Consider the following 72,089-nt stretch of genomic DNA (forward strand, 5'->3'; position numbering starts at 1 on the left):
GAAAATTGGACTTCTATTTTGTTGCGACCTACGTTTTTAACTCCATCATTAATAATACAACCAATTTTGTGCTTATGTAAAAACTGACCGAATTTGATGGCTCGGATTGAGTTACCTGCAGAAGGATCAGAAACTTCCCGGGAGACATGGACAATGAAGGGACCCTTATCGTCATCAGCGTAACTTTTAGGGCCGTCAGTAAAAGCGGGATTAATATAAACAGTCTGAATGGAAGGAGTTGCGGTAGTGGGATGAACGACTGTTTTTTTTGAGGAGGAATCGGGAGTGGCGGTGGATTTATCCCCGGAACGTTTGCGAGAGGAAGATTTATTGAGGTCAATAACTTTTTCCACACCCCCGGGATCGGGAGGTTCAGGAGGAGGATCAACATCCATTATCTAACTACTTTAACTTACCAACTAATATACTATAACTATAAAAGTAAATAAACACTTACCGTAACCGAATATGGTTAGTAAAACCCAGAAACCATATAAATTAACTATTTGCACTAAAAAATTATGGAAAGAATAACAGAAAATGATTATAATAACACAGATATCTCACTAACACGTGTGTCAACCAAAGCTAACGCAAGCGAAAAAAAAACTTTTAATACAATATCACGCTTTGAGTGTTGACATATGACAATTTATCACATATTGATGACATGACGTTTCGTGTTACGGTTACGGAAAAATGAAAAAGTTAATTCTAGAAATTATTTTAAATGATTAAACAAAGTGGCAAATAGTATTTTTAGATTTTTTTATCATACAATTTAGATATAATTATATGTCATACATTAAGTATCTTGGAACACGTAACATTGGACCTTCACTAAGAAAATGTTAATATATAATAATTGTAATTACTTATTTATGGAAAAAAGCCTGAAAATATTTAATCAAATAAAAAAAACAGTACACAATTTTTTATCCAACATAATAACGTTTATGTCGAGCTTATGATGACGCCATTTGCTTGATAACTTCGTTCGCCTACTGTATATGGATTATATGCGCCACAGATTACAATACAGGCACGTGACGTCATCGACCCTATTGCAGCGCCATATTATGTAAGTAGCTTTTTCGCGCGCTATTTAAATATTGAATTTTTAATTTGATATTTTTCAGCAAATATGTAGTAGAATTAAAAAACACAACTTTTACTAGTTTCCTTATCCTCTACTAAATTGTATAAAGTGTATTTTAAAAACTAGTCAAATAGCCTATTAAAATTTCTATGCGGACAAGGACCGAATATTTAATTACTCAAAAGTAATTTAACAATCACAATAAGCGTGAGTTTTTATTAAGTAGAGTGAAACTAGATTAGCAAATAAACTCATTCACATTATTAACTCGAAACTTTGAAAAAATATACGCTCATTTATGGAAAATTAAACAACTAAAATGAAATTAATAATATAATTAATGTTTTACCAACAAGTTATAATAATTTAATTTTTCATTAGATCATATCAAGTACAGTTGCTACATAACATTTTGTACTTAGCCTTCTCAAGAGCATCTTAAATGCTACCTACATCGATTAGATAATAATTAAACACGTGTACGGACTTGTATAAATAAAAGGTACCTATAAATTTAAAACTATACAGAAATTTAAGATTAATTTAATCTAACTATAACTTTACAGTTAGGTAGTAAAAATAATAATACAATAAAACAAAAGTGTTTTATAATATAGTTTATCACAATATTTTCAGATTAATAATGTCATTATTTACATTTCACATTATGCGTACCTAGCCATAGATAAAAGAATTATTTACGTAATTATATTTAGAATTGCGTTGCAAAAGAACGGCTTTCGGTTGATATTTTAAATTTGGCGAAAATTATTATTATTCTTAATGTAAAAAGTGTTCAATAGAAATGACTAATAATAATGTACATAGGTACAGACTAATTCATTACTTATATCTAGTTTAAAAAAAATAAGAAAGTTATACATGTAACGGAATTGCTATCTTGCAATATGAATCGTATTTTTTCGACGTGAACCCTTAACAATTATTGTTACATTCGTGAGATTTTTCACATATGAATTGTTGTATTAGTTTCATTATCATTTTTTTGTTCAGGTGTGTACGGCGGTGGGGGTAAGCTGTTGTCATGTACCTGATAACAAGGAAAACATAATTATGTAATATATAATATTATATTTTTGTAAATTTTATGGCAATTACATTCTTATGAGATTACTCACTAAAGCCTATCCACACAAGAGGATTAAATACAACTAAACAACTTTGATATTGAATTGATGTAATATCTGTCTCGGCTTCTCGTGGGTCGGACACATTGTTTTAGAAACTTTGAAAGTAAAGTTCAAGTGGGTCTGTAATGGTATTACTGCATAATATACAAGGGATATTACAAATCATCGTGTAAATTGCATGGAATAATTCAGTTTAAGTTTTTTTTATTTACTTTACTCCTGCTCCGATTGGAATAAGCTTAAGATAGACTCGTCTTTAAAATTATCATACTGCTTATAGAACAGTGATGAATTCAGGATTGTCGTTTGGGATGCGATTGACCGCAGTGAAGTGGGTTTTAGTAATGTAAACACTAAAAAAGCACACAATATTTTATATAGCTTTAAGTTGCATGCTTAATACTTTTCGAGGAAGCATTTAGAGGCTTAGGGGAACACAATTGTGTCCTTTAGCCATTAGCCCGCCACTGTTATATAAAAAAAAGTACCGCACGAAAATGTTTTTAAGTATATTCTCAGGGACTTCTAAATATAATTAAGTATTTAATATAATAAATTAATAACATACAAATCCTGCATTAAGATAAACAGCTGCAGGGTATATTGCTGAACCAGAGGGCGCTGTTCTTGAATACCTGCAAATTAAACAGCTTTTGACAAACAGTTTAATAAATTAAAATATTAAATTTAATAAATCTTAATGAAATTATCATTACCTTGGTGGCGCATCTCTTAAACGTTCATTTACGTATATTTGCAAACTCCCAACTGATAGTCGACTTTCGCTCGAGTGATTCCCAAGGGGTCTAGTTATTAACAAAACATCAATCAAGTGAAATGTTTCGTGATACAAATAAAATATTTTTTTGTTATTTTATGGAACTAATGAATAATAGTTAATAGCAAAGTAAGCTATCATATATTTTTGTAATTTTCGATTATTCACTGATTAAACAGTTGTTTAAAGGTTTTAAAAAACCTAAACATATTATGTATAATTTTTTAATTATGATGCTTTTCGATTTCTGAGGATTAAAATTAAACATTTTTACTATATCAGTGTATGCTAGGTAGGTACATACAGAATTTTATTCTAGGTATTTCTCAAATGAAAAAGCTGTACAATTTTTAAATAGCTGGTGACAAAATCACTAATTTGAATTTGTTTTTAATTAGTGACGAATTCAATTCAGTAGTTTCTTACTTATTTAATAATAAAGCTAAGTTTAAAGTAAGAAATGTAGACCATACATATTTAAAGCTCAGATTTTAATACCTGTTAGATCGTGCTAGTATAAGTATTTCTGTAGAACAATGCAGTAAGCCATCTTGAAATTTATCATATTTTTGAAGTTCAAATTAGCAATACAAGCGATAATATGGGGTATAAATATATATAAATAATTAAATATAATTTATGAAAATTATATAAAATAATGCATTCGGGTTTCATATATACGTGTATATGTTAATTTTATTTATGTAACTATAGGTACTATAATATCTTAGTGTAACTTTCGTACCTCAGATTCGTCACAGCACAAAGTTTGTAGAGCAATGTAAAAGTAGCAATAATTCCAAGCACCAGAGCGATAGCCATTATTATTTGTGAACCAGATACAAGAATAATTTGGTCCAATGAATCTCTGAAAAGTTAGAATCGTGAAAAATGACTATAAACATTTATGTTCTATGCAATGTTTTATTATTCGAAAGATATATGTATATCGAGACGATATCTAGAAAGGAAACGCTGTCAAGTTTTCGTTATTGATTACAAAAAAATATGTTTGTATTTTTAGAAAGGACGACGAAGAATTTAGTAGCTTGGAAACAAACATTTTAATTTTAATGTCGAAGCATTTATTTGTAACAAACCTGCAAATCCAATTACCGTGTAGGTCATAACAAGACTGACAGATACCTCGCCAGCATTGAAGAGTTTCGTTAGAGTTCTCGCTGCAGCAAGGCCCGTAGCATTTTTCTCCTAATCCTGTACAAAATAAATTGCAACGTATAAGATGTGCGTATGATTTTAATTTAAACGTTATACATACTCGCACTTAACGATAGAAAACTATATAGCTGAGTATTTCAATTATTATTCGATAATTTTTTTTGTTTATAATGAATATATGGAAAAATGTAATACCTGGACATATTGTACAATCTGTATTGTGATAATTTGGTACGTAGCCTGTGGCGCAGTAACAATTTTCGTTAATACACTCGAACTGTTCGCCCACGCAAAACGAACACTCACCTGAAACAATAATGGGTATATTCATAATATAATATACCTACATTATATAATCACCACACTTCTGGATAACTTATTTAATTTATAAATGTTGCAGTTAAAACTCTTAACCATCCGAAAGTGATTTTAGCTAAATAAAACAGCCTGAAGTTATAAATCAAAAGGCAGATAGAGCTCACGGAACATGAATGTGAAGTAGAAAAAAAAAACAAATCAAAAGCTAATACATACTTACCGGTAGTGCGAATCTACGCGTCTTTTTGATAAGACGTCAAAATAGCTGTCAATTAAAATAAAAAATATCACGCCTTGGGCGTCAAAATAATTACAAAATGCAAAATAATTATACAATTATACAAATAAAATGTATGTCCTAATTGTTACTGATAACTTGCACTCAAAACCTCAATTAATATCATATAATATAATAATTGAAATGTTTTTCCTCGGAAGTAGTAATTTTAATCAGAACGAAAATCATTTGAAAAGAAAAGGAATATGAAGTATAAGAATTATGTCCACTTTACATAGCTAGACAAGAACATATATTATACTTATAAATAAGATAAATAGGATTTAATAATATATATTCTTTTTACAAATATATTTATCTGTAATGTTATATTTGGAAGCCGCAATTTTTATGGTGACATTTTTTACTTAATATATTTCGGATTTTTTAAATTGCATATATCCGAGAGATCTCATTTTAAGTGACTTACATTACATAACACATTAAGTACAACCATATCGTAATACGAAACCAAAGCCAGATAAGTGTAGATGTCCAAATGCAATAAGGAAAGCAATTTGATTTTCTCCGACAGCTTTTCGATTTCGGGCCTTCAGCAGATGGGGTACCCTGGCCCTGGTTGCCGATCGTCGCAGCTTCAGGTTACCGCTGATTCCAACGTACTGGAGATAAATTTCCGGCTATTTTCTGGGCGTTAGTGACACCCATTTTCTCAGGACTATCTTTCCCCTATTCCCCTTATTCACCAGGACGGATCCTGGACTAGTTATGTCTGAATCACACACTGAAACACTGGCACCAAGAGGGCGCGTGATGGATCTGCGATCGGCTCCGGTGTTGGGGGCCTGAACCATTTCTGTTGGTGCGGATGCGGAGGCTTCATCGGCGGAAACTGTCAAGCAGCTGCCACACGGACAATGCCGTTTGAAGCATTTCCTTATTCTCACTCCTCAAATTACAGCAGCACGCTCTGCAACTCCCCCCAGTCAGATTTTGATTGCCTCACCGACTGACGAGATGATTGAGGTCGTTAAGTCCTCCATCATTCGCACGTCCTGCAGAGGGTTGTCGGTCTACTCATTCGCCGCTGCCGCATAGTTGTGGGCCTCGAACTTAAATTTTAGGCTGTTTACCTCTCTGCAGTTTTACTCTCTGCAGGAGGACTTTGACGGTGCAAAGCCAGTTTATTCCCTCAAGCTGACGTTTGAGACGACAGCATTCACTATTAGTTCTATTCAAATCAAAATATTCTTTATTCAAGTAAGCTAATAAAAACACTTTTAAGTCGTCATGTCGATTGAATTAAATGTAAAGTTATCCGTTGGTAACTTCGGCTGAATCTACATTCCAAATCGTTATTCGGAAAGTAGATTCTACAGGTAAAAAATTTGGAAGTTACTCTTTTCCACTGTTTTAATCCGTGTGGAACACCCATTCTTAATAACAATCCAGAAGATTTTATTCCATTAATATATCCATATGCGGAGGAATGAGGACCATGTTGTGAGAAAGGTTTTGAGTATGGATGTGGATGAATATAGAGGTAGGGAACGACCCAAGAAACGATGGATGGATTGTGTGAAAGACAATATGGTTAGAAAGAATGTTACTTGTGAGATGACGTCTGACAGAGAAGTATGGAAGAAGAAGACATGCTGCGCCGACCCCAAGTAAAATTGGGATAAGGGATAGGATGATAATATATCCCGGATGAATTCTTTGATTTAAGTACGAAACGATGAGATCAAGAGCCATTACCATTAATACAGTAATGTTTTAGCTCGTTTAAAGCGTTTTAGATAAATAATATACTACCTCATCTGCATTCTGAGATTTCTCCCATGCATCACAATTCATGTATACGTCTAAGTATTGCCATTTCAGCATCAGTTGTTAAGCCAATGTAGTCGATTTAACTTTTCTTATTTTCAAATGTTCTATTCAACGACATAAACTGCAGGTAAAGTCCGGAAAACAAGCATTTTTTTAGGCTAGGAGTCTCTCGGGCGAGCATTGAGCAACTCTTCAAAGTTTCATAACAATTAATCACAAATCGTTTTAGAACACTTACAGATCAAAAATACAAATATGCATTTTTAAATAAGTGTATTTGCCCGCACACATACTTAGAAAATATTCTTTCTGTATGATTATATTTGTTCTATTTTTACATCGAACGCTTAAATCAAGTCTTAAAATTTGGCACGCCGCGGCCGTACAATTTCAGTCTTTGACTTTCAATATTCATTCCTAATTAAAAATATTATAAATACCAAAGTATGTCTTTTTTATTTCCCAATAATGCACAGAAGTAACGTCGCGGGAAAATGTATTAAATTATAAAACTACTTTGTAACTTAACAACATATCGAAGTAATAAATTTATTAAACAATTAAAAAAAACATATTTTATTACTAACAGTATTTAAAACGGGATATTTACCATGTTTTTTATTTTTATTTGGTGGATTTGTGAAAAATAAAAAATATGGTAAATATCCCGTTTTAAATACTGTTAGTAATAAAAATAGCCATGTTGATTTAAAATCTAACATATTTTATGTTTACAAATAGATATATTTATTTTATGGTGTCAAGAGTTCAAAAAAGGAACTGAGAAGGAAATTACTTTGTTTATATTTTATAATATTTAATTTAATTTTTGTCCTCTTTTCTATTTTTCTTATTTAGGTACACTCTAAGCCCAAGCTGTCTATGCCCGTGCATCTATTTATTGATTGCTAGATAATAATAATCAGTATCAATATGTACTATGTTAAATAATGATAGTTTTCATATCATGAAAAAAATTGCACAATTATAACCTCAACAGGTGATTAATGTTATCAAAGCTATCAGGCAAAATATATGAGTAAGTGCTTGATTGTTTTTATGCTATTACATTTCGCAGTACGGATTCATTGCTACCATAACGTTGCAAATCGGATTCAATGCAGTTTTATTTTAATAAGAAAATAAATATAAACATTTTATAATTTACCTTCACTTGTTCCATTTTGTACACGAATACTAGTAAGCAAAAAAATAAACAAAAACTTTGTCCAGAATGCCATGTTAGAAGTTGTCACCACTACATTATAATTATAACAAAATGGAACTACAACAAAACTAAAACATAATAAATAACATATGCCCTAAACACCAGTAATCGACATAGTAAAAGAGCATACTGATAATGTTATCAAAGATTTGTCGCGCTCTGATACAAAACTGTTATCGCTTTTCACGTCATTCACTCTATTACATGAGCGTTTGCCAGGTGATTTGTCGCAACCTTGGTGAAAACAACTAAATGTACTGCGACAAGGCTAAGAACATTTGCTTTTTATTAGTAATTAAAAAATGTTACCTACTTTTTACAAGTAGGTATGTACAGTGAGTACAGTGATAATAAACGGTTCAAAAACAATACATGTAATACTGTAATTTTTATTTTCTTTAAATTATAGAGACGAAAAATTTAATAGAATGTATATTGCTAGACAAAACTAACCCCTATTATAATGTTGTAAGGAAAAAAATTACATATATACAAAGTGAATTTTTCAGTAGCACGAAAAATATCAAGATATACTTTATTCATGTAGACTGTTACAAGCACTTTTGAATCGTCATTTTAGAAAACTATATTAAGTGAAGCTACCACTGCCCTGTTAGGAATGTAGATTTCGCTGAGAAGAACCGACAAGAAACTCAATAGTTTCTTTTAGCCAACACTTAGAATACAAAGTTACCTATATTAGTTAAATACAATTATATATTTCATATATCCTGCCAGAAAGTCAACAAGTATTAGCTCTACGATTTTTGTCATCTACTCGCATATTATCTGGTGTGGCATAAAATGCTTTATTTATTAATATTTTTTAAACAAATTATTTGAATTTATGGCGGAATTTGAAACTACGTTGATTTTGAAAAACAAATTCGATAGTGTCCCTAATAAGGGTCGAATACTGGACACATGGCAAATTTAAAGAAAATGTTGAATATGGCCCAGTGGTTAGAACGCGTGCATCTTAACCGATGATTTCGGGTTCAAACCCAGGCAGGCACCACTGAAATTTCATGTGCTTAATTTGTGTTTATAATTCATCTCGTGCTCGGCGGTGAAGGAAAACATCGTGAGGAAACCTGCATGTGTCTAATTTCAACGAAATTCAGCCACATGTGTATTCCGCCAACCCGCATTGGAGCAGCGTGGTGGAATATGCTCCAAACCTTCTCCTCAAAGGGAGAGGAGGCCTTTATCCCAGCAGTGGGACATTTACGGGCTGCTTATGTTATGTTTATGTTGAATATTAATGTAACATTTCAAATTTTTTCAACACTATGCCGTCGCGAAATCTTTTTTTTATAAATTATCTTCTAATATTGACTCTTAATATATTTTAGTGATTAAGGGCCACAGATCACCTTTTAGACCAAACTTTTATAGGCTAAGGAATGCGTACTTATATGTATATACCTACCTAATTATAAATAGTTATCAAATAACGTTAAACGGATTACTTGTAAATGGAATTAAATAACTTAAACAAAAAAGTAAATGAAGCAAGATGATGGAAAAAACAAATTATGGAAAAAACTTTGTAGGAAGTGAGTTTTTTAATTGTATTTTTGCATCTCCTACGCAAATCGATGCTGAAAGGCGAGCTAACATTTTTACACTTACACTGTGCCTAACAATGTCATGCATTCAAACGCGTTATCACTTATCAGATACAAAGTCAGAATATTGAATTAATATAATAATTATACTATAAGCTTCGTTAAGAGCAATTTCACTGAGTGTTGTAATTTTCTGGTTTAATGTTTGTGTAACATGTTAATAAAATATAATTTAGCTCAAGATGTATGAATTTTTATTCAGATACAACCTAAGTGGGTACTTAGTACAGCGGCCTCTATGCATTCCTCATAAATTGAAAAAAATATGCAGGAGCGCAATTTGGTTTGTTTACTATATAAATTTCGCATTAGATGCAACTAAGCTGTTTATTTAAGTCTTCTTTAGAAAAACTAATACTAGAATCTTAAATTTACCAGTAGAACTATAGTAATATCTCCTAAGTGAGATCTTGACAAACGGCACGACAATAATCACAAAAACACTGTCCCTTGCAATGATTCAATATCGCAATGGACCTACTTATATCCATATAAATATGTTTTTTTTTAATTTAATTTTGAGTTTACTTCATGAACTTATTTTTCAGTACGCTGAAAAACTGATTTATAAGACACCATAGCGAAACAATTCAATTAAAAGAACCACAAAGTTATTAGTCTAGTAAACGTTATCAAAACTGGGATGTGGGTCAAGCTCCAGTCTGATTAATTCAAAGGAATCAAAACAACATTAAAATGAAAAATGTTTTGATTATATTACAGTGTTCTTCTTCATATATTGTCAAGGTTTGTGGATTATATTATCAATTTATAAAATATTTCAAAATATCATTTATATACAAAATAATCTAGCTAATATGTAGTTCGTAATATACGTATAGAGCTTTTATTAAATTGATATGAATTAAGCTTTGACACTAGTAACTTGGCCGTAGGACTGCTTCGTTGATCTAGTGACTTATAGGATCCCTAAGTCCTTGATGTAAATCCCAGGTTGGGCCAATATTTGAGTCAGTGACAAAATTCTCAGTAGCAACTTGCAGTTCAAAATTGCTAAGCATGTAAAGCCGTTTGTCATAGTATCGTCATGATCGTCATAGTATCGTATAGTTTAGCGTTCCATGGAATTGCGAGAGCAAAAGAATTGAGGTTGAGAGCACTATAGTATCTCCTGCGCAGCTGGCTATTTTCCGTTAAGGATGGTCGCCGTGGCCGAATCTACTTAGTGATAGGGTAGGTACCTACCACCAGTTTTGTTCTGGTTAGAAGAATAAATAAACCGAAACGACAGGCCCACGGGACATCTCATCTCAGTTCCAACGTTGGTGGTGCCTTTGTGGCCTATATACACAGTTCACCTACATACCTATGCTGTAAAAAACAGTCAGAGGGACTAAATTAGTAGTAGTAGGGCATTACTAGTTAGGAGGGCTTTGTGCCACCCTGTCTGGGTAGGTACCGTTCACTCAGAATATATGTATAGGTACTGCTGCCAAACAGAAACTCTTAGTATTTTTGTATTGAGCCAGTGTAATTAGGTACAGGTAAGGGACATAACAATTAAGTTCCCAAGGTTTATAGCGCATCGGCTACGTAAGGGTTGTTAATATTTCTTACATAGCCATCGCCTTTATGATCACTTACAATCAGATGGTTTGATTGCCAGTTCCTAAATGAAATAAAAACCATTAAACACAGCAAATAGCAAACGGAAAGGAGATCACCACTAATTGTAGGTACGAGATTGTACCTGGTTACATTTTGAACATTTTATTTCTATTTTGTAACGATCTCTTAACTATTACCAAATAAACTTTTTTTTTACCTTTAAATTTTCGTAACTCTTGAATCCTACTAGTTGGCTTCTGAAATCAAATAGTTACAACTTCCGACACTAAGGTATAAAATGTTTAGAGATTTAAGACAAACAATATTCATTTTGTTAGCATACAGTGGCGGTTAATATTCTTTGAAAGAATGGTGATATATGTTATTAATTTAGAAAAGTGTTTATTACATTACTTGTGTATTAAAAATTATTATGGTATATGCTACTGGCTACGTTAATATTTTTAAGCTTGTGGTAATAATTATTCGTTCATTTTCAGTTTTTTTAGGCGGACAGGGAAATGAGTCACCTGTGAAAAGATTTAAAAATTACATGCGTTCTACAATAAGCGAGAATAGACTAATAAGAATAGACTGATAAATAGATTAACCAAAAAAAATTTTCATCAATTGTTATAACGATTTCTCTGCCATGAATGAGTCATTTTTATTATAAATACTTTAAACTTATATTTAAATTACTATGTTTGTTTGCCATTTATTTCGCTCAAATCTCATATCCAACAGATCTTGAATTTTACATGTTGGTTCAGTTTTGATCAATGTATGGATTCCTGGATCTAGACGAAGGAAATCTACAAATGTTAATAGGTAGTATTGAAACAACAAGTTGTATAAAACTTCAAGGCGGAACTTCGAGCGGATTACCATTATTATATGATGATGAAGTTTCACCATGGCATGACTGCTGTATTTAGGGTTGACTCCCGACGATCGATCTCCTTAACGGTTAACAGCACAGACACGAAATTTTGTTTACGCATTCAATTGTGATATTCCGTTCTAAGTACGACCATGACATAGCTGCTGAGTTTAGGGTTGTCTCCACCGAGCAAAGTATTTTACAGTTAATAGCACTGAAACGAAATTTGATGTAGGAACGAATTCAATTGTGACAGCATGTTCTAAGTGGAACCATAACATAGCTGCTGCACTGAGGGTTGGCTCCAACAAGCGAACACCTTACAGCACAAATATAAAAACCCATCGTTCTAAAGTCATAAATAAGATGGTGGTGTTATTGATGGTATATATAATGCTGGTCTTACAACCATTCTTCAATAAGGACATTTTCTTACGATTTAAATAGTTAATTCACAAGAAAAACTCTTTATTGAAGAAATGAATTATAGTAAATTAACAGGCAAGTAACCGAGTAGCAGTGATACGTAAACTGAAATCAGCAGACTTAGTAATATGGCTAAATGGATCAAATGTGTAAAGTGATATTTCAAAGGAATTAAAACTTATATCATTTATTGGTGACCAGGATAAATAAACCTAAGTCCAAAATAAACAAATATTTCTATCCAAGGTTTATGTGAACGAATTTCAATTATTTAGCCGAAGGCAAAATACTTCGGAAGGAAACTATCTCACTGATCTGTTTCCTTTTTATTTATATTTATTTGTTAAACATTTTTCTTGAGTTAAATAATAAAAATTAGCATCCTTTACATTTAGAGGGTACACGTGCTTACAATCAGTTGTTTACGAGTTGATGTTTTATCGCTCAACTCACGTTAGGGATGTTAGCTGGTACCGGCTAGAGATGAAAATAACATAATAGGACCCAAGCCACGCATAATATTTGACTATTCGAATAATCTCGTGTATGTTGATAAATATTTATTTGAAGTACTTAATAAAACATGATTCGAAATAATACAAATTACCTATACAAGTACCTACCTAAAAATTGATTAGATATGGTAAAGAAAATAATTTATTGAATAAATTTTTTGTAATGACAAATTAGCATTTAGAGTATAAGTATCAAGTATTAATACTAAAATAACTTTATAGTTTTTAAAATAAATGAAACGTGAAAAGATCGTTTTTCTATTTATAACTTTTATTTGAGATATTTACTAAGAATAATTTCTAACGCCATATATCATTATTGTAATGATTCTGAGCGTGTGAGTAAATAGTGACCTCAGACCCTTTATTAGTTGATATCAGAAGCGACATATATACCTACTCATTGCCAGTAGATACAGCTGTTGCTATGTGCACTTACAAAACAACTACCTATCTAATTTGTTTTCGACGAAAATAGAACAGTGATGTGGTGATACTTTCGTTCGTTGGTTCGATAACGTCCTTGACAAACATAATGTTCGCATTGTTTAAATTTGAATTTCGAAATATGAGCTTAATAATTAAAAAAATACTTATAACGTCTTAGATAGAAATTAAATTAAGATGAATTTATTTTACTTAAAAAAAAATAATCTTCTAATTAGATTTTTTTGAATTTTTATTGTAGACATAGCAGCCACAGGCATAGTAGTGGAATTAAGAAAGTTGTTTATCTATATTATAATCAAAGTTCAATACTATTTATATCGATTTCAGTAGGTCTAGTTATTAATATTTCCTTTTGTGGCTCTTTAGCTGCTCTTAAAAATATATATTGTTTTAAAAACAATCAATCATAAAGACATACGTCAATATAAAGGGTTAATAAGCTTAAATCATCTAAATTGGTATTTTTTTCCAATGAACAATGAAAAAAAAAGACATTTAGCCTCCTTTTTTGAAGTCGATATAAAACCAAAATATGAGCAAGACATTTTCTAAATAATCAAATGATATTTATTCATAACTAAATATTTTTTTAACAATTTAAATGATAATATTATATAGAAGATCAATTTATTGGGTGTATTTAAAAGAATATATATATTTTCGTCCCGACAACCTAAAAATTTAAATGTTCACCTTACTTTAACAAGCGATAATAGCTCTCCCAAATTAGAAAACTTCTTATCTTAATGACAATGTTTTGTAAACCCTATTATCGATGTAAACAAGTTTAAGTAATTCCGTACTATGGACCAAAGAGAGCTTTTGTTTTGTGCCCGAAGTACTAGTAGTTCCATTCATTAAATAGCAGTTAAACAGACCAAACATTTATTTGTGCTCTTAATTGAAATATATAACCGGGACTAGAAATGAATCTTAAATACATTGTAGGTCATGTTTAATTACATATTTTATACATGTTGAGAAATTTAATGTTGAAAATAGTGAAATAATACGCGTAAAAGTGTTTTAAAGAAAGTTTTTTTTTTAAATTACTTTCCATATTACCAAATTATTGCAAAAGTTCAAATTTAAATTCATGTTTTGTTTTAGATTTACATCATGTTCATACTACACAGAAATGTGAACGCAGTCGAAAAAACAGAAGACACAGAAATATACAAGATGACCGACAAGGTTTTTACGTGTAGCAAATGGTTATCTGCAATTATATACAACTTTTGTAATAATGTTTATAAAGTAGTGAAAAGAGACACATCGTTGTTAGGTACGTATGTAACCCTTTTAATTGTTAGAAAATTTTTCAAATTTTTTAAGGATAAAATAAATACCCAGTCTTAAATATACGTACCTATGTAAGGTTTTATTGTCTTATTTTAAATAACAAATAGCTGCAAATTAAAAAATAGCATGTTCTAAAAATTATGACCGTATGGTATGGTGGCAAGAATGCGTACACCAATCCGTTGAATACCCATTCTAGAAATAATATTCCAATTTTTTAAGATTTACTTTCACGCGAGATAATTTCATTTAATTCCATAATAAAAATATTGTAGTAATCATAAACCGCTTAAATCAATTTTACGTAATATTTAAAAATTCGGTTCGGAAATTGGGTACTTACTTAGTTTATTTTTAATTTCTTATTTTACAATATTATTATTTTGCTTTTTCCCATATTTTTTGTACATAACTATATCCTTTTATTTTAGACAAGCTGACACCAAAGGATTTACTCAAGATTAAAAACAAACGAAGGGAATTTGCAGACGTCAGATGGCGTCGCGTCCGCAGACAAGTAGCGAGTGAATGCTGCGAAAAACCTTGCACTGTAGGAAATATTATAATGTATTGTCCAGATGATGCAAAATTATTAATAGAAAACCCCAATCTATTTGATTAGATCTTGTTAATTGACGGATATTTTATTACATTGTTAACAGTCACGTTTCGATGTATAAACATTACATCGAAAGACAATAAATTCCACGGTATAGGTAGTTGCGCTTACATTTTAGCATCTAGAGGGTTCTCCCTAAAATATACAGTTCATACCGCTCTACCGTAATTATTTTGTTAATATTAAAAGATATTTATTTACGTAAGAATTACCTATCAAAATTGTGGACTTAAATAAATAGATTCAAATTCATTTTAAAACAGCTAGGCAAGAATGCTAGCTGCATTTCCATAATGAATTATGATTTAGACTCTCAAGGTTTTGTATAAAATGTAACTATCCCCTAAGAACACAATTCATTTATAGTCAAATAATATTTGTAATGACAGGTAATTTGACAGAAGACTTAATTTACGAGTCTTTTGTTATTGTAACAGTTTCAATTAAGAATTGATTTTTAATAAACGGTTTAACATGTATCACAACTAAGGTGTTTATTTCTAGTGTTTTTGTAACACATTCATTCTGTAGCAATAAATAAAGGAAGAGGAGCAACAAAATGTCTGATGAGATTTAGTAGGTTTTTATTTGGGTTTGGTTTATTTTAAAACAATCACACAGTTAAGCATGATCATAAACATCCAATTTATAAGCTTTTGTCTTATACATTTATATGTACATAAAAAATCTCAGGGGTATTGGTAATCTGTTTTTAATTTTATACTATTATGACAAACGACATAATAGTATAACAATATATAAGAACTTTGAATTTTAGCGTGAAAATATTCATACATAAAAAACCAGGTGCTCTCGAGCTTAATGGATGGCACAAAACGGGGTTGCAGCTCTTTGTTCGATTAGATAATGAAGAATTATTTAGTAAACCTAGTTGCTCATCATTAAATCTCATCAAATAAATTCAAATTTTAACAAATCAATTTCTTTAATTTAATTTAAAGTAACAATAAAATTGATGATTGATTCTTCTCGGTGGAATCTCCAGTCGCATCACTGGTAGTTTACATTTAGTATTAATTACATATTACAAAATTATTTCAATAAATATTATTCCGCTCGCTTGTGATATGTGTTATATATGTTAAACGTCCAGTTTTTCTTTATATAATGATCGAATAAATTGTAGGTACGTGAAACTTTTAAAAATATTCGTTCGTTCAAGATGAAGGTTATTTGTGTAAGTATATTTTGTCATCGGACATTTTTTTTATAATTTAAATCAAGCACTATTAATGAAAGGCTTAATAAATCAACGTGTTTCCTAAAATGTTATCAATAAATTCGAACAGGAATCTTCTATGACGATTCTGATCACTCTTATGGGCTATATTTGGATGGGCGATGCTTTTAACAGAACTGATCTATTTAACCAATGTGGACCAGACTTAAATGAAGCAGTTAGTTTCCTTTGTCACGGTGAAAGAAGATCTAGTTCAATAAATGGTATGTAAAATTTAACACTTTGTAGGTCAGTCATTAGTTACCTTTAAAAAAATTGGATACTGTTGAATTGGAGAAAAACTTACAAAGATGACATACTATTTATTTTTGTAAATATTTAATTGCATATTTTTTGATTTTAGTAAATAATTATTATTTTGAAATTAATAATTATTAATTTTCATAATATTTTGTTAATTCTTGAGATACCTTAGATTCATTTACTTTATGTTCATTATGATATGATGGTTGTATTAAACATCTCATTTATATTAATTAATTATCTTTGTTGTTGTGCTTGTTAAAATAATGCAATACAATTATGTGTGTGAATAAAAACTCACACACATAATTGTGTAGTTGTAAAACATAGCAGTTTTATTGTAGTAGATGAATGTGTCCGTAAGCCCAACTTAACTCTTATTCAGGAGCTAATCCAACCGATTTATCTTTCCGACATACGAGCGAGCTTGCGAACATAAAACATTACTAAATTTTAAACTCCAGGCTACTGAGAATTGAATCGTAGAAAAACCTAATATATTTTTTTGTGATCCATAAAATCAAAGTGTTTATTAATTAATCAGTAGATTATTTAGATGCCTTGTTCAATGATATTTTAATAGTTCAATACTTCTATTAATCATTGATACTTTATTACGTACGCTCAATTTCTTTTTTGATTTCAAATATAGCGATTACATTAATACCGGCCGATATTTTGATTGAAAGAAATACTACTAACTTAATCTAAATACAATTCGAGCGCTTTAATTTGTTGTTTTTCGATAGTTATTTATTCCTTATTTTTTAGAAAATTCGGGACTTGATTCCCGCACCAGGCGACAAATAGCCGACGAATGCTGTTTAAACAATTGCACAGTGGGCCATGTTTTAGATTTCTATTGTAAATATAATTAGTATAAATAAACTCGTTACACAGCAATAAAAGTACCTTTGCTTTCATCTCCTGAGAAATTCGGCTGTTTGGCATAATTAGATTTTAAGATACGCAAGAGATTCGAAACCATGTTATTTTTATATCATATATCAAGTTTTGTTTGTTTTTTTCTCTGTTGGAACTAGAGGATGAACATTGAATTAATAATCCGGTTAATCAAGACATTCGGCTATACATAAATTAACAAGCTGTAAATGGTAAAATTGTTCAAAATATAAATAAAATGTTGAAGTCCCTTACCATTTCTGTGTATGGAAAAAAAATACTCAAGGTCAAATGTCCATAATTAAGTTTTTCGCGATTTTCAGCAAAACGGTAAGTTTTATCAAAAGTTTTATGACAATCATGAACTCATTTTTGACTTTTTCCATGTACAGGAATGCTGTTAACATTTTATTTATATTATATATATTTTGAACAAATTTACCAATTATCAGCTTGTTGTAAATTTATGTATCTTCACTCTTGTTTCCTGGTCTAGTTTGATCGGATTATAACACTAGTAGTCTGAACAATAAGACACATTATGAAACCCTTACTTTATACACATAATAAGTTATAAGAATCAGACTTCGATTATTTTTTTCTGTGAAATGTGCAAAAGTACTATGTTCGTTGGTCACCTTTTTAATGTTGAAGTAAAACTTTATAGGTGGTGATTTGATGATTGAGATGAGAAGTTTAAAATGACATGTCACATTTTACAAGAATAAGAAGAAAAATATGAGAAAAAAAAACAAACTTATTTAAGAAGTTTCACTTGTATTACGGTACGGTTACGGTAGGTCACAAGCAATTTTTCTTTTTTTAATAATATAATTATATAAATCTAACCTACATTTATAAACAAACCAAGGTGGCTTGGACGGTTTCATGTTTGAAAAATATAGTTATGTATATGTTTGTTCAATAGTAGCTCAGCACAAATTTGAATACCTACAACGAATCATGATTCTGTTTTATCATTTCAGTATACGATCCCGAGTAAGATAATACATAAATATACGATTTATAAACTTTTAAACATTTTGTACCGATCCTCCATTCTATGTGATGTACAAAACTAACGACAACGTATCGAAATTAAAAAAGGTTTTACGTAAAGTTAATATTTAAAAATAAAACAATGCGCATAGCTGAAAAAAATTATATTTTATGAGAAATTATAATTTACAATATTACATACAGGCATCCATCTTCAGTCGAAACTTAAGCTAAAATTCTCACAATCTCACACAAAAGGTAAAGCAACGTTAGACTATAATATAGTTTTTGCAATTGTAATAGTCATTTCCCAATCGTAAAAACGAAAAAACAGGTAAGAATACCGTGAAAACGCGTAATTCAGTCCATTCGTAAGGAAGATATGAATGCAAGACATCGCGTCGAGCGCGACCGCGTCATACATCCGTCGACTACGTACAAGTTACACGTCTTACTCGTCATAAAGGCAGTTTTAGTACAGCACTCACTGTTATCATGATATATGTTATGTATACAAATTATATTTACTTACTGTCTCAATTTTGTCACGTCCGTTCATTTGCTACAAATCTTCGTCGAATACGGCTCACGAAGGCTCGATAGAGTATAAAATATTTTCATAACCAGATCCTTTAAAAACTTGATTCGGCTTAAAAATAGTCTAAGTTTCGCTATACTGGCCTTACCACATGAATAAATGAATCTCAGGTACAACTAACTATGAGCACTTAATTCAGATATTTAAAATAATTAAATGCTTTAAAATATATAAATTGAAAATTGTCAGAATTACTAAATAAAATCGAAGTTGACAATACAATTCCTAAATGCATTTATATCACGCATTCACAAAAAAACTATCGAGTATTTCGACCGACTCGTTCAATGGCTTATTTCGTATTAAATAAAATAAACGATTATAAAAATAAATAGGTATTCAAAATTAATAGTATCAAAATGACGCGAAATTTGTTCAAAAAATGTTCCATAGCGTCAGTGCGTTTCTATATATTTTTTTCTATTTCGATAAATGTAAAAATTCCATATCTACGATAATATTTGGTCAGTCTGGATGTACGCGCACGGCCGACGTCTCCGAGTCGTCCGCGATGTCCCAAACTGTACAAGCGCCAGGCTAAACAACGGAACTTCAATATTGCTATACAATTGCATCAAACGAAACGTAGTCATATGTACAATGCGAACACAGATACTGCATGAATAACATCAATAAAAAGTACACAATATTTCAAGTTTTTGTGCGATTAGTTCCAATGTTAAACTTTGAGCATTACAGACAGCTGTATCTTCGAGCGTACAGTTTTGCTATTGACAGTGTCTATCGCAGCTCGACTCGAACGGTATTAGAGGAAACAAGTTTACAACAACGAATAAGTTAATTCAATAAGTTATATCTTTAAAACAGAAACTTCGTTTCTAGCTATAAATAAAATGTAACTAAAAATATAACACAAAGCAACACACACAAGCATATAATAAAATACTATAACATCTGGACAACAATCATAAGGTGCGACTTGTGCTTCGCGCCGGTCGGACGTGCCAATAGCAAAACTTGCCATTGAACTGTCAGCTCAATTCACTCCGCACGTTTAGACCAAAATGTACAATATATTACATTTTTTGTGGTAAAAGTTCTTGCGCAAAAAAACCATCGGCACCGCTTTTTACAATTCACATTGCGCTTCAATGTATCTTGGGTTCTCTAGTAAAAAAAGTTATACAAATGCTTCAAAAATATCCTTACACAACTAACGTAGTAACCACTATCAGACGTAAGTCTAGTGAAATGGAATTTTTGTTCACGGCAACGTAAGGAAGAAACCGAATACACCGGAGCATGCGTACACGAAGCCTACAGATAACGTAAACACTTTGCATCAAGTCGATTCGTGTAGAAAAACACCATTTTAACATATACATAAAAAGTTTAAATAATAACACATAACATGTATCAATTAACAAAATTCCAATGTACAAAAGTAACGCAATGTTTATTAAAATACAATCAATCTATATAAATGATAATAATATAATCTTTCAAGCGAAACAAGGGAGATAGAATGCAGTCGTCGTCGCGCTCAGTCGCCGCCGAGTGTGACTCCATTATTTAAATAAATACCTAATAGTAACGCGGGAGTGGGGGGAGGGGGGAGGCGGGGGGCCTCCCTCGACACGAGCCGTCTCCCGACTCCGCTCACGAGGATGATAAAACTCGCCTAAGTTGTTTGGACTAGTTTGTTCAAATCCATCCGTCTGGACATAATAAATGTATACTTATGTAGAAAGATATAATGGCAACAAACTTTACAAAAAATCTAAAACAATGACTAAAAGCAGTTCGCGGCGAGGTCGAGACCCGCCGCGACTTTAAAATGCACAATTTAATATTCACCGATACAGACACATACATAAGTTGTGAATAAACTTCATCATAAAAAACTTGTCAAAAAACCTAACGCGCAATGAGGCGACCCTTTCTCACGGTGAGGATCGAGAAATGCGGATCGTCCGAACTGGTGCTAATATTTGATTAAATGACTTACGATCTAATCTTAATTTCATATAATCAGTTTAGATGATTAAGTTCGTCCTCAGTTCGTAAATTTACACAGTCGGTCGTGAAGTGATGATGTTTATTTACGGTTACACACAATCACAGATTTGTGCCAGGATCTTCGGTGTCACTTAGACGAGGTTGTACTCCTTGAGGTTGGACTGCAGGATTGTGTCTTTGACTGCGGCGAATACGAACCGAATGTTTTCAGTGTCTGAAATCAGATTACAAAAGTTTCATCAAAACGTTTCGTCTAGCAAACTAAAAAATTTAATACCTACGCTTTGTTTCTTGACTAAAATAGAGAAGTTGTAATTACTTTTCCTATTTACTATTAAGAATTAATAATTGACGCTCAAAATTACTGCATTTTCAATGTAACTAATCAATCGAATATTATAACGACTTATTTGTTTTTTTTTTTGTTCAGATTAAAGATTACTATATACTAAACCGTTTTTAATGAAGTGTTAGTAATATATATATTAAAAAGTTAATTTATTACTAAGATTAACAAAATATACACATAACAGTTAGTAGAATACAAAAACACAGAAGCGAATACATATTCAAAAATACAAATAATTCAAACATTACAAAATTATTTTTCGGTGCCATGCAAGTATATTTAAATACAACAATAATTTAAAAAAAATACACATAATCAGAACGATAAATAAATAAATGAGGTTTTTCAAATAACTATCCATCTATATTAAGGTAAATTAAAATGAAATAAAACAAGTACAAAAATTAAAATATTTATTGCAAATAAAAACAACTACAACGTTATTACGCTAAATTAAATTCCTTAAGAGCCGTCTGCATTATTGTATCCTTAACGGCACAAAACACTAATTTGATGTTTTCAGTGTCTTTAAAAATTTCCAAAGCAGCATGCAAAAAATAAAAATAAATAGAAGTAAAGAGTGGAAAGACGGATAAGGTGGAAATAAACATTAAAACAAATTAGGTCCGAGACAAATATCTATTATCTCTTAACACGATTCCAATTGCTTTTATTGTAATGTAATAAAACATCATTGTAAAAACTTAAGCCAACTGTAAAAATATTCATGGATTTTTCGTAGTTGATTAGAATAGCAATAAAAGTATTATTATATTAAGAATTATAAAGTTGTTTCATATAATTATCGGAATGTATAAAATCAGGTATCGAAACTCTTATGTACCAATTGAAACAAAAAAATTACAAAACATATTTTTAATATAAAAGCAGACGTGCCCATGGAACATCTAAAAATACATTAACATCTGTCTGCAAAGCGCACCAGTTTAAAACGAAGTGCTTATAGTTTGTTAAATTGAATACAAACTCCAGTTCTGTTTAAAATAAATCGATCAATATCTTTCCGACGGAATTTTGATATGAGGATATTTTTTTCATTATAATCTTTTCCAATGAATGTACGTTATATCTTTTTTTCATTGCATAATATTGAGTTGTAAATTTAAAATAAATTTATCAATAGTTTTATGTAAAACAGCCAAACAATCAAAAAATTAATTTGATTAAAATAAATGGATCTGGGATCTTAAAAAAATAACCTAAAATTAAATTGTACTGAAACGCAAGAAAAACTAAAACTATCTAAAAAAAACCCACTAACAACCAAGCTTACAAAAAATACCTCAGAAAAACAAAACCATAGCAAAAAGCACTCACAAATCTAAAGAATACATGACAATTTTCCGCATAAAAAGCAAGCAAAGTAAGAAAATGATACCTGCACACGAAAAAAAACCCAAACGAATAGATACTTACCTCATATCCTCTTAGGTAAATTATATTAAGACTCATCTTTGTTGTTAGTAATTATCAAACTTTATATTGTATTAGTATGCATTTAAAGAAAACAAATACGATATGAATAACAATGAATCTAGAATGTAGGAACATGGAATTAAATTATGCAGTAATTTTGAGTTGATTTCTCAACATTCCATCGTATTTATTTAGAATTCTAGAACTAAATTATATTAGTCAAACAATTGCAATTGACAGCGATTTGAGCTGTCTTTAAATTAAAGACTATTTAAATATAAGTTTGACTCCTATCAATATTTATAGATTGAAATCAATTTTGATTGATTTATTAGTATTGAAGCCTATTGCTTTCATATCAAGGAATCAAAATACGTTTATATTATGATAAGATATATTATTATTGATGCTAATTTATATGCATGCTACCTTAGACCGCTTACAAAGTTCTCTGTGACAAACGCAAAACCTTGTAACAGTTTTATTAATAGTAAAGAAAATTCTGATAGGAGTAAAATATATTGTAATTAAATGTGAAGCTCAAATTAGTTATCAAATACAGACAAACTAAATGTTGACGTTGTTAATGTATTATATTCATATACAAACTTAAAACACGATTTATATTTATATTTTAAGTTAAGTTTCCAAAATATATTGACTGTCCAAAATTATCAAACCATCAATGAGTTGGATTAAAATCGTTGACGTAGGAAATTAACTTTTTTTTTATATATGCATATATGGGGGGCAAACGAGCAGGAGGCTCACCTGATGGAAAGTGATTACCACCGCCCATGGACATCTGCAACACCAAGGGGGTTGCAGGTGCGTTGCCGGCCTTTGGCCTTTGCCGGTAACTAACGATTTATCGATAAAGTTACCGAAGTTTTTACCGAATTTCTTATCGCAACTATGGATGTTAAATTTCGTTAAAAGATATACGTATTTAAATACTAGTTGAATTAAATGATGTATAATTATACACAATATAAATTAATCAAGGACTTATATTGTATAATATAGCAGAACTATTATCAAATCTTATCTAAATCTAAGGTTGTTTATCTTTACCCCTCGTGCCATCGATCATTTCCATTATTAATAACATAATTCGACGTGTCATATTTAGGAACAGATATATTAATATCCTTCCTTTGGGATATTTGTTGATCGCTAGTATGTAAAATACTTACCAGTCGCACAAGTGAAGTGCGAGTAGATGATCTTCTCTGCATCGGGGTTTAGGTCGACGAACATTCGTAAGATGAACTCGCGGGCGGTACTGGCGTCACGTTGCGGACCTGAGTTCCATAACTAGCTATACTGCTTGCACACACTGGCGATACTTCTCATTGGTTGAATTACAGAATCATTTCAAGAATTGGCAACCAATGAAAAATATATATATTTTTATTATTATTTGTGTATTAGCATATTACTTCTATTTACTGTTTTAGCTTACAGTCTACTATCACAAAAAACCTTAGCTTACGAAACACGTGCAATTTGAGGAAGACGATTGCGTTTACTACTGTACGTAATCATTCTCCAAATTGTTTATTTTAATATCTAGCGCATGTTGTATGTCAACCTGTGGCTGTCGTAAAATGCGAATAGCACTGTCTATCCGGATCCGGATTTTCCTTAAGATACTTCTGAAGTATATATTCTCGGGCTGGAACCGGATCGCATTTCGGTCCTATTGAAAATCAATGAAAAAGAAATTGTTTTGTTATATTACTTTATACCGACGGCTTCTAACCCGTGCTTTTGCTGGTACAAAAAGGTAACATATGCAAACTTATGTGACCCTTGGGACCCAGAATCTATCTGCGGAATTACTTGATCCATTGTTGCGTGATTACGATCCAATGAACAATATATACATTCATTAATATTTATCGTTTTCTGCTATCACTACATTCCAACTATTATTAATTGAAAAGTAGTGATAGCAAAAAACGAACGTTGCTGTTATATTTTTTGTTAGTCAATAGACCCTAATAATCTTCTGTTTAAACCTTATACAGTTTTTATAATTTTGATTAAGTAAATATCGATTGTAAAACATACCGTCATACTCCGGGAAGTAGTCTACAAGATGCGAGTACATGATCTTTTCTTCGAGCAAATCCTTTTTGTTAAGAAACAGAATGACCGACGAGTGCTGGAACCATGGATACGTGATGATCGTCTTAAACAACGCCTTTGATTCTTCCATTCGATTCTGTAAGTTTAAATGTACTGTATTAATAAAAATATATATATATATATTTTAGTTATCTTAATGATAATATCTCGCGCACCTAATTCTGTAACGAAGGCCAATCTCAAAGAATAGTATAGTCCATTGCGTAGTACGATAGAGTGTATGTGTAAATACTTTCCCTCTTCCCTCACACTGTTCAGAGTGAGGGAGTTCAGGTGCAGAACCAACGGATATATGTGCTTTCCGAAACACTTTCTCAAAATACTTAAGTTTTTATTGGATCGACCCGGTGCTTACAACAAGACCCGGACCTCGTGGTCTACATTGAGTGGTAAGAGTTAGCCAAAAAAGTAAATAGGTATTTATTAGCTTATAAAGGCAGACGAATTAATAGTTAGCGACCTGATACTGGCCACTTTAGACACGCATCTTGCACCATCCGTGTGGTTCAACTATGAGTTACAGTAAGTCTCTTGTGCCTGTTATTTTTGACAAGTCTATTCAGCAATCTTAACTAAATAGCACCATAAAAACACACCCAGACCTGTCTGGACAATGTTCTACTACAGCTAAGGATGGGTATTTAAAAACAGAGAGAGCTAGCAATATCCCATACGCATATTCGCAAAGAATTGTGTACATTAACATATTACTTAAATCAGTTGATATTTTTTTCGATGGCATACGTTTTCAGAGAACGAAATCTTCAGGGGGTGTTAAACAATGATTCGCTATCTGTATTTAACTAAAAACATACTAAACGTTTTTAAATAAGGTTCGTGTTATTTAAACAAATAATTAGTAATGTGCTTACCTCGTTTTCAGATTCGAATAAAATTTGATCATATTCACTAAGAGCTACTAAGAATATGATAGATGTGACGTTCTCAAAACAATGGATCCACTTCCTTCTCTCGGATCTCTGTCCTCCGACATCCACCATTCTGTTTCGTATAACAAATTTATTAGGATTAAGAAATATAATTACAATATAATAATAAAATGTACACAGCCATATAAATATATAAGCTATATTTAATTGTGTAAATCCCAATTATCAGTACACAGTGATCTTTATATAATCGTAAACAAAATATAATTAAATATATACATTTATATGTAATTAGTTAGCACTTGTTTCATTTGAATATTTTCTAAACTTTTATATTTTAATATTTGCAAAATGACACCATGTATTCATCATGCACGTTGAACATGACACATGTTTATACAGCGTGTTTAAAAATTAAACAATTATTTACACAGATACAGATTACACCATAGATATTAAAAACAACTTAATTAAGCAATTTTCTATTCTAGCACTATTAAAACATGCAATTGTTACAAAGCCTAAAAAAAGCATTAAGAACTCTTTGAATCGCATAATATATTGTTGCAGTTTAATGTTTTTCTGATGAAAAAAGGTTCTATTTAAGCATAGTAATAATCAGTTGGCGTGTGCTCTTATATCTCTATTAATAAATATTAGTATTTCAGTTAGTGTCGATCGTTTAATATTTAAAGTAAAAGGAGCGTCAATAAATAAATATTTTATGATGTTAAGTAAAGTAAAGAACGATGATTTATAAAAGAAACTTCAAGATATATTCATAGATATCTTCCTCATTCGAATATATTTTTATATTGATATATAACTTACTATTTCTGTTCAGTTATCTATTTATTATATTTGAATAACTACCTAATAGGTAACATCGACGATTTTTCTTTGACCTTGCTACTTTGAAGACATCCCGCAGCGTAATCTTTGAAGAGCCAGTGACTAATGAAACCATGAAAGTGCACGATAAGTAGTTTAATACAATTAAAAAACTAACATAAAAGTTAAAAAAAATTATAGAAACTCAGATGTTTTCCTAAAGTCTTAGATATATTTAGTATATTTTAAATAAAAATGTAATAATTTAATATTTTTTATGTTATAATGTAGATACATTTCAGTCAGTCATTCGACAGATACTCCCATTTGATTCCCAGTTGATATTTCCTTGCAGGGCATTACGGTCACGACGTGAACGTAACAAAACAGTAAACATGCCACAGTCGTTGATATTATAAATACGCTCATTCTTTCAAGCAACGAGCACTGAGTCAGGCATCCATTGTATTAGATTATATAAGTATTTGTTTTGGTTAAATAAACCATAATCTCAATCATTATACATTTTTACTTTAAAAAAGATTACTAGCGATTGGGGATTGAAATCATTTATAGTCGACATTAACATTTGAACGAAACGTTCAAACTTATTGCACACATAAGCAGACAATTTTGTTAAAACGTCTGGAATCAAATTCTAAAGAAGTCTAAAAGACAATATTGTCAAGTTCTGATATTTAAATAAATCATTTATACATATATTAACTTTCATTCTGTATGAACCCATGATATTTCTATAAGCATTTTGCCACGATGTTTTCCTATAGCACCAAACACGATATGAATAATTATATACGCAAATTAAACAGATGAAAATTCAGTGGTATTTTTTTCATTTGAGCCTTTCGATCTATGGTATATATCCGCGTGGTTTACCCATTGTTCCATCTCGTCTATAAAATAAGTCTCTTACAATAAGGTTTTAGGTAAAATGGATTTAAAAATTATCAGAAGAGAGTTAATTTTCTAATTTTGGATTGGAATGCTCAAAAATGACAAAAGTCAATACAACCAATTTTTTAAAAGTGCCCAAAATTTTGGAAAAAATGACAATATGATGAATAAGTATTTCTTTTAATTTTATGCACTTTTTTGACTCTTGTGAGATATGTTTGCCCTTCGTAAGGGCCCCCGAACAATTTTTCATATGGGGCCCCGCCAAGGCATGTTACGCTTCTGGCGATATCATTGGTATTCATTATGGTTTTGCGAAAAAATGCCGCTTTGAACGTCGACGAAGCTGTCGGAAATTTGGAAGTAAAATTTAAGTGGATATACCATTTATAGCTGAACTTTTAGTAAATAGCCATGTTTCACCAAGTTATCAGTAACTATTTCTCTGCTAAAACAAGATTCGTGGATTGGTTGCGAAATCGGCACACCATCTCCACTATAAAACAAGTTATAATTTACAAACGTACATATTTAAGGCTTTAAAATAAAGTAACTATTATTAACGATAATCTGAATCGGTTTATTAAAGTTTACATTTATAATAATTTTAGAATTTGAATTTTATTTTAAAAATGCTTATGTTGATACATATGTTTGGTTGGTTTGGTTTTAATATATCTAAGACTTTAGGACGTAATATTTTTGTTAAAAACGTGAGTTATTTATCGTCATAAAATTATATAAAAATGAAATAAGATGTTAGTAACAGAAGCCACGCTATGTATGTGTTTAATTATTTTGTATTACTTCTTCTGTGTAAAATATGTTTTAAGAATTAGTCACATAGCTCAGCAAATATATTTTTTAAGAAATATTTTCGTCTCATTTATCATCATGATATTACAATCGAGAAATTAAAAAAAAAAGTATTACAATCGCAAAACTGGATAACAAAACTATTACTTGATACGAATATAAGTTGATCTTATTGTAAAGTTTTAATTAGTAATTGATTATTACATAGCCTTAGAGTTTCTATTGATGTGTTATTTGTGTCTTTAGACGCTATATGTTTGGAACTGTGCGATACTATGAGAGTTGATAATAAAGATTATAAAGGGTAGGTTTAAGTGAATTGTGTTTCAGTCAAAATAAAAATAGTTCAAGAAGAAACTAACTTTGATTAATAACAACGCATAATATTTTGTTTTTATTAGTACTATTACAAAAGGTAAGCCATTCGTTTTACTGCAGGAAAAGCGAGTTAAGGAGACACCTGATTCACCGTGTGAAAATAGCCACGACTCTCAATAGACATTGGAATGTAAGTTTATTACTAACGATGACAATTGTGGGATCGGGAGTTCTTATATATCTTGTGCCTGGAATTACACTCGCTCACCCACTATTCACAGCGTAGCAATACGACGCATTGTAGTTGTATTTTACTAATGAACCCAGTGAATAGTCTAAGAATCCAGATTGGGGACTATTCACTGGATTCATTAGTAAAATCATTGCAAACTCACACATGCACGCAAAGCACACACATTCATCTAATAAAGGTATTTGAATTCATATTCCTAATATAATAATTAAAACAAGTAACAACAAGGATTGTAAATATTACGAATAGTTTTATTAAAATAACTGACATTAACATTTAATACCAAACCATCACTATAATTTGCAACAATATACAATACTATAACCATAAAATACAAAGATACTCACGTCCTTATATACCATGCTGTTTTGCTAATATGAATGTTTAAAAAGCAGAACTAACTACAAACCCGAAATGATTCAATCATATATTAGCGAGTGCGTTTAATGAGTTAATTAAAATCAACACCCCAAAAGTTAAGACCTAATCCAATTCAATAAAAAAAATCCTTCAACCTGCATTCAAATTAGTGCAGAGGTTTTATTTTACGGGAATATCAATGGTGAAGTTAGGGAATGGTCCTAGCGTTGCTAAGGATTGTGACGTTATCGCGACATACCTAAATATGATTCCGTCAAGATCGAAAGGATACTCAAGAATGCCCGTGGTGGGCTGTCGAGCTCGTAGAATGTCCTGCTCTGTCGGTAGGTAGTCGGCACTCTCAATTCTTGCCAAATCACTTAAATAACTGCAAATTCATGCAACCTATTGCATCCATACGAACGTTTCGTGTAACTTCTTTGCTTATAAAATAATGATGCGAATTGTTTTCAGAGCCGTTACTATTCATTAATGCTCTATTGACTTGTGCTTCGAGTTACGAAATTATAAAAAAAATCACTTTTGAATATTCTGTAGACGATTATAGAGGTTATATTATCTTTAATGAGATCAAATAACGACAAAAGCTAGCCGACCTCCAGGTGCGACTCGAAGGTAATTCGACCACGACAGTTGCGGTGAAGAAGGTATATCAATATATACATAGCGGAATAGAACGATACGACCATACGAGAAAACAATTCGCACCACATATAAAGCCCTGCAAAAAAATGCACAAATAACACAAATGTACCCATCGAAACGTAAACATGCAGGACCCAATGACATAGAAACATGCAGTTTATAGGCGAAGCATGCACAATGTGAACATTTTTTAGACTCGTTTACCTAAATCTTATCTCTTCCAAGTCAAACGGATACTCAATGATACCCGTCGTGGGCACTCTCACGCGCAGAATGTCTTGTTCGGTCGGTAAGTAATTTGGGCCCGCGACGCGGTCAATCTCCTGCAAATAGCTACGGGAAATTCTCTCTTTCAATCCCCATCAAATGCCACTCAAATAAATTACATTCAAATTTTTGTCCTTTAAATTTCCCGGCAGTCGCGAGTTCGATTTTGTCCCAGTATACAATTATATATATTTCCGACTGTGTATAACCGTTTTTAATACGATTGTAAATATATATATAGGAGTAGCTATATTTCACATCGGAATATCCCTGTTTGTAAAATAATGTTTCAATAGGAAATAATAATTAATGTCTATAAAAAAAGTTAAGTTTTTAAGTCACACAAATAATACTCATAGCTATTTTCTATCAAATTAATTTGATATATATATAGTCATATAATTGCTGTAATAATAGTTTCAATGACTTTTTTTATGTGCAATTATATATACCTCTTTTTCGACCTTGAGCCGTTTAAATTATTATTACTTAAATTTATGTGTGAAATTAATTCGTTTCAAACATTTCAAATATACATAATATGACAAATCTATATATTTTATTAATTCGAATATAAATTATATGCAATCTGTTTAATTGAGAACATTAGTTTGAAAACAAATAATGTTTAACACAAGAGACAAATGCCCTAAATTATGATACGACTTTAAACGAGATTCGAGATCTTTAAATACGACGAATTTCAAACTCAATAAAGATATCATCGTAGGTATATAATTAATACAAATTAGATACAAATGGTATATTTTTATGTATTTCCCGGTAATGCTCTCATCCTAAACAATCATTGTTCTGCTGATAAAAAATACCCAAACAGAGACAATGAATTGCATGACATTAAATTAGGACTATATGTGTCATATATAATAATATTACTCCTTAAAAAAAACGGTAGACGAACTGTTCGAGAGCGTATTACAAAGTATCTGACAAATAGAAATTGTTTACGTGAATACTCAATTCGACTTACTATTTTGCTGAATCAGTGAGCTGGTACTCTCGCCTGCGATCGTAGCACTCTTGTATACCCGAATCGGCCCATAGGCCCTTTATAGCCTCAACGTAGGGACTTTCGAACGTTGTTACGCTTTCATAGTCGATTGATGATATCAACTCCGCTTTTTCCTGGAAAAAATTTACGCTATAATTAATAGTTTGTTTTAAAATAAAGGTCAATGTTTGGAATTAGTTTCATTCGATTATTGTAATTGAGCAGTTCTTTTTTTCTCTCCACAAATAATACTTTATTAGTGATTAAATTAAGCGTATCTAAAGTTTATAGCAATAAAGTGCTTAGATAAGTTACATTAAAAAGAAAAAGTTAATTTCGTTAAATTCATATCTGTCCGTAGTTTTATACGTAATGTAGTTTAAGGAATAATCGCTTGCTTTCTACCGGCGGTTATCCTATACGTTAAGCTAGTCAAAAAGCTAATTTGTAAATGACAAAGGCTTTCGATTAAGGACCGGAATTTGTAGCTTCGACTACACTACTTTAGGTCATATAATCAGGAAATTCTTTTGCAGAACACTTTAGATTTATGAATTTCATAAAAGTGAAGTTTTAGATATTAATTTACTTTACTTTACAAATAATATATACACTCATTTTTGTATTAACTTATAAAAGATTTTGTAATTGATGTTCTCTAAATATTTACCTCATTGGACGAATTTCCATATTGTATTTTGAGTAGATCCATAGCGCGTATCATACTCTGCATCGCCATGAAGATGTTCTGGTAGACGAGCTTGATGAAGCCGCGTTTGTCGTCGTCGCTGTAGCCCGACCCGTGAATGATTCTCATCTGCTTGATGAATGTTGATTTGCCGGACTCACCAGTGCCTTTGAATAATACACACATCAACTTATTTTTTATTTCAAATCGATAGTGATACCTTTAAATGGGCCACCTGATGGTAAGACTAAGAATTTACACCGCTTGTGCCTGTAATATTAGTGTTTAGTGGTGAGTAGGTGGCACCTAGTAGACAGGCTACCAACCTAGTCAAGGTTGGTAAGTTTAACACAGAAGTTTACGAAATGTTAATTATTGGTATTTCCTATTACATATCAATGTGTTAAAATTACTAAGAATAAACTTTTTTCAAGTCAACAAATTATTCAATGAGCTTGGTCCTCTGAACAAGACAATGGTTTAGTTCTTGTAAATAATCTTATCTTAGTGTGAACTGTCTACACCCTTACTATATTGTTTTGGAATCGCAACAAATATCAAAAGTACATGAATCATTAGATCAAAGCATCTCAGTATAGTATAGTCTTTAAATATGTATTTATATTAAAGTCTTTTAGTTATTGCAGTATCCACAAAATAGATTAATTAAATTATCTAAAATGGAATTATAAGTTGAAATGCTATATATAGAGCTGGCTGTCCAGAAGTAGGCATTATTTTCCTAACTAATATACTTTTTCTTCTTAATATAATGGCTAATAAAATGCACACAAATATAGTATTTCAAATTATCCGAGATTCATATATGTGAAAAGGGTTTAAAAAGTTAATGCATATATATGGTGACATAATTTGGTTAACGCTTTATTTATATATATGATAGATAAAAATTTTGGTTTCAGATAACAATAATCAATTCTTTATCTGTTTCATAATTATGATAATTTATAAAATAACAATTCTTATAATTTTCTTCACTAATTAAGCAACTATTATGATTTTGTAATAATATTTAAGATAGTTCTGATTAAACACAATAGAATCAAACAAAATTCACAACAAATAAAAACCTAAAATTAAGAAATCAGTTGTATTTATTTGACAATATTTCGATATACCTAACAGTGGCAAAAAGAATAAAAAATAAAATAAACGAAACAATGAATTTACATAAAATTTTACAAATAGTTAACCCAACATATGAATTATTTCTTTAATTGTAAATATCTTTTTATATATAAAATATGAGTCACAATAAACTTTTTATGGCATTAAAACACTGATATAAATATTATTAACATCACATGTTTTGATTTTTTTAAACAATATTTTAATATTGATTATTACTGCTGGTACTTGATGTTAATGTATGTGGAGACCATCTATTATTAATAGTATGTTTACATTACGACTGCATTCATTTTCTTATAAATTTATGAGATTTGTAAATACTTTCTGTGTTGATGTTGTAATATGTTAATAAATAAAATGTACATGTCATAGTAATTACATTGTCAAATTAATATTTGAGACTTGACCATGGGAACAAAAAGCGATCATAATGAAAATATGTGTCTCGTCTATTCAAGCCCATATAAACTTCTTATTAAGGCTCTATATTTAACATACATACTTCATATTAAAGCTCTATATTTTTGTATAATATTAAAAATATTCAGTTATGATTATAAATAAAGCAAGATAATGGTTTATTTAACTAAGATTTATAATTAAAAAGTTAATCCTAATTATCCTCCTTGAAAAACAATAGAAATAATTCAAAATTTATTTTATTCACAGTATACATTAAAAATGGAATATGCATATACATATATTTTATTTTTAGTCAAGTTGTAGTTTCCTTCCTCAACCAAATTTTGTCATGACTATTTTAATATCTTTTACTTGCCATATTCCTTATAATAATGTAAAACTATTTTATTTTTTTGTTTATTGCATTTATAGTTTTTTCTCTATATCTTGCTAGTCTTGCAAATGCTAGTCTTGGATTATCAATGCTAAGAATAAAACCCTATTCTTGGATTATCGCTAACAGGCTATTTATATATTTTTACTATTTTTTTTTTTTTTATTAACTTGGAACTTTATTTACAGCATACAAAAGTTACTTTTTTATACCATATCTGGTTTTTATTTATTTATTTTAATGTATGAAATATATTTTTTAAAGATTCATCAAAACCACCGACTATGTGGTTACTATAAGTTATTTTTAAAAATACTATTAATTCTAATATATAATAATTTTATAGAGTGACACAGTCTCCATGTAAACATGGAATTTAATTGACAACAATTTGATGTTGTGTATTTACCCATTACTCAAGTGTATGTTTTCCTTTAACATTTTTTATTTTAATGATCTCTTATATTTAATACACATTTTATTCAATTTTATCATTATATTTAATAGCCGATGCGTATAGAGCTTATGTGTAAAAATATGTGTGTTTTTATTTTAAATATTATTTAACTCAGTTGAATGAAAATGTTTATGTTAATTTTATATAGTTTACTTTACCAATCTTTCAATCTATTAAATTATTAATATTTTTCATGACCCAATATTTCTTTAATGACTTAAATAAATGTTTTCTCATAAGAAATATAATTAATGTTAATTGATATTAATGAATGAGATATATTTATTAAATATAGTAAGAGTCCCAAATGGGTAAATACAGAACAGAAATTATCAGATCAGAATAAACTTAGCTATAGGCTGTTATATTATCACACAAAGTAGTTCATGTGTTAGTGATAATTTGAAAATAATTGATAGAAAGTTTGAAGTAGTTACACCAATGTTTTACCACAAATTTTGTTATGGACATAAAGTTAAGAATCAATGGCAGATAAACAAAGGTATAAGTGAAAAGCAATGAAGTATGCTTATATCATTTTAACTTATGAAAATAAAAAGTACTTTTTAAATTAGATTAGGTAAGTAGGATTTTGCCAATCATGAGTAATGCTTCAACTTTGTTTTATTCTTTTCATACTTCTCAAGAGCAGAAATTGTAATATTACTTAATTTACACCCAATCACTGGCACAACATAGAATAATATGTTATTTATAAACATTTTATAAAATCATAATTAGGTCTAGGAATATTTATCAATATATTTACAAATCACTTATATATGGGCAGCATATTCCAATTTTCAAGATTATTCATACAAACACAATTATACTTAATTAGATTCTAATAGTGGTTTTATGTTTGTATTGTTTTAAAATAGCAATTTGTAATTTAAATAGAATTTTGAAATTTATTTTTAATTGATTGCTGAAATCACAATATGAAAAGTGATAAATATTGTTTTAATATGATAAATGACTTTAATTTAAAAATATATATATTTATTGAGATATTTACCAAGCAGGAGCAATTTGAGTTCTCTTCTTGCATCGCGTTTATCCTTTCGGAGTTGCCGCTCTATTTCTTGATTGATTCTTTTTTGTTCTTTTGCTTCTTCCGACATGCAGCACTCCATGTTTCTTCAGGGCGGAGGGCCGCAGACCGTCCTCGCGCGCGGATCCCTATCCTTTCGGCAGGCCTATCAACCGAGGCACACCACTCCTAAAAATTATATATCATTACACGCACAGCATCACGAATCTTGTCCGCCACAACGTTCACAAAACCACACACTCGACGGCACGTGAACAATCATCCGATCTAAAATCTAATATATCCTAAAACCGACAATCCGGTCACTGGGTGTGGTGACTTATGATCAGTCATATACATATACGCTTCTGTCAACTGCCGACATAAACACTTCGAAATCCGTTTATATACGAGCGTCGAACCTTGTGAAGCGATCGTATAATCTCATTAATGTAACTAGATTCAAGAAACCTATGGCTATTTCCCGCACGTGTGTAATAATATAATTAATAATGTGAGCAAACAGCGAATTGATGATACCTCGGCAATCTACTGATAACTAGAACGGCCTATGTCTAGGTTACGATACGATTTATCATGGCTCTCTGTTTGAGATAAAACACTTTTTAAAGGCATTTACTTTCGCTTTACGTACCCGAGTATATATCCATAGGGCACGATCAAATCTTTCACTTCAAATTATTGCACTAACCACGATTTTATTCACTCGAGTCATACAACGTCCGCCTCTCTCAATATGGCGCTGGGAGATTTTAGGCGAAGTATCTACTGCGCGTGCGTCGTGCCAGTATCAGCAAATAAAAAATAGTGAACCGTAATTCGATCAAGCTATGCAAAAGTTGATAAAAGAAAAATTAAATTCTTTCTGGTGGAATTCTTTAGTCGAATATATAAATAGGATTTTTAATTTTCATGCTCATCAAATTTTAATGACAGTCATCCATCTGTCAAGGAACTCAATTGTCATTCAATATTTCAATCTCAATCAAACCTACGTATTCTAAGCTTCGCTTTCGTTTTATTGTTTTCTAAAACACTAGATACATAACTAGGTGATTTACTAATTCGTATTGGTTTTTACATACTTATTATAGTTATATTAACTTAATATTTTTGTGTTGAATATTGACTAATATCGGTATGTAAGGTATGTGGTGCTTCAATAAAGGCTTATGTTATAAAGTTAATTTTGCAATGTTTTTTTATACATAAATTATTTTGTTTTGATCAAAACATAGGCTATAAATAAACCAGAGTATTTTTTATGAAATATCTTTAAAAAAATATTGCAAAATTTATTTTTTAGCCTATGGCAGTATTATTTTTCTGTCAACTTAATGAGCTGCCACAGCATGGCCACTCTACCAAATCAGTCACCAGTTATGAATAATAGTTTTACTACTATTAATAACATTTAGCCTACGTTTAGTTTTCATAAAAATATTTTTAAACAAAGTAAATAATTTTAGTTATTTTTAACTTATAATTTTGGTTGGATTTAACTAGTTACTTTTATTCCTTGTAAACTACGTACCACGTAATAATTTTAGTGTTCCGTAATAATTTTAAATATTTTATATTATATAAAATGTTGTCTTAATTATTTTTCCTAAATATTGATAGTAATGGATTGATGTAGATTTTGTAATATTTAATGTGAAATGTATATTGTTACTGTTTTTGTTTACAAATATTTATTTTAATTCTAGTTTTCATACACAAAATGGAAAATTGTTTTAATTGTAACATATTAAACACTACTTTTTAGAACTTTTGCATTTTGTATGTTTTGAAAGATATAGTTTATTTTATTATCAGCTACAAGACAATTATATTATAAAAATAAAATTAAATGTTGAGCTTGTCAAGCTTAGAAAAATAGAAAAATGATTTTCAATATATGACACATAATATATCATACACAGTATATACAAAGGCACATGTTCCATTTGGATTTTACTCCATCACTAAGGTTCTCTAAGGTCGAGGGAGGTATTATTCTAAGTTTAAGCACAAAACAATAATAGGACTGTTTAGGATATAATTAATAGGTGCACTTAGAGAAACTTACCTAATTATTATTATTTATTTGCCTTAACTTTATATACACTATGCTCGAATTTTTTTTTGTGATAGTAAATATTTATTTTCAATTTTGAAGATACATGTTGTTCCTTATTGTCATACTTCATGCTTGTGACTGGGAAACCTTTTGATTTAAACTTTGTTATATATGTAACATAATACGTCAGTGGATTTAAGTAATAGAGTATCTATTTCAGAAGCTATATAAGTGTGGCCAAGGTACTGAGAACTCTCGCAATGTCGCATGCTCGTCCTAGACTAAGATTAACCTTGCATTATGGTTATTGGCGAAAAACGACCATGTCAAGGCCGATTTGGTACAATATTTTTTATACAAAATGTTAAATAATAAGCTATTATTTATTTATAAACTGATTTTGTTTAAGCACTTCTAAGTTCTGAAGTTAAATTGAAAGTAGACCTACATACTACATACATTTAAGTATAACTTGTCATCTAAATTAACAATTTGAAGTATATAGGTATTATGGTTCGTGGTTCTACTCGGCTTAAGTGAAACCACGAACTATATCAACAATTTAATATCATCTTTTTTTTTCTTAACGAACTGGATTAGATATTTATTCAGAGTTCCCATTAGCTAAACAAAAGATAAACATATTTTTGTAGATCTAATCTCTTTCTTTACATTATCACCAGTAATTATTTCATTAGGATAATTAACACAATATTTATAATTTATTCTATTATACGTAGGAATCTTCTTTGTTGAATTGTTCATAACATATCAGTATGTACCTAATATAACTTAATCGTTAGTTAAGGTAATACAATTACCAGTAATCCATTTATTTGAGCTAAATCGAAATGCAGTATACTTATTTGTACTAAGCAATCTGATGGTATAGTTAGTACAAACAACTCTTAACGACTGAATTTAATTTAGGTACTCTTGTAGTTACAATGCCAATTTGACAGGCAGTAAATCTATCAATGCTTTATGTGCCCGGGGTAATCTTACTTCTTGGGCCATAGTACAAGCGCCCGGGCGAAAGCAGTGTTCGGGCGATCTCCCCTCACCGCCAAGAAATAATAAATAAAACTGGATCGACCTAATAATAAATAAATAAAAAATAAAATAAAATTCGGACTCCCTGGATTAAGACGGGCCTGGTATCTCATAAGCCATTTGTTAGTCTAGTGAATACTTAATCTATTATAGATGCGACAGTAACTCTGGCTGTCTATTTGTTGCTCTTTTACGTCCAAACTACTGAACCGAATTTTCGTATAAAGCAATCTTGAACTCCAAGGATGGACATAGATTACTTACATAGACTATTTATGGCTAGCAGTTGATGCCCTAAAACGCGAGCGGAGCCGCGGGCAACTATTTTACTATAATATAAATATCTTTAAGACCTTGTGTACTTTGAAGATTTATTTGATTTTTTTATTACGATAATATACATTAGCAGCCTCTGAAGGTATGGAGCATATTCCACCACGCTGCTCCAATGCAACCCGCATTGATCAGCATGGATCAGCGTGGTGAAATACAGATGTGGCAGAATTTCGTTGAAATGACTCATGTAGGCTTCCTCACGATGTTTTCCTTCACCGCCGAGACGAGTAGATAAACACAAATTAAGCACATGAAAATTCAGTGGTGCTTGCCTGGGTTTGAACCCGAAATCATCGGTTAAGATGCACGCGTTCTAACCACTGGGCCATCTCGACTCTCATATATGCGATAATATGTATTTTTCGAATTATATCTGATTAAGGACTCAAGATATTTAGATATAACCGATTAGTCAAATTATGAAATTAAAATACAATCCGTGTAATTTTTGTCGGTACATTCATTTTTATTATGATACGGGTGCGGCCTAAAGTTCCATTTTTTTAACTTGTTTCGACCTATGTAAGTATATAACTTTTAACGCTATAAGAAAAACTTTATATCATTTATATAAGTTATAATCATAATTATTACTTTTCAATAAAAAAAAGTTGTTTATAAATAATATTTGAAACTCGTGTGAACTATTTGGCAAACCTCATGGACAAGTAACAATGAAGTAGGATAATAAAAATCACATAAATAAAAAAAAATTATATCTTTGTAAAAAAATATATAAATTCTGATTCATACATCATATTATTCTAAAAACATTCACACGTAGTTTCTAGTCCTTTAAATTGCACATTAGCACTTTAGCGCTATTTATATAAAATAAAAAAATATATCATTCCTTTGGTTACGCAGTTTTAATGCTGTTTAATAGTTCCTTATTGGGCGGCGTCCATCCTCCGAATGCTTTTTCAAATTCTCTGGCAACAGCTATCGTTAAATGATCATTACATTTATTCGCAACAATTTGCAAACCTACAGGCAGGCCCTTATCTGTGAGTCCGATAGGACAGGCCGTAGCGGGTAGCCCTAGAGCATTGAATATTGTCAAATATCCAAAATTTAAAAATCTGTAAAATATCCTGTAGTGTAAATGTGCCGGATATGGGAACGTTGGAAACAATAACACCGCATCGTCAGATAAAGCTTCCTGAAAAAAAGTAAACAAGATCGTTGATCTATTTAAATCGGATTACGGATATAATATATCTTTGGAATTGGATTTGTGATCAAAGTAAGCGTCCATTATAAATACAAATGTTACGTAATTCTTAAATGAAAATACGAATACATTTAAAATAAAATTAAAATACTACACGCTTGCGCAAAAATACGTTTGTGCTTACTACACAAGCTCCTTGAAATAATAAAAATTGATTTAGCTTCTATAAAAATCTTCGAAATTATTAAATATATCTAAAAATTGCACATACACTAAAATCAGTCTTGATTTCTTCAAAGACTTCTAAAAGTTTCTTATAATAATTCTTTGGTAACGCATCGAAGAATTTCTTTGCGGGTCCATAAGCGACACATGTTAAGGAATGGCTGGACAGACCCATCATTTTCTTCAAAACTTCCGGCCACATTGATATCAACTGGTCTCGTTTCTCTGGATCCGTGTAGATGTTTCGTACGTGTTGTATGTTGAAGAGTACTCTTACGCTTATTTCCCACATGTGCTCTATATTCGCTATTTTTAGCTGAAATACAATGAACATGTTACGAACAAGTAAAAAATATAGTAGTATTTTTTTCGTTTTCGTGATACGTAAAATTATTTTAGAATGGTTATGTATATACAAATTTGCGTCCGTTGTTAGTCTCATATTTATTTAAATAGATTTTATTAAAGTGACATTAAGTGCTTTATATTTGGTTAACTGTTGTATTGAAATAGATTTAAAAATATATGAGTCAGTAACGTCATCAATGTATATTGTTAATACTTCCTTAAAAAATAAATGCACTAAATTAATCAAGACAATTATATATTTGGTATTTAGTAGTCAAACAATTTGCGTTAAATATTGTCAACTTAGATCTAAAATATTAAATCTCATAAGCTTGTAATAACACTGGCTTACTCATTAAATTAGCAATAAAAGTTAATCCTAGTTAGAGGTAGAATGATTTGAGGTCTTTACGAAACCCTTACTAATTTATAAAGTAAGCCATGATTGAGACCTTTCTATAATTTTAATTCAATTTGATTAATGACCTCTTTAACGTCTACGTTGTAGGTAGATTTTATGTAAGCTTTAGCTTTTTCCATAGCCATTTTGATGTCTGATCCAATTTTGTCGGTAACGTTACTACCATCACCTTCCATATAATAAAATTTTAGACGTGTAAGATCAACCTGTGAAAACAGTAAGAGAAAATTAATTAGTACAATTATAATACTAAATCAGAAATAAATATACAAAATATTAAGAAAGAAACGCTTAAAAATAAAATTTGTTGATTACGTCAATATGGTAAAATTATCACTAGAATCGAATGAGTGTTTAAATACTCGCTCTAGTATCGCTGGGTTACTAGATACAAGTATTTGGAAAGAATATGGTAAAAAGAGTATATTTATACTATTCTATAAATTCAACTAAGTATGTGGAAATATTCACATTTATGCTTTTAATTGCAAAACGTGTTATTTTACCTACCGGTTTGTCTAATGGCACATCTGGACCAGTGGGTTGTCTCAAAACTTTTAAAAGCAAAGGTAAATCTTCAGCGTATCGTGTAATAGGTCCTAGTGCAAAGAACTCCTCAAATTCTGGATCAAGGCAGTCTGGTACATGTCCTGAAAAATATAAAATTGACTTGTAAAACTGCTCAAGACCGTATGTAACTTTTGTCACACTTTTTTAATAAGCTAATTATCGCCATGAGTCTGTTTTTTATTATTACTTCAATTATTATGAAACAACTAAAAAACAATTACTTTTATAAAAATTGTTGATTTACAAGTAAATATTTATGAATAATTGCCGATCTTAACTTGTACCATCCCAAATCTTAGCAAATAAACATATTACATTTATAATTAAATATTATAAACTCAATAATACTAAATAATCACATGTACTTTTATATCCTATTGAACTTTTATTTTATTGTAGACGATATTTTTTAAAACCATAATTAATTATGTATATATATACTTTTTTTATAGCTCAGAAAATTGGTATTTAGTTGGTTGGTTTGTTTGGTTGGTTGGTTAGTTTAAGGGCTGAGGTGACCACTATGTGCCCCAATTTTCCATCTGCTAGTCAGCTGGTATTAAATAAAAAAGAAAATATAACTTCTTACTTGCCTTCAATAGACACAAGTTTCGGTGTGGGCTTATGACCAAATATACCATTAAACATAGGTGGTAGTCGTAGTGAACCCGCGATATCCGAGCCTACTCCTATTATAGAAGCCGCTGAAGCTATTAAAGCTGACTGAAAAATCAAGGATTTATAATAGATAAAACATATATTACATACAAAATGTGTTAACTATCTCCTATATTATATGATTTTGTGAGAAAATGTGATACTCATAGCATTGATACAAAGAACAAACTCAAACTTGTTACTCCCGTTATTCGACACGCTGGTGTGCGCAAGGTATTAGAGTAGGATTTATGAATTAATTGATTATTATTTTCAACTTTCGTTAATAAATAACTATTTTTAAACTCATAATATATAATGATAATAATAATTGACACTTTATTTTTTGCATTTTCAAGTATAGCCTATTGGCTCCTGGCTATTTGTTTTTTATTTTGATTATTTGTAAGTAATCACATATCGGTGTTAGTGTTTAATTTGACAATCAATAAGCAAGTGTAATGCTTCTATATCGAATAAAGGAATTTGATTTAATAAAGACATTAAATTACGTAGCGTATGTTTTTATAAACTTACTTCTCCACCAGATGACCCTCCAGTTGTACGTCTTTGATCGTAAGGGTTCATAGTCAAACCTGTAACATTGTTGTATGTCTCCCAATTCATACATAGCTGTGGTGTATTCGTTACAGCAATCGGTATTGCCCCGGCCGCTCTGGCTCTACGGACTATATCTGCATCTTTTTTAGCTGGATTCCTGTATGGAAACACCGTGCCACTATCGTTGCTCATTCCTGAAAAAAATATATTAATTTTGTTTACTTTTTCAATTGAAATAATATTACTTACGATATTATGAGACAGTAGTATTGTTAGTAATAATTCCATCATCATCCACGCCCTTATCCCGATTTTACTTGGGGTCGGTGCACCATGTCTTCTTCTTCCATACTTCTCTGTCGAACGTCATCTCACAAGTAATATTCTTTCTAACCGATGGGTTGTTAAGCATTTCACACAATCCATCTATCGTTTCTTTGTAATAATTCATTCGTTAGTAATCATTATCCTTCAAACTTCAACGACGGCTGCCGTGCTCATGACAGGCGAACTATATGGATGTTTTAGAGTAAAAGAGCATAAACAGAGTTAGAATCTAAATTCTATTCTTCATCCTCGAACTGACAATATGATACGACAATAAAGATGAGGTGCAGAGAAAAACAACTTCACGTGCAACGTCACAAGAATATATCATCACCAATTTCCTAACTATGATGCAAAAATTTCTTAACAGAACACCATTTTTTTATTAGCTTAATCAAGTATTGGAACCAAGGCAAATCTTATGAGCCGAAGACGTATTAACTAAATAGGTAAACTATCCATGGAATTGTTATTGTTGTCTATTATAGAAGGATGAATATACAGTATCATAATCTTCTAAATTGCACCGTTCTCGTACGTTTAACATAATAGCGATTGTCATGAAAATATTGAAGTTCAGACGGTAAAGACTTATTTATTTATTGCATTGATCGACGTTCCTTCTCTTCCTGAGCCCCGAAGAATTAGTCGTTATGATAGTAAGAGACCCGATGGACTGTCGTTGGTTCCGACATTGGGAACGAGGACGGGTACTAGTGTCGGACACTATATGCGTTGACACGTTGGCCCCGTCTCATATCCGAGAAATAATGTTAAGAAACGGTGCCGCTACGGAAAAAACTGATGCGAAAATATGATCCAAATATTTGAGTCTTATTCCAAATGTTTATTTTTGTCCCATTTGCTGTTGAAACACTTGATCCTTGGATTAGTAGTGTAAAAAGTTTCAATAAAAATATGACACCTCGCCTTATTGCCTCCACTGGTGAGAGCAGGGCTGTTTTGTGTTTTGGCCAGAGGATCGGAATTACGATTCAACAGGGAAATATTTTTAATTCATATTTTTTAATTCATATTTAAGGAATTCATACATAAATAAATATTACAAGACTAAAATGTTGTATTACCTTCCACTGCTATACTTTCTTTAACAGTCATGGGAATGCCAAGTAAAGGATATTCCTTAGCTAATTCCTCAGTTGAACGATCATTGGATGCTATCATTTTGTCTATACACTTCGCTTCCTTTATGGCTAAGTCGTATCGAGGCTCAACTATAGCGTTCAAATATGGATTGACTTCTTTACATCGTTCGATGTACGCTGTTACTACCTCTTCTGATGTAATCTGAAAGATAAATAGATAATATTTTTACATAAATTATTACTCGAAAATGAACAAGATAAATTGTTTTAAGAGTAACATAAATTTATATCATAGAGTCGAGATTTCCCAGTGGCGAGAATTCGTTAATTTTAATTTATTTTTGTGGAAATCCTTTCAAGCACCAATCAGACCTCAGGCCAAAGGTGGATCTGATAGCTTGGCTGCCCTAGGTCTATGGGAGATTATCACCCCTTCCTCCTCCGTATATCACAAGAATTGAATGATGTGAAGGTATCAATTAGGTATTTTTTTAAGATGTATTTTGTACATCTGTTTGAGTTTTTAAGCGGTTACGTGTTTGTACACCCTTTTAGCGGCTACTGAAAAAGTACATCAATCAAGTTTTGTCTATGGGGAAATCCGTCCCTGACCGGCACTACAAGATTTTGTATGCTTGCCTGCTATTTAGCACGTTCTGTATAGTTATTAAAAGAACAATTAAAACACATAACTGTAAAAATGTTATTAACATTAAATTATTATTTTAATGCGATACATAATGTAATTGCTTTTATTATTTGTATTATGAAATACATAATAATTCTCAATTATTATGTTATGTATCTATATTTTACTTATTTTTATAATATCGGGGTGAAAATTGTTGTACATAAATAATTGAACAGAACTAAATGCAAAGCACACACATAACGTGTTATAAAACTATATTTTTTTATATGGAATTGAATCGTACATGTAATCATATGTATTCGAAAATCGTTTGGAAAATATATATTAGATATAAGATGTATGATATATTTTTAATATAGGAGTTAGATAATCCTTCTTCGCTTGGGTAGGTACGTATGGGATATCCTTTTCAAGATGGCTAATAAAAGCGTAATAAACGTAGCCAATTTTGGTAGGGCTTCTGCCTGCCTGTCGGTATCGGTACCATCCACTGTTATTATATTCGCCGGCAATGTGTAATACTTATTATTGTTGTCGGTATGAAGGGTAGGTAAGTGAGTCAATTTAACTACAGGAACAAGGTATATAATATCTTAATTTAGGTTGGCGGCGCATTGGTGATGCAGGTTTGTTAATATTTCCTAGATAGCCAATTTTTATGGGCGATGGTGACTTATCATCAGGTGGCCCATTTGCCATTTACATATATGATCTATATGACCTGTAAAAGTACATTACAATTTTATAAATATATTTAAAACATTGAGACATGTTACCTGTTTGTTTCTGATCATCATAGCCAGTGTGGTAGCCGATTTGAATAGTAAAGGGTTTGTTGGTGGCGGGCATTTTCTATTTCTTTTGATGTTTAACAAATATGTTAAAGGGCGCACTCCTATTGCCAGCAACGATACCAAGAAACGCAGAAACCATCTCATGAATCCGTTCAACATGACTACCTGAAAATAAAATAGTATTATATTATAATTGATAAATTGTATAGATCTCTTTTCACACAAAAAAAAAACAAAAATTCTCATAACACAGTTAAATTGATATTTTAATGATCTGACAAGCAATGTATTAAGCGACATAGAATCCTAGCGGCTCTATTGCAATGACACATATTGTTGCTTTAACAAATTTCATGGTTTACGGCAATACAATACAATATTTTACTAGAATCATACGTTAAACAATATTTTTTTTTTTTTATATTTTATTAATTTTTCTACCAAACCAACCACCAATCCTCATTGGAGTTGCGTGAGGGAACAAGCCCTTAAAAGTTTTAAGGGCTTGTTCCCCATAAAAGTATAGAAGCCCTGTCCAGGTGTGGAACACTTACAGCTTTAGGTTTGTTTTTTAAGAGCTAATGTTAAACATAAAATCCACCAATTTGATATTGTAAACTTTTTTCCCTGATTTTATGGTAGGTAAGGTTTCAGATATCTATGGTATGTTCCAAGGAAATTGTGGAAGACAGAAGAGATTTTAGCGAGTATTTTTTTTATTTATGTTGATAGTTCGTATGATAATTCTTAATTAAAGCTTTATTTTAAATAATTTACTTCAATACACATAGTAAATTGTAAAATCGGTGTGTCTCTGCGTGAAAGATATTTATTTTGTTTTACTGACTTGTTTTACGATTAAAAAGTTATATTAGCTCAAAAATAATGTCTTGTAATTTGTCAACATTGTTTATTATCGGTGTCGTTGACGGTTAATAAAAAAGTATTTAAGATTTTTTTTCCTTTCCTTGACTGACAAAGAAATCAACATTTTTAACCTTAGATTATTATCATCTAAGTTTCTAACACATATTTAGCGGGGCACGTAGAAACCGCGCAATTGAAAACCTTGTAGCCAAGATATCACGCGATTTGAACCGAAACAATTTTATTATGTAGATATACAGTAGCCGTTAGAAGGCAATTGTGATTTTGTAGATGAAAGTCGAAAATAAAGTATGCTCAGTCTGCGCAGCGTAAGGGTCAAGACTAAATAATTTTGAAGGTGCTTTACCATATAAGACGCACACTGTATCTGGATTATTGTCATAATACTTAAAGGTAATGCATAAGAAAAAATTACTTACGAATAAAAAATACTTATCTGTTTTTCCGTTAATTAAAATGTCAATACTTTAGTAAATCCTAAGTATCTAAGTATTTAGTTTTGGTGCTTGATATGCTTAATTAAGTCTTAATATATAGCAATCAGTAAACAGTCCTTGTAAAAGTGTTTGCAAAAATAATTGCAGTAGGTAAGCTGGCAAGAAATTACCTCGGCTAATCAGCATGTCACACGGATATAGTCAATTTAAACTTGTAATTATAATTTTCTAGTCATTGTTAAAATTATATACCTGTAGTTATTGCGTAATAAGAATAAAAATAATCCTTATCTGACATAAATGATTAATTCATTATTATATTATATTAAATGTTTGGTTTACAAAAGCAACAACGGATTAGGCACTTAAAACTTATAGAGCAGAACCGGCAAGAAAATTAGTAGCTATTAGATATTATTTTGTAAGGATTGTATTACATTAATTATTATTGATTTTAAAGTCAATCTCATATTTTACACTCACTTTATTTTTATAATTGTTTAATATTTTATTTTACTAATAATTAATTATTTTTCTTTTAATTTATTTCATATTTTAAAGAACACACAAATAGTAAAATAAATAATAAGTATGACTTTTTTCGCACGGAAAATAATCCATTTTGAGAACGTTTTTTTACCCTAATTAAAATAATAATTTATTTATTACGGGTACCCCCGTTGCGAGTTTTATTACGTTTCTTTTTTGATGCACACCGTTTTCTTTAATAATTTTCTCTTTACCTATATATGTATGTATAATCATATATCATTCATAAAAGTTCTATCTTAAAGTTAAATATATTTTTTAAAATATTAAAGTTATATTTTAATAGGTACAGTTATTAATTATGTATACTAAGTAAAAAGTCGAAAAGTTGGGTCTTTTCCTGATATGTAAATAAACATTGTCAAGTATAAACAAAATAAGCTTTTTAGATAAATTTTATACAGATTGCACAATACACATTATTAAGCACATAAACAAAAACAAAAGACATTAAGAATCGCCACCAAAATATTTTTAGTAGGTATCTACCAAATCAGCATCCAGGGGGCGCTTCTGTTTTCGGCTTAAATTCGGATTCTTAGGTTCGTTGGAAACCTGTTATAAAATTTTAATGATACTTCGAATTGAGTCATTCTCATAGCTGATTTTAATAGAAAATAATGTACTTAATGTTTTACCTTAGTTGTGCTTTTTTGTAAAACGATAAACGTTAGTCTCGATATGTTCTCTTGAATACCTTCTACAAGTTTAGATAAACATTTTGGGTACCACACATTCGAATTATTCAGTAAAACTTCTGCTATAATGAATCCCTGATAAACACTGGCACTTAAAACGATTAAAAACACTCGTGTGATTACATTCAGCCCAACATTAAAACAAGACAACGAGAAATTAATTAACTTCTTCATTATGAACACAATAACTAATGCAACTGGTATGTAAACATGTATATTCTACCGTCTAGAGGAATACTATCGGGTCGTATTGTAATGTGCAGTGCGGAAACAAAAGTACGTACTATGATTCAATAAATTATCAACTGAGTAAAAGGTCATTAAAAGTGATGTGATAAGTTATCACTTTGTAATTACACAACAGTTATATGTTTAATATTTTTTTAATTATAAACATGAATTTTGAGTATGTCTTTTTTAATGATATTATTTTAATATTGTAAAGATTGCTGACCTACCTACATAAATCAATTATACAAAGATATGGATTTTTTATAAAATACGAATATTCGGTCAAAACCTTAAGAGAAATTTAATTTTTCTACGAAGGTTCTTTTATATATAGCGATTCAAAATAAGTATTTATCTATGTATGATTATTTTTTCTAGCTACATGTCCCTGCTTTGCACTTGTCCTTGCTTTGTTTTAAATTCATTGTTTTCATTTTATACGTCATACATATAATATAAAATTTATATTTACACTTCAGTATTTATATGTATTTCAGTACTTTTATTTTGACATTAAGATTTCATTTTATCGTGTTGAGTTTGACAGATAAACGGACGGATAAAACATAATTTATAGTTATTTTTTAGTTGTTACGAAAAAAAAAACAAATCTGGCACATCTCTGTTATAACAAATAAAATAACAATGGCGAACAGAGTAATGCTATATGTTAAATGATGAATTACGTGACGATAACACAAATAGGTACAATTCATAAATTGATAATCACTAAAAATCTGACCATCAGAATACGATTGAGATATAAACGTTAAGACTCTTATCATCACGTACACCTTGAACCTATATTTATAAAATATTTTATGTACACTCAAAGTCCAAATGAATTGTTTCGAGATGCAAAGTATAGTTGAAATAGAATAGGTAGAATAGAAAAGTCGTCGCGTTTACATGCGCAAACCAGTTTGTACACGTGTACATGGGCTATAATTTTAATGCAAGATCAAAAGTTCAGCTTTTGTTATCGTTACATTGCAATGATTTTGTTAACACGTTTGTTTGACATAAAACGCAAATTATTTTAAAAAATAATAACAAAAAACCCAAACAAAAAGCAAACAACTGTCGTTTTAGATAAAAGAGAAAAGATGTCTTTTGATGTGTATTTCCTCTGTGTTAATAAATTAAACAGCAACGATGCTGTAATTGTTGTTGCTATTCTGAAATGTCACACAGAATAGTACACGTTATCAAAGATTAAAATCTTAATCCGGAAAAGCGTGGCTGAATTTTTATATGATAATGTGTTTAAGTGTAAAATTTCACCACTATGTTTACCATCCTGCATTAGAGCAACGTGCTGACACTTTCATTTTATATATATGTATATGTCTATTCCTTTTTCCATATCCTTTTGTAGAAGAGAAATTTTCATATTTCATAGATATTTTTAACTGACTGTTAAAAATCAATATGATGACATTACTATTTACTAATTATCTTAATAACTAGTACACGTTTGCCTCTTTGTATTAGTCGTGGTTCTTATGTCAACTATGTTTACGCTAAGAGTACAGTTCGCTCCAAACATTCTCCTTAAGTGGTGATAAGGCCTTTACCCAATTACGAACAAGTCCGTGCTTGGTATAAATTGAGCTGTTGACAATGTAAAGATTTTGTAAAATATCTATTTTTATTAATAAATATTGGTAAAATAAAATACACTTATTTAATAAAACTTTAGTATGACACACTGCCATACATGAACTAACAGGATGTAATTTAGCTTAGGAATTTCTTATAGAACTTAGATGAGCTCTGGGTTAGGATTTCATTTCCAAAATTCGTGTCCAAGGATGGTGATATTGTTGATAAAACTTTTGATGGAAGTTCGTCTTTATTTACGTTATAAATCTGGAAATAATTAATATATTACATATATATATATATATATTACAACGTTATAAAAACTATTACTATTTATTTAGTTACTTATTAAATAAATACTCCTCAAGACTCACACGATCTGATACAAATCTTATTCTCAAAACAATTGCTTGCTCTTCTTGTTTTATACAATTTTATTTCAATTGTTTTATTCCATTTTCCGTCTATGGAACTCTTTTCCCGCGTCACCTAAGATCATCTTACACTCGATTTATACATTTAAAAACAAAGGCGTATTATTAACCATTACGAACACCTATAGCGTACGGTCTTTATTGTTTATGATAATTTTCTTTATTTATGTATGTATATGTATGTATTATTATAATCTTATTTCTTTAATCCAAAGGTTGTCTGAAAGAGATCAGAGAGAGTCTCTTAGCGAAAAGAAAGGCTCTTGGACATACTATCAATTTTATTATTCGTCTATGTTTTTATAACTGTTTCGGTCTACAATAAAGAATATTCTATTCTATTATATTTGTCAACATAATATTATGTTACGTGCATTACAACAGCCTTGTAAAATTGAGACATTTTATAAATGGTGCTTTCAAAACAATAGTCATGCATATTCCATACTTGACTTTTGCTTAGCCTAGATCTGCTAACCGAGTCCTTTCATGGGAATTTGTAATAAGTAATACACTTTGTCTACATATAAAATTGACATTTTATTTAGATTGTTTAATTCGTTACAATCGTAATTGTATAGTTTATGAATAAATATCGTAAACCTTTAAAGATTAAGATTAAAGATTTGTTTAAAATATGTCAAGTTCATTCTTGTAATATTTATTTTATTTTTGGAACACGTCAAAATTGATTACGACGAATTATTAAATAAAAACAGACGTAATAATTACTTTGACACAAAAGAGTATGTAATATGATAAAAAAAAAACTCATTAGTGTATTTTAAATGAGCTGCTTTAAGCAATTTAAAAGAGATTAATCTATTATTATCATTTTTTTTAAATTATTCTGTAAACTGTACGAGGGTGTTATATTTTTAGATTGTTTATAGTGTTGTTAAGATTTTGTAACACGTTTGATTATTTAAGAATGTAACATCTACCTACTTTGTCAACAAATATTTGGTTATTTCAAGACTATAATCTGTCGTCATGTTAGGATGGACTGTGAAGAATATTTAGTCGAATGACAATAGATGTTTTGTGTAAGTACGCATTTTGTCATGTCATTTTATTTATATAAGTAGCGACGGTATTATTAAATAAATTTAGTAATTACCTAGTCTGGAAATAAACAATTATTGAATTTAAGAGCAGATTAAAAAAGTATTATATTGAGTATTCTACTGTTTTCCCTTCAGTATGAAGAAAACATAGATATCTTATTTACTTGTACGACACTTATGTCGTAATATAGTATAATCCTTAGATTATTGCAATCAATAAATTAAAACCGTTTTGTTTGAAAATCATTGTCCCTTTTTCGTTGAATGTTTTATTGTAAGACGAGGAAGTGAATGGCGGTAATAATGAAAATCAATTCAAAATAAATAAATTAATAGCTAAAGTTTTTTTTCATCATATGTGTTACTAGTTCGAAAAAATAAGTGAATTATGTCATAAAATAAACAATGTACCTAGTGACATAAAGTGCAGGAACCTCTTCAAGTTAGTCTTTATTACCTTCTACTACTGAGATTCACAATGTGGTTCTGGCCCGTTTGTGGAAATACCACAATTATTGGATATATTTTTGTATCTGATATGTTTTGGCTATTTACATTTTCATCTGACGATAATTCTGTTGCGGGGATTGTTACTGGATACCCTGAATATGTGAGACAATTATGAATGGGTAATATGTCATTTTGATATAATCTATTCTTCGGGACTTTTTTGCAGGCGTGTGTATTTTATAATTTCAAAAACTTTTAGGCCAACTATGTATTATAAAATGAATAGCAAGAACAAATTTAACAAAAAAAAGCTTTAGTTTTATTCATAGAAAAATTAAAAGTACTAGTTGTCAGTACTAGTTGTCAGTAAGTTTCCGAGATATAGTGTTCTAGCAAGGTTATCTCGGAACTTTATTACGCAGTATTCGTGGTGTGGAAATCGTGCAAATAGTTAGAGCTCGGGTTGGTCAAGTAACGTCTTGCGCCATTGCCTGCGTTTATAACACGTACCAGTACGCATGAAGTTTGCAATTTTCTAACTTCCTAAAACTATTAAAAATGTATGATTTGGGTAACATTATTATGTTTCAAGAATACATGGATTTTGCTGTTAAAAAATATGAAAAGTTACTCCTATATTTATTCAAAATCTTTATTCAAGGAGCATTTCGTTTCTTTCATTGCTTTTTTATTGATTATAATTGTCATTTATAAAATAAAGATTAACAGATGGTTAGTACAATTCTCGAATGAACATGATAATCATAAAAAATAGAGTAAAAATGGTAAAGGTTCGAACGTCTAAATTTTGGGTTGAATTTATAATTCTTTTATTATAAATTTATAATAGGTTTGAAGTTCATCGTTGGATTGTAACTGGCTTTAAATTTAGTATTTTTGACGTATTCAATTTCAAAGGCAAAGCTAAGTAAAGGCCTAAAATTAATACATGCTTTATAACAATATATTAGTGATTTCATTATTTTAATAGTTTTTTTTTTTATATAATCAACTAAAAACATAATATAACATTAAGCACCGGTAAGCCCAGTAAAGATGAAAAAGGAGGCTCTTAAGACATTTACAGGCTTTTACTAAAAAAAGTAAAGACGCGGATATTGCTTACTGTTCAAACTCTATAAAAGATTGTGACGCTATTCAAATATTCGTAAACACATTAATACTATTGATAAAAAATTCATCGCACATGTCCAAAATATTACTTGTCATTACTACGTAGAATGTGCGCAAACATGTTTCTAGTTTTATTTTATACTAGCTGTGCCCGCGACTTCGTGCGCGTTGTTTGAATTTAAGTTATTTGGATATTGTAGCGTGGTTTTATTTTTATTCTATATATAATTTTAAAATAAAAGTAGCCTAAGCTACTCCTTATTAGATCCGCTATCTGCCAGTGAAAGTCCCGAGGAAATCGGTTCAGCCGATCCAGAGATTAGCCAGAACAAACAGACAGAAAGATAAAAATTGTAATTAATGTTGTTTTAGTATATATGTACCGTGTATACATACATATGCATGTAGTAAAAATGGATTATTTTAATATTACAAACAGACACTCCAATTTTATTATATGTATAAATTACTTCAGGCCATATCGCTATATAAAATGCGAAAGGTTCTGCGCCATAGACGTGCATTAAAAAAGTAAATAGAGAGATAAAATGTCGAGTTTTGGTGGTCGAAAATCTTGTTTTTTGCATTGTTAAAAGTACCCATAAACTTTCTGATAAAACCAAAAGTTGAGCAAACAATCTCGGTCTAGCGGACGTAGACCTACTTTCGTTAGATCCGTAAATTTGATTGTATAGTTTTTAAGAAGCTCTAATGTATCATTGCAGGTTTGAAATTGCCTAAAACCTCCACCTCGATTAATTTAGATGCGTTGAGTTTGTATTATTTAGATTACACTATACATTGTGTAAATAAATCGTAAATCTATAATAAATTTATAAATAGCCCCTTAAACATGAGCGAAGCCGCGGGCGACAACTAGTTTATAAAATATAATGTTTAAAAAAAGAAAAAAAAAACATAAGTACAAAAAGCAAAGCCATAAAAACATACTTATGTATCCTCTAAAATTTAACAGCGTCATTTGGATTGACATTTGGATTGACATTGCTTCTTATATTAATACGTCTGCGGTATAAAAAATTCAGATTGTGTGATTGAAATATTCTCTTAAATACGTGTATATAAAATATACAATTTTCAAGTTCAAGCTAATAACTATATGCATATCGCATTGGGTGCAAATATAGTACATGTATGGGTTTGTAGTTGCGCGTACTCATTAGTGTAGGACGAAGCAAAGGTAATGTTATTATGAAAACAATTATTACTCGCTACATTTTAACCGAAACGGGTGTTATAGTACGAGTTTCATTGAGTAATACTTTCAGTTAGGCATAACGGTTATGCTTCACAAACTTTGATTCCATCCTGTTGATTGATCATTTCGTATGTAATCGTTTATTAATCAGTATTTTATTCTAGAAGTAAAATACATTTGCCAACTTCGGTTACAGTTTGAAGTTTTGTAGTCATTCAAATAATGACTTTGTAATTGTATTTATTGCGAATAATCTTTAAAGCGTTTACAGAAAAATAATGTTATTATATACCTACTAAATATAATGAATATATGTACTTATACAAATATGTATTGTGATTTGCTCCCAGATGAACTCTTCAAAAAAACTTATAACTACACGTTTTCTATATTTTATTTTATTTTGTAAAATTTTGATTCATATGTGGTTGAAAGAGTAAAGAATATTTTGATTTTAAATGTATAATCTATAAAAAAATAATCGAAGGCAAAAAAGTTAAATTACAGAAGAAAAAAAGCTACTGGTCTTTTTTCCTCTGTTATTATTAGCGTTATCGATAAAAATAGCAAAAAAGATTGATACTACTAATGCTATTATTTATTTATTCTGTTTACGCGTAACCAAGCTTGATATGATCCAATATATTTTTAAGCTTGTTTGTATAATTGACGGAGGTAATATTGTGATACTAAGGTGGTTTTTTATACAGAATCAAAATTGGTTCAGATACACTCGACGCTTTGTTTATAATCACGAGCGTTACTGCGCAAACTGATTTGGAAAATACGTAATTTAATTTATTCATTTGAGGTAACTTATTATTAAATTACAATTTCCTAAATGAGGATTTTACTATTTGAGGCCACACAAATAGTAAAATCTACTCCTGACTTCATAGTTTAGGAACTATATATAGTCTATTCCACACATAAGAAGAGTATTAAAGCAAAATAAACAACTTTTACATTGAATTAATGCGATATCATTAGTTGAGATCTTTAATAAATAATATATGATCTCTTTTCTCGAAAATATAGCGTCTTGAACGTCGACGAAGTTGTTATCGGAAGTTTAGAAGTAATATTAAAGCGGAACTGTGTTGTATTATATATAAATATATTTTAATTAAGAACTGTGTACAGTGCATAATATAGCATTCGATTGGAATACAGTATAGGCAAATACGTGTTGAGTGACAGTAGACTTATGATACAGATAATATTTGTATTTGTATTTAATTCATTTTAAGCCTTTCTGTCAAAAATGCAATTGTTATCGCTTTCAGCATGTAACTTAGATCAAATTCATTTGACAAGAAATCATGACAATTTTATTGGTCGCGTTGTCGAGTAAAGCGTTATTCAAAGTAAGGTTTTTCTGAAAAGACTACATGTACATTAGCATTAGCAGCCTGTAAATTTTCCCACTGCTGGGCTAAAGGCCTCCTCTCCCTTTGAGGAGAAGGTTTGGAGCAAATAAATAAATAAATAAAATAAATAAATATTCCACCACGCTGCTCCAATGCGGGTTGGCGGAATACACATGTGGCAGAATCTCGTTGAAATTAGACACATGCATGTTTCCTCACGATGTTTTCCTTCATCGCCGAGCACGAGATGAATTATAAACACAAATTAAGCACATGAAAATTCAGTGGTGCCTGCCTGGGTTTGAACCCGAAATTATCGGTTAAGATGCACGCGTTCTAACCACTGGGCCATCTATCCAAAAAAAAAAAATATATATTTAAAAACTCATTTTTAAAGAAATAAATCGAAATCAAGCTCGATAATTATTTAGAAAGTAGAAGTATTTATTTTATTTTCTAAATATCTCTTGATCTCCGAGAGACCCATTATACAAATCAAAAATTAGAAAGCTTACGTTCATTTGTTGTTATTACAAATAATTCACGCTTAAATTGTTATGCTGAAAGTAAATTCAGTCTCCAAGAAATTGTTTCTACTATATACAGCCAGTGTCATAATTCGTATTAAATTTAAGCCAGGTGCTTTATAATTAACTCATTTTTAATAGAATTTATTTAAAAGTAAATCGATAAAATGTATTAAAAACAACAAATGTATTACATAATTATTTTTAATTTATTCTATAATGTTAGTTAGTAGTTTTTCGTTGGAAATCAATTGAAAATTAATGATATTCAACCTATAAACAGTTTTTATGCCCTCTCTATAAAATGTTAATATGATTAATACTGTGTAATTAACATTACATTTTAATAATACTACACACTAAATGTTTTTAAATTAACATAGAATAAATTTATATTTTAGCATGCGTACTTATTTTTACTATCGAAATAAAACAAAAATCAAACTTATTGTTAGAATGAAATTGCGTTTAAAGATTCCGCTTGTGAACTGTGTCGAGAAACTCACAACTTTCTACTTCTTTAAAACACTACTCGTGACTTACATTAAACTGTAAGCTGTATCAATTGCATTTGTTAAAATGTTTTAATATAAATTTTATTTATGTAATAATCTTTTATATTTCCTTATTATATAATAGTCGTTTTGTTTTCCAAATTAATTTACAAAATTGAAAGGAAATTATTTAATTTTTATTTTATCATAATATTAATGAGTTATAAGTTATACAATGATTTTAAGACAGCTATAAATAAAAGTAAACATTGTAATTTTAGCTTAATAATTTGTATGTACATAATTTATTTTTTAATAAATGTTAAATCACTAAAGCACTAGTCTATCAAAATATTGCTATATCATCAATTTAATTAAATATATCTACTTACAGTTATAATTAGCGTCAATCAATTCACAAATTACGATATATTTAGGCTTGATGACGGTACGAGTGAGTGCGGTTTGTGGCGTGCGCACTACGCCGGCGCGCGCAGTTGACTTACCATGCCGTGCCATAACAATCCGTTAGTGACACTCTTATCAATGAAAGGCTGGTCGTCCATTGGTAACAAAGCGAGCTGTTGCTCCCGATGGATAAATTTTTTGCTATTTTGCTAATCAAAACAAATGTATTATAAATTTTATTATAATTAACAGAACATCTATATCTCAAGGCTTTTATTCTAATGCCTATCTTAAAATAACTACTAAAACAATATGAATGCGTAAAACTTATACAAAACTACGCAGCACGTTTCTGAGAAGCTTTTAGTATATAATATTATTATATAATTACTAAAAATTAGGTAGTTTATAAGATAGGCATTAGAAAAAAAAGTCTTTTCAGTATAAGTGACGGTGACAAGCGTAAAATTAATGTTTTCATATGAAAAAATATTATTTGGATGGAACATAAGAAATTAAAGATTATGATGTCGAATCTACCTATATTACTTTCCAAATAAAATAGTTTCCTTTCTCGTTCACAATGTTAGCAAGCGTTCAACAGTAAGACAAGACATCGTGAGGAAAGTATCAATGATAAAATTTGCATGTTAGATTTGATCCAACTACAACCAATGAAACAACGAAATAAGACCTCGTATGAATAGTAGAGTTAGTCTTCGCCCAGTAATAATATGTTATCTGCTATTGTCTACGAAAACTGGATACACATATTTTCCCTTAAATGTTCGGATATAGAATAAGTATACGAACGAGAGGTTGCAGTTAAAATTACTATATATTTAAAAGCGAAATACCACTCTGATTAATTACGAAATTACAGGAACTATAACACTTACAAACTTAAAATTTGGCAAGTTGGTTCCTTATAGGGTGTTGACATCCGCTAAGAAGGATTTTGCGAAACACTACCCCTAAGAGGTTAAAACGGGGTTGAAAGTTTGTGTTTAATTTATAAATGTCGCGAGGGTAAAGCCGCAGGTTCAGCTAGTTATTAATATAGTAGAAAATTTATTTATTATTCAACTAGATAGTTGTTGTATTACACAAGCTATTTTTGATTTGGACAAGATACCACTTTTTGTTTATTGACGATTCATTTATTTTGAAGACATCATTTTAAGCAACAAAAAATGAATTTGTTTATTAATTTATTTTTAAATAAGAAAATCAAAACTCTACTTTATATATATTATACGTCATTGAAATAAATAAACACATTCCATACATATATTCTGCTTGATTAGACTATTTTTATATTGTGTATATGTTATAATTAGTATTTATACACAGGATATATAAATTTAGTTGTGTGCTGTGTAATAATCACTGCTGTTTCGCAGTGATTATTAGATAAAAAATGTATTTATAATTAAACGTTCATGACTTAAATCAGAAAGACCTTCATTTGGAAATCAGAGACCGCTCCAAGTAACGCAATGAGAGATCATAACATCGAAAAGCTAACTGGAACATAGGGTTATGGTCCCAATCCGCGGTATTCGTGGCTGTCATTACGACTACTCAGGCCAAAATAAGGGCCACTTATAAAATTATACAATTGGTCAACTTTGCTCTAGTTTATTGTGTTTAATAATAATTTGTAAATGTAAAATGATGGGTTCCGTAAAGTGTCACAATTATATCAAGTTGGTTCTCTTAAAAATAGTTTTTTATTTCTTAATTTGAATGCACTTGAAAATTTTATTTGTGTGATGTTTAATTGGCCTGTATGATTTTTTGTAACTTCTGATAAGTGTTTGTTTGACTAACACTGCAAAAAGTTAATGTCTCTTAAATTACATAATGCGACGTATCAGGAGACGTATGGACGAATTTACAGTGACTAGGGCGATAACATTTATTATTTTTAGAGTTACAGTCAACAAGCTGTAGGTTTATTGGTAGGATATTAACAGCAAGCAGTTCCAAATGCTTGCATCTGATACCTAGAGATTTATAGTGTTACCAGATGTCATTACCGGTACCGGTGGCCGGTATATAGTTGACCACACGAATAGAGCGTACGTCCATCACATGGACCATACAAAATGTGTTAACGCCGAGTTACGGGCACACGTATGAGTAACCAAGCCGCACGAAACCAACTTCATGAAGACCAGCAATCCTCATAAAGACGCTTGGTTAGAATTCAACTGCAGCACATTGTGCAAATCTTTTAAGGTTTACAAGGATTAAGGACTGGGCTTCGGCATAGTATACTCAGAACACTGTAGTGCTCTTTACTGATAAGTGCAAAGTTAAGTTTTTAAATGATTTACTTGTGTAGATAAATAAGTAAATTAAATAATTTATTGTGAATAATATAATCTATTAAAAAAAAATCATATTAAGTAAATACACGTACTTAAATCTCGCGACAAGTTTTTATATCACATAAATTGTGTTAAATGTGTCAAATTTGGAATGTCACATTGGGTATAAGTCAACTGTAAAAGTTTTATTGTAAAAAAATATTTTTTTTCTATTTAGCGCATTTAAATATAAGCTTGTTTTTTAATTTATTAAAAACCGTTATTATTGTTTTCTTGCAAATAACGAAAAAATATAGTTTTGTTATTTGAAACAGCCTGGAGGCGACCATATAATTCCCAAGGCATGTCAACTAATGAATTAAGAAGTCATTAGCTTTGTAATATCTTTAGCTCACAAACGCTATTATTTTTAGTTAACTTAGTAAATTATGATAAATTTAATTAGGCACATCGTATATGTGTCTAATATATTATCACAATCTTTAAAATATACCAAAATTATTGATACATTTATTTAAATGGTAAAATTTCGAGGACAGCGAATCTGCCGCCTGAACGGATAAGTCGGTGGCAAATATATAGATATTATGCAATTATATGCGAATTAATTAGGTTTAGGTTATATATGTGATTTAAGTTATATATTTTAAAAAGAGCCGAGATCGACACAATCGATAACCAGATCTTAACCAGTCACTGGTTCATGTCTGCAAAGACCATGATAATCATGTGATGAGTTTGTATTTGTTTGTTTATTGTAATTCACTTCGCAGGCATTTTCTCGTCAACAAAGATCTTTTTGACGGGTTTATTGGGATTCAGCGTCTCATTGCTGTGGAGTGCTGGGAAAAAAAGATCCCCGAGGAACACCAATATTAGCGGTTATCACTTCTAAAGAGAGAAAATCGTTCGTTTCTAGGTACGCCAAGGGTTTATGGATTAAAACTCGCTCTAATATTGCGATGGGGCGATAGTTGATCTAGTGAAACGGAAAAAAATCATCTTTGTCTATCAGCTAAAACCAATGTTAACTTATAAGATTCCAAATTTAGTTGGAGCAAACGCAACCGCATAAGTCTCTTATTCCTTGCATTCTCTCAATTTTATTTGGAGCCATACAGACTCAGGTCCAATCAGTCCAATCAGTAGCAGGTCCATTCACTAGAAATAATTTCGTACATTAAATTATAATAACGTCTTCCTGAATATTTAATTCTTATTTTCAACTACTGCTATATCTACTAATGGGACGGCAATAAAACACGAGCGGAGAAACATTAGAATCAATACCGATGCCTTTAGAATATATTCAAATTACGAAAGTTTTGTTTAGTTTTATTTATTTATTAAGTAATCTGAAAGTTTGTTTACTCTTAAATCAAATCTAAATGGTAATTATCCCCACTTCGGGCTGCTACTTAGATTGTGTCATAGAAAATAACTATTATTGGTATCCTCAGATGTGAACCCAGTGATAGACAGCATTATAAACCAGCCTCAAGAACAACGAGGTGATTATTTCTTAATTTTGCTAGTTGACCTGACCATATGAAACCGATCATACATGAATTGCATTTGCTGGGTAATGCTATACCGACACTTACTATCGCAATATTTTTTCATAATTCCGGATGAAATACCAGCACTGTATTTAGAAAGACTCCGTGCAATTGTTTTAATTAAATAAAACGATTAAAAAATACGGCTTATAAAAAGATGATAATTTTGGTATGTCGTATTTATGTTTATATTTTATATAAACATAAGTATGGCATAATACTTAGATTGATCATAATTAAAAAATAATTTAAGTACAATTTTGCTTTCGTTATATAATAAAATTAAATAAGGAAGTGTTATAAGGTTATTTTTGCGATGCAGTATATTGTTTTGGTGACAGCGTATGTCACATTTTGATTAAAGTTTAATTGGAACTGAGTTCAATTAAAAGCAATGCAAATAATATTTTAGAATATTTATACGTAGTTTTTGCAAAATATGATAGTACCTAAATATATATTTTTTAATTACAGTTATAAAGAATCTATGACAAAATTAATGTGGGAAAGTTAGCTATGTCAGTAATAAAAATAATTTAAAAAAAAATACTCACTCATACCATAAATTTATTTAAATATCTCGTAATAAATATTTCTAAAAATAAATTTCGATTTTCAAAGTGTTGTTGGCAATATTTATCTACTAACAACGTTTAAAATTTATTTGCTATTTATTTTGATAAGGATTAACACTGTAACATTCCTGTAGCCATTTTGGAGACCTACAAATCTATATATCTCGAAAGATATGCACTATATATCTAGTCTATCTCTAACGTGAGACGACGAATAAAATAATATGAAAGTTCCATATCAATCGGATAAGTAGTTTTAGCGTGATACCGGAATAAACAAACAATAGTAACTTAACTCTTTGTAATCTGTAATAATATTGTAAATGCGAAAGTAACTCTGTCTGTCCGCTTGTTACGCTTTCACGACTAAACGGTTGAACAGAATTTGATGAAATTTGGTGAGGAAAGTTGAACCGCAATGAAGGACATTGGTTATTTTTTTATACCCAAAACTATTGATTTATATGTATACTACTAAACAAAATGTTCAAAATTTAAATTGTGTCACAGTGACTGAAAGGGAAAGAAAGCGGAATGTTATTTCAGTGAATAAGCCGAGATGATCGCGCAGATGTGCCACAATAGTTTTTATCTTTTTCTGTTTGTCTCTGAGAGTATAATAGTAGCATTATTTGATTCAATAATGGTCATAATTGTAATGGTATTAAGTAGATTAGATAAGAATTATAACAACATAACAGATTATGGTTAGAACCGAGAAGAAAACAAAAACAAAAAACTTACTTGAGAAAAAGTATGATCACAAAAGACTTAACTGATAGAACATTTCTACAGTATCCATATGTACACATATTTTATGTTTTTTAAGGTATTTGTTAAAATTGTATGATATGCGTATCAGTTTTAAGGATGTTCGTTAATGTATATTCTATATTAACATATCGCTGGTACTGCTCATTCTTAGGTAAATCTATTAAAGAGTTAGCGAAAGTGCATATCAAGATGTCTGTCTATTTTGAAATTTATTTTGAAAACACGTAAACAAATTGCGCATGTTAAAAATTATGCCTTTTTATGACCTACTTAACAAAAAATGTCAAAATCTCTTAAAAATACATATAATTGCTGTTTTCAACAATTGTCAATTTCCTCTCAGTCGAATTCGAATAAATGAGTTGTGGTCAATTGACCGTAACTTAGTGCACAAATCTTAGCACCGGACAGCACAGCTAGTAGGATATGTATAAGTCAATGCATACAACCTACGACTGGCAAGTGGCAAATACGTGAGTGCAGCCGCGTATTAAAACTTGTATTACTATTACAAAGTGTAAAATAGTGAGCGAGTGTTACAGTAACAGATAAAATAATAAATAATGTCACATTCATATTAATTATTATTTTTTATAAATAAGTAGATTATTATTATTTGCATGTAATTAAAAACTATTTTTAATTACGCCGAAGTAGAAGCACTTTTCAAGCGGATATATAAGTTTACGTACCTTTTTTATTTCATGTTAATAAGTTGAACTATGTTTTCATTTATTGATTTCAAATTTGAATAAAAAAACACAAAATTGTTTTTAAAACACAACTTACCATTTATGAGAAAACAAGAGTATGTCTAATGTATCGTTTGTAAGATGTATTTAACATCATTGCACGCCACCTATTGGTTTTAGTTAGAACTATTAGGCTATATTTATGCGCTATAGCTATTTGCTGGTAGATGGCGCACAAGAAAAATTCCTCTGCACGATATTAATACCTTTCTTGAGATATTGCATTTATATTATTTTAAGAATGGATAAATAAACTTATTGTATTTTTGGTTTACGATCTGAAAATTTATATTTTCGAGATCAGTTCTGGGTTTAAGGCGAATTAGATATCGTAACAAAACCCACTCTGTAATATAATTTCGTTTAAATTTATTTTCACAGTAAACAGAAACACCGGATACATACTTTTTAATTTTGACCTAGTTTTGTATGTTAGTTAAATACGAATGTCAGTTTTCCCTATTCCGCGATAGATGGTGCTATTATATTAAATTAAATACGCATTCAGCGTATAATAAATTACGTAATTTTACTATTTTAAATTTGACTTTAACGTTAAAATATGTTGATATTTAATCTATATTTAATAATGAAAGAAACCATAACTACAATATTTATAGCGCCATCTGTATTTAACTGTTATAACTAAGAAGGTACAAATTTTAATATCTTAAAAGTAGGTATCTTAATTACTTATGGTTTCATTGGATATCTTAATAAATAACATCAACAAATAAGAAAAGAATATTATTTGTTACGTAGAAATTGTCGGGCAGCAAAGGAAATAGAATAAAAATCAGTTAATGACAAAAAGCGAGCTTGCCGTACGCGCTCCTGGCGACATGTTACCATAAATCAGAAGGGGGGCAGCCACCCACTTCGGGTAAGCATGATCTTTTTCCAAGATCCTACATTTTTATAAGGAGCATCCGCACGCTTTTTACTTCAATAAAAGGAGCTACAACAATTTTATGCTTTTATCTCTTAAGTAGGTGGCGAGATTAAAAACAACAATGGTATCATATAAATGAGACCATTTATATTTCAATTCAGTTCAAGTTAATACAGCTATTTGAATTGTATTTGTGTTTTTGTTATAATTTTTTTTATGAAATAAAATTGAAGTAAATTAAACAGTAATATTAATCAAATATATTAAATAGTGTTCATAATCATTTAAAAATATATTTAAAAACGGTAATAAGACGTAGAAATAACGTTGAATGTAATTTAATTAAAGATTAGTGAATCGAACTCAAACCGTTGTTAGATAATCTAGCGCGCCCTTTTAGAAGAGAATAGGAGCTCGTCCTAAGTGTCGTCCTATTGTAATATATGCATCCTATGTGTATCCTAGTGTATCCTATCCTAATGTATCCTAGTGTAAGCACGTCGTCTCGTGTTAAATATAAAAAGCGCTGAGCGTTGTGAATTACTCGAACTCAATTTTCAGTTTTATATTTTTTGGATTGTAGTTTAAGGACTTTTAATTATTGAGTTTGTGGATTAAGCGACAATGGATCGAAGGGTTTATATTTGTTCTCAAAATTGCATTAACCCCCACATATGTACTCTTATTTAAAGAAATGTAAGTATGCATTAGCCTAAAAAACAGCCTAACTTCTTGAGAGATTGCTTAGGACATTTGATTAAATTTGTCATTTATTAAGAATAGACATACTTGAAAAAAAGTAAGAATAATTGTCACATCGTTTCAGAATATTTTCACCGGTTAGGAATATAAATTATACGGAGAAAAACTGGCTAGTAACTCAGTAGTAATCCTTTACAGTAATCGTATACACATACACGTAATAATCATATACAATTGAATTTATATATACCCTGTTTGAAAATCGAATCGTTGTCTCTATGTTGGATAAAGGTACTACACAATATGTGCCAAAGCTCCAGATTTTCGCGTTTCACATCCACTCGGGTTCCGTCACCTTCTTCAGGCTATCGATTCAAATGGCTGGAGGGCGCCCTACGATTTGTTTACCGATTCGCAGACTCCAGTCTAGGACTCGTCTACTCCAACTGGCATCAGTTACATATCTATGTGCCCAACATATATTTTGTTTTTTTTTTCAAATAATTCCACTTCAGTTTGCTAATTTTCCAAGTTATGTCGATAACTTCTCTTGATAATCAAAAATATTAATTTGTCACGCAATTAGAAACCTAGTTACGTCTTTTGCAATGATGATAAAATAATCTGCAAAAAGATGTGATGTACTTGCTGTTTACTTTGATTTAATATTCAGTCAAATCCAGTATCTTGAAGACGCCTTTTAAAGATCACACAGTTCGCCTCACAGTTGCGTTGAATTAAATCGCTTTCATCTTACGGACAAATCCAGTTGTCTTTACAAATATCTTTGTAGTGGCGTTATACATACCTTTCGACCTACATAATATACATACCTTTTGATTCGACCAGATTTCGATAGAGTCATATTATTACAGATTGTAATCACAAAAGGGCTTAATTATCGTCTTCGGTCATCTGCGTAATCTATCAAACAGTACAATATCATAAGCCGGCTTCTTCTCAGGATTAATTACTTATTCCTCACAAACCAGAGTAACAAACATACTTACAGTTTTTGGTTGTTCTCGTCGTTTCCTTATGAGTTCCTTTGACTGTGAGCATTTTTGACAGTTTGTTCGTCGTTCGTAATTTTCGTACTTATAGTTTTAGATACTTAGTTACTATTAAACATTGTTGGTTGTGCAATAAATATTATATTTATCTATTTCGAATAAAAGACATCTAATTAGTAATGTTTCCCAAAGGTTAATAGGTTATTTTAAAATGATAAAGCGTATCTGGTTCATTGTAACATCATCGGGCCTTCGCTAGGTCTATTGGGGTTTTTGTGAAAGAAAGAGTTCAAGCAGTGTTCTCGCGGTTTGGGTAACTTTTCCAGAATTTTCAATGAATCAGCAATTTTCCAGCCGCAAGGTTTGATTTTCTGTTCGCCTATTTTTTGTAATCATACATTCATATTTAAGTCTCCCATAACATCATCGGTCTGATGATCTTTGCAATATCTTAGTAGATGGCTTTTGATACGTCGTCAGAGTGCTCCGATGTCTCATACTTCTACACTACTGCCAACAATGCTGTTCTCACAACTCCACAATGAGATCAACGATAAGATCCCAGGATGATTTAGTCTAAGAGATATATAGATAGATATATTACCTAATTAGTACTACCGTATCATCTTTCTGTCTTCAGCCATCCGATAATCCGAGTAGACATAACGATACTTCTAGTCCGGCATTGTGAGGTCCCGTCTCATCGAGTGTCCACTATACGTTATCAGAGGTAATCGCCACATGGTCCGATGATTTTTCACATTCCTTGATTTCGTTCACCATTTTTTACAGAACTAATTTAGATTTTTTGTTTTTAAAATATTCGTCATATTGATTCGGAAAAACCGCAAGCGAAAGCTGGTTCGACAGAGTGGTTGTTAGAGCCAGAAAATGCGGATTTTCAGATAGATCGTGCGGATGAAACTTCTATTTCTGACGCGTTGTCCGGAGATGAAATTCCGCAGCTGGGATTAATCCAAACAATTCCTCGGAAGATTATTCCGGGGTAGAAAATGCAGAGTGATCCAAAATATCTAAGCAAAATCATAGGATCGAGTAGGTCGAAAAGGGCTCGATCGTCGATAATTCGAGCCACTCTGCTTTGAATACGATCAAATAGACGACGGCCGTAAGGAGCGCGCAACCGGCGCTGTACTCAGTTTGAGAATATGGTTCGTCAGTCCCAGAGGTTGACGGTAACCTGGTATCCGTCCGGATAAGAGGGCAGCAGAATGTACAATAGGAAAGGTGTTTGATCCTCCTCATCTGGTATTCACGTTGGCGAGCTGACAGTGACCAGTTGTGTAAAATCATATGCTAAAGCGAAGTCATGATCGGTAGTGCATGATCTAAGCCATTCAGCGTATTGGATATTAAAATCTTCAAGAATTCGATTTCTCGGGATGGAATTTGTTGCAGCACGGAATGTGTAGCTAGTTACTCACTAGTTTTTCGTATTCTACAGGCAGCCAGATAATGGATAGATCCCGCTATTCAAGGTAGCCGAGGTGACTAGAGCAAATATCATCCCTCACGTAAACGCTCATGATATAGAGGAATGTTCCAATTTATACCCTGGGTAGGAAAGAAAAGTGGTAACAGCCGAGAGGATATCTGGGTCTCGATAAGACAGAGCAAGGCTAGCTTCGCCCAAGGTGAGAGTGAATGGCGTTCAAGTTGGAGTTCAGCCCCCCTGTGTTGCAGAATTCTAAAACGAGGTTGGAAGGGGTTGCCGTATGATACCTGCTATGCTTGCACCGAACAGTGTGGAGCGCAAAATTGCCCTCCTAGAATTCGGAGGGCAGCTTGGGCATCTCCATTCAGTTGGTGTACATCCTGAGCACGAGCTCAGATACATGCTCAGAGAAGGTAAAACTTTAAAAAGTAATGATCATCAGCAAACAGAGATCATTTACACATATCAAAGATAAAATAGGATTATCTGCATTTGTCTTGGCATACTTTTTATGAAGACATCAATAAAACTTTGAGGCATCAGATTAAACTTTATCGTATCCTCACGTTAAGCGAGTTACTCGAGTACCTTGGCCCTATTCCTGACACATTTAACGTTGTTCTCATGATTTTAAGATGACTTGATGAGATGGCTCAGTTATATGAGAATAAGAAAAAGAAAAGAAATATTATTTTTATTAAGGTCCTTAGTCAAAGATTATGCTTTCGAGCAAGTATCACTGAGTTTTAATGAGCTTCATTTGTTTCTATTAATTCATCTCGTGCTTGGCAGAAAAGAAAAACATCGTAAAGAAACGAAGCCGCCTCATGTGTATCCACCATCTCATGTCATAGCCTAGAAAATTTAGCATTCGAACTCAATTTTTGAGCCACATTCAATCAAAGTTACACCAAATGAGACGAATTTGGCTGAGATCGTTCATGAGCTGTGGATGGGTATCAAAAACTCTAGTCCTTTTTAATACAAGAAGTAATACAGTTTTATGAAAGTTCGTATTCGGCTGAGCTAGCTTCAGAGAGGAGGGAGTAATCTCGATTCACCCGCACCAAATCGTAGGTGCATACGGTAGTGCGCGGCTTTATCTGTTAGAATACTCCTCTAGGCTGTTATTACACATATTACATGCTTACGGCCAGTTTAGAAAAAAAAGACAAGGAAATATTTCAGGCGAGCGGGTTTATATTCACTAAAATCCTTTCATGGCCATCCTCGACCAGAATCGGACGGGATAGTTTTACCATACGCATCCGCCGTCCCTCTCGTGCCGTGTTCTGTTTATGTCTCGAAGGAGAGCTCCTCAGGGGGTGAAAGTGATCTGCCCTCCGCAATCCTCGATAGTGCGTGCTTATATTTATTATATAATATTTATTTTTATCTTATACCTTATTTGTTTTTGGAATATATTTTAAAAAATAAAGAAACTTAGCTTACCTTAGCATTTTTGATTTTTCGTACCTATTATACGTTGTAATTTACATCATGATATCATTGCTTATGAATTTAAATTAAAAAATAAATATAAGTATCATATTTCTTGTTCTACAACATATTTTTTAACTTATATCAATTTTAAATTTAATTTGTTAGAACGTGATTGAGATGAAACCAATATACTTCTACCGTCCATATCTATACGAAAATTATAAACACAAATTAAGGGGACTTACTTACTTTACCCTTGTTTGAACCCACGATCTTCGTTTATGATTCACGAGTTCTAGCCACTCCGCTCAGTTATTCAACTAAAGGTTTTTTGAATATACAGTCAGTGAGAGAATCTGGCTTAGCGCATGCTCTAACATTCAAGTGTAGAGTCTGCGTAAGACTTGTCGCTAGTCGCAGTTCTGCAGTCCATTAGGCTTCAGAAACTTAGTTAAAGTATTCATTTTTAAAATATGTGTAATTCTCATTTTGTGGATTTTAACGGCCTAGCACACTTTGTCCTGTCCGAACATTTTTTTTCCTATGGAATACTTATACCTATATTTTTTTAAAGTAAAAGTAATTACTCGTTTAAATATTAGTTACTGATCCATAGGTATCAGTGAGTTATCGTCAAAATCCGTTCAGCGATTTCGGAAATTACCCGTAACAGACGGACAGAAAGAGCGACACACGAAATTATTAAATATTGTGTATTTTGGTTAGGACTTATTTCATCAACATTCATACGCATTTATTAATTTAACATTATTTTGATATTACAAACAGATCCACCAATATAATTTATTTGTATAGATCAGTGTTCCATAATATTTGCTTGTAAATTTCAGTATACAATTGTCTTTTAATTTGTAACCGCGTTTTTTCGCGCCAAACTTTTTCAATATGTCGTCGGTGAGAGCCACGCTCTGCCACCATTAACCGCCGACACTTCACCGTTGCTATAAACTCACAAATCATGAAACGTGCCATTGCTCCTGACACACACGAAACACAACTTCATCGCCCAAACACAAGGTTCATTATCATGCTGTTTCACAACTACGATCGACGGGAACAAAATGTTTATAAAGCAAATCACTTTGAACCCTAACGTCATTTAACGGAAAAGTCGTTTTTAGTTACACCAACGGGAAATTGAGAAACGAACAAAGAGAGCGAGAAACGAGGCCAACATTCGTTAATAATGTAATGTATATTTATTGGTCTACATTATTCTACCGAAGTCGGCTTACAGTAAATAGGCTTTTATATTAATTATTTTGAAGATAAAAACAAAAAAGTACTTTTCATTTATTAATTTTTTTTTAACCTGTTCGTTGTTTTGCTAATTGTTATGAAAGAGTCAAAAATAATATTTAAAATATATTTTTTTTTAATATTCAACAAATCATGTTTTCAATAAAAAATATTTAAATGTGCGAAGAATATTCAAGTAATCATAGCATTTCATTGTGTGGTTATTTCTGGTTGTTTGATTTATGTTTGAATTATCAATTAATAATTTAGGCAATTACGTGAAATGTTGTCTATTAATAAATATTTTAATAATATATTTTTTCGAAATCAGTTTTTCCATACGGCCTAATTTGTATGACATCGGGCGTTCCGCATCTAATCAATACACAGGCTTGATGCGGCGGGCATGGCAGGCGCGTCGAGCGTTCGTGTTACTTCGGCGGCACTCGGCAAACATCGGCTAGAAAAAGGACGCCCTCGGCGACATTCGGGTATTCTCGCTTCAATCGTAATTCCATTTTCCGCCCGCCTTGGCAAATTGAAATGTCGTAACTCTTGGGGGAATATCGGCTTTCTAGCCAAGAAAAATATTCTGCTAAGGCATTGTAACGACGGTTCTGATATTATGGAATATTTCCAGTTCATCATACAGTTCGGGTAAAGTCCCCTAAAATGATTGTAATTGTGGATCCGTTCGGCACTTTCCCGTTTGTGGTAGAAACGTGGTTTACCTTTCCGATACTCATATGAGTTTTACGCTTTTTTATAAATCGTTGCAGAAAAGATTATTTTCAATAAATCGATTTTTCATTATAATTGTTTTACTTTGGCGAGCGATGATACTACCTAAATGCCTTTATCTTTTTTTGCTAAAATTTTTTCGTAATCTTGTTTTGTGATAATCTGTTGATAAAAGAAAAGTTTAATTTTTGTTAAAAGAATGGTGCGTTTTATTGTTTTGTTTTACAAAAAAACATTAGTCATATATTAAAATGTTTTAAATAATTGTAACATTTTTTTTTGTCTCGAAGTTACGAAGTTCCGAAGTATTTTCGGGTGTAGTATTAGTTAAAGGCCTAGTAGGTCAGATAAATTGAACCCTTGGTGGTGTTGTGTTCACACGTAAATAACATGTAGAGCTTGGGCGAGGGGTGTGGGCGGTCCGCTCCCGGGAAACAAGGATATTTTACAATTTACAAATTGCCTTTTGTACGATTATCTACCTTATATTACTGGCAATAAGAGTTACAATTGAAAATGTTTAATGCAAAGTGACTTAGCCCCCGTGACAGATAGCATCGGAACGTTTGCGAACGGAAAATAAGTTTTTACCCGAAGTACTACCTTATGACGTGGGAAAAGGAAAATTGATGTTATATTACGAATGGAGCGATGGATGGTTTAAGAATAGATTCCGTAGAACACGCAACAAGCGAAGAGGTAACTTTGGTTTAACTTTGGTAGTCTTCATTTTTTCTATAGTTTCTTTGCGTTTGTATTAGCCTTCGGGATTATGGATTATTTACGGGATATTAAAAATTCGAATTGAAACACTTATTATAAAAAAAAAAATAAACTACCATGGGACACGGAGATCCATCCATGGATAAAAATAATTTATAATGATTTAGAAAACCAATAAAGCAACAAAAATGAGCAAAATAAACAAAACCATAAGCGTTTCTTACATGACATAAACATATATGTATATTATATAATTATTATAAATAGATATATCAAATATGTAGCAACAAAATACACTCGCCATTACAAAAGATATAAAGAGCAGTGTCGGAAAGGGGGTATGACGGCTGGGAAGAATACCATGCCGTTAGCCGTCACGGTATACGGGTCGTTTTTACTCCAAATAGATTCTTCACGCAAATACATTTTAATTTCTATAGCTACACGC

The 72,089-nt window shown here is 30.9% G+C and overlaps 5 protein-coding genes across 15 annotated transcripts; 2 read left to right on the forward strand and 3 right to left on the reverse strand.

The window, feature by feature from the left end:
• Positions 1–1,442: 1,442 nt before the first annotated feature.
• Positions 1,443–7,972, reverse strand: LOC125065199. Its single transcript, XM_047672698.1, has 7 exons — positions 7,765–7,972; positions 4,403–4,513; positions 4,129–4,243; positions 3,774–3,896; positions 2,967–3,056; positions 2,819–2,885; positions 1,443–2,150 (listed from the first exon to the last, which is right to left on the reverse strand). The coding sequence occupies exons 1-7, from the start codon at positions 7,835–7,837 to the stop codon at positions 2,067–2,069; spliced, it is 663 nt and encodes a 220-aa protein (XP_047528654.1). The 5' UTR covers positions 7,838–7,972; the 3' UTR covers positions 1,443–2,066.
• A 6,184-nt stretch (positions 7,973–14,156) lies between these two features.
• On the forward strand, positions 14,157–15,930 carry LOC125065301. Its single transcript, XM_047672833.1, has 3 exons — positions 14,157–14,242; positions 14,409–14,583; positions 15,032–15,930. Exons 1-3 carry the CDS (start codon positions 14,225–14,227, stop codon positions 15,220–15,222), a joined length of 384 nt encoding a protein of 127 aa, XP_047528789.1. The 5' UTR covers positions 14,157–14,224; the 3' UTR covers positions 15,223–15,930.
• A 453-nt stretch (positions 15,931–16,383) lies between these two features.
• LOC125065323 (bombyxin F-1-like) lies at positions 16,384–17,626 on the forward strand. Its single transcript, XM_047672862.1, has 3 exons — positions 16,384–16,417; positions 16,530–16,683; positions 17,495–17,626. Exons 1-3 carry the CDS (start codon positions 16,403–16,405, stop codon positions 17,599–17,601), a joined length of 276 nt encoding a protein of 91 aa, XP_047528818.1. The 5' UTR covers positions 16,384–16,402; the 3' UTR covers positions 17,602–17,626.
• Positions 17,627–18,784: 1,158 nt separating this feature from the next.
• On the reverse strand, positions 18,785–37,815 carry LOC125065509 (guanine nucleotide-binding protein G(q) subunit alpha). 9 transcript variants are annotated; one of them, XM_047673177.1, is made up of 9 exons: positions 35,583–36,023; positions 32,142–32,326; positions 31,451–31,605; positions 30,397–30,525; positions 29,786–29,914; positions 26,016–26,145; positions 25,066–25,219; positions 24,186–24,293; positions 18,785–21,417 (listed from the first exon to the last, which is right to left on the reverse strand). In XM_047673177.1, the coding sequence occupies exons 1-9, from the start codon at positions 35,698–35,700 to the stop codon at positions 21,335–21,337; spliced, it is 1,191 nt and encodes a 396-aa protein (XP_047529133.1). In that variant the 5' UTR covers positions 35,701–36,023; the 3' UTR covers positions 18,785–21,334. The 9 variants fall into 9 exon arrangements, with proteins under 9 accessions (XP_047529133.1, XP_047529128.1, XP_047529130.1 ...); XM_047673172.1 differs by lacking the exon at positions 30,397–30,525 and adding an exon at positions 36,253–36,545 and having other exon boundaries at positions 18,786–21,417; positions 35,583–35,786; XM_047673174.1 differs by lacking the exon at positions 29,786–29,914 and adding an exon at positions 36,253–36,545 and having other exon boundaries at positions 18,786–21,417; positions 35,583–35,786.
• Positions 37,816–39,770: 1,955 nt separating this feature from the next.
• LOC125065189 (fatty-acid amide hydrolase 2-B-like) lies at positions 39,771–57,503 on the reverse strand. Of its 3 annotated transcripts, none has more exons than XM_047672685.1 (9): positions 57,400–57,503; positions 45,887–46,069; positions 44,441–44,660; positions 43,002–43,219; positions 42,401–42,530; positions 41,748–41,887; positions 41,303–41,443; positions 40,515–40,784; positions 39,771–40,231 (listed from the first exon to the last, which is right to left on the reverse strand). In XM_047672685.1, exons 2-9 carry the CDS (start codon positions 46,061–46,063, stop codon positions 39,929–39,931), a joined length of 1,599 nt encoding a protein of 532 aa, XP_047528641.1. In that variant the 5' UTR covers positions 46,064–46,069; positions 57,400–57,503; the 3' UTR covers positions 39,771–39,928. The 3 variants fall into 3 exon arrangements, with proteins under 3 accessions (XP_047528641.1, XP_047528640.1, XP_047528642.1); XM_047672684.1 differs by lacking the exon at positions 57,400–57,503 and adding an exon at positions 48,417–48,827; XM_047672686.1 differs by lacking the exon at positions 57,400–57,503 and adding an exon at positions 48,268–48,355.
• Positions 57,504–72,089: the final 14,586 nt, after the last annotated feature.

This window comes from Vanessa atalanta, chromosome 7, assembly GCF_905147765.1.
Source record: "Vanessa atalanta chromosome 7, ilVanAtal1.2, whole genome shotgun sequence".
NCBI classification, from domain to species: Eukaryota; Metazoa; Arthropoda; class Insecta; order Lepidoptera; family Nymphalidae; genus Vanessa; species Vanessa atalanta.

Coding starts and splice junctions, on each gene's coding strand:
- LOC125065199 (XM_047672698.1), bottom strand. CDS start 7,837: ATGGCATTCTGGACAAAGTTTTTGTTTATTTTTTTGCTTACTAGTATT. Junction 3,057..3,773: donor TGTGCTGTGACGAATCTGAG/GTACGAAAGTTA, acceptor GTTAATAACTAG/ACCCCTTGGGAATCACTCGA. Junction 2,886..2,966: donor TTAAGAGATGCGCCACCAAG/GTAATGATAATT, acceptor TTTAATTTGCAG/GTATTCAAGAACAGCGCCCT.
- LOC125065301 (XM_047672833.1), top strand. Junction 14,584..15,031: donor AAGAGACACATCGTTGTTAG/GTACGTATGTAA, acceptor CTTTTATTTTAG/ACAAGCTGACACCAAAGGAT.
- LOC125065189 (XM_047672684.1), bottom strand. CDS start 48,650: ATGAAGAAGTTAATTAATTTCTCGTTGTCTTGTTTTAATGTTGGGCTG. Junction 41,444..41,747: donor ATGTGCCATTAGACAAACCG/GTAGGTAAAATA, acceptor CTGTTTTCACAG/GTTGATCTTACACGTCTAAA. Junction 40,785..41,302: donor ACAACGTAGACGTTAAAGAG/GTCATTAATCAA, acceptor ATTGTATTTCAG/CTAAAAATAGCGAATATAGA.
- LOC125065323 (XM_047672862.1), top strand. Junction 16,684..17,494: donor AAGATCTAGTTCAATAAATG/GTATGTAAAATT, acceptor CTTATTTTTTAG/AAAATTCGGGACTTGATTCC.
- LOC125065509 (XM_047673177.1), bottom strand. CDS start 35,700: ATGGAGTGCTGCATGTCGGAAGAAGCAAAAGAACAAAAAAGAATCAAT. Junction 24,294..25,065: donor CTACTTCCCGGAGTATGACG/GTATGTTTTACA, acceptor TATGGAACTCAG/GTCCGCAACGTGACGCCAGT. Junction 21,418..24,185: donor GCACTTCACTTGTGCGACTG/GTAAGTATTTTA, acceptor ATCTGATTTCAG/ACACTGAAAACATTCGGTTC.